Here is a 72089-nt window from a genome sequence, read left to right as displayed (position 1 = left end):
TATGCGAGGAAGAAGGAACCAAAGGCCATGAGCCCGCAGTAACAGTTCCCTCCAAGAGAAAAACAAAATACAATATAGAGCCAAATTCAAGATCCGATCATTTTGAGATGCCTGGACACACTGCGTTTGAAAGGCTGGAGATCATAGGCAGCAGGAAATACAGACAGAGGGAGACAGTTCCAGAGCTGACCTGTTGCATAAATGAAAGACTGGGAGTAACGGTTAACTCTTGCATTAGAGAGTTGGACAGAAAAAGGATGAGAGTTTGCTGCCAGACGGGTGCTTCGCGCCCGTCGTAGAGGTGGAGGAATGCAAGCAGAGAGTTCAGAGCAGCAGTGACCATTAAAGTAGCGATAGAAAAGAGATAAAGATGCAACAGTGCGGCGAAGAGACAGAGGTTGAAGGGAGTCAGTAAGAGGAGGAGAGTTAATGAGACGAAAAGCCTTTGACTCCACCCTATTGAGAAGAGCTGTATGTGGGGAGCCTCCCCACACATGAGAGTTGTACTCCACACAGGGGCGGATAAAACCCCTGTATAGAGTCAACAATTGTGCAGGGGTGAAGAAAGTGCGGAGTCGGCTTAGCACACCCAATCTCTTGGAAGCAGATTTTACAAGAGATGTAATATGATATTTCCAAGATAAGTCCCGAGTAAATGAAACCCCAAGCATGTTCAAGGATGATGCAGGATTAAGCTGAATATTATTAAACATTAGTGGGTATACCTGTGGAAGATTTTGTCGGGTTGATAGGTGTAAGAACTGAGTCTTAGATGCATTAAAGACAACCATATTATTTTTACCCCAGTCAGAGATACGAGCCAAATCAGACATTAGGTGTGCCACAGCCTCATCCCTTGCTTGTTGAAGTAACTGTTGAGATGGGCGTTGCGGGAACCGAATGGAAAGGTGAAGGGTGGAGTCGTCAGCGTATGAGTGGATAGGGTTAGATGTACAGCTTAGAAGATCATTGATGAATAAAAAGGAAGAGAGTTGGTGATAGGACAGAGCCCTGAGGAACACCACTGTTGATAGATCTAGGAGAAGAACGATGGCCGTCTACAACAGCGGCTATAGAACGACCAGAAAGGAAGCTAGCGATGAAGGCACAGATAGAAGGATAGAAACCGTAGGAGGGCAGTTTGGAAATTAAAGATTTATGCCAGACTCGATCGAAAGCCTTTGAGATGTCAAGTGCAATGGCAAAGCTTTCGCCAAAGTCCCGAAAGGAGGATGACCAGGAGTCTGAAAGGTAGGTGAGAAGATCGCCAGTGGAGCGTCCCTGACGGAACCCATACTGACGATCGGAAAGAAGGTTGTGATAGGAAAGATGCCTTAAAATTTTTCTATTAAGAATTGACTCAAAAACTTTTTGAAATACAGGACGTTAAAGCAATTGGACGATAGTTGGAGGGTTGGGGAGTGGTCACCCTTCTTTGGGACTGGCTGAATGAGAGCAAACTTCCAGCAAGAAGGAAAGGTACAAGTTGACAGACCAAGGCGAAAGAGTTTGCCTAGGCAGGGTGTAAGCACAGAAGCACAGTTCTTGAGAACAACAGGAGGGACCCCATCAGGCCCATATGCCTTGTTAGTACTGAGGCCAGTGATGGCAGAAAGTACATCAACTGAAGAAATTTTAATGTCAGCCATGAGGAAGTCAGAGGGGGGAAGTGATGGAGGAACAGCACCGGAATCGTCTAAGGTAGAATTGGAGGAGAAAGTCTGTGCGAAGAGATCTGCTTTATCAGTAGAAGAAATAGCTACAGAACCATCAGAGTAGAAAAGAGGAGGGAAGGATGATGAGGTAAAGTTGTTAGAAAGATTTTTGGCAAGATGCCAGAAGGAGCGGGAAGAATTCGAGCCAGAGAGTTGAGAGCATTTAGTATGGATGAAATTATTTTTAGTAGAGCGAAGAACAGACTTAGCACGATTCCGGGCAGAGACGTAAAGATGGTGTGATTCAGGGGTGGGTTGGCTCCGGTACCTTTTGTAGGCCCTCTCCTTGTTGCGGACAGCATTAGAACAAGCGTGATTAAACCAAGGCTTTCTTGCATTAGTCAAAGGATATGAGAAAGGAATGTATGCTTCCATGCCCGAGAGAATAACCTCCGTAATGCGCAAGGCACACTCAGATGGCTCAAGGCCATGGAAGCAATAATAATTCCAGGGAAAATCAATGAAGTACTGCCTGAGGGCCTCCCAGTCCGCGGCTCCAAAATGCCACAGACGACGTTTCACTGGAGGGTCCACAGGCCGTACCGGAGTGATAGGACAGGTTAAGGTAATAAGGTTGTGATCGGAGGAGCCCAACGGAGAGAAAAGATTAACAGAGTAAGCAGAAGGATTAGTTGTGAGGAAGAGGTCAAGTATGTTGGAGCTCTCTCCAAGGCGGTCAGGGATACGGGTAGGGTGCTGTACAAGCTGCTCTAGGTCATTAAGGATAGAAAAGATGTAGGCTTGTTCACCAGGTGGATCCGTGAAAGGAGAGGAGAGCCAAAGGTGGTGGTGATCATTGAAATCTCCAAGAATGGAGATTTCAGAGAAAGGAGAAATGGATAGAATATGTTCCATCGTAGAAGTAAGATAGTCAAAGAATTTTTGATAGTCAGTAGAATTAGGGGATAAGTAAACAGCACAGATATATTTAGTCAGAGAATGACAGGAAAGCCGAAGCCAGAGTGTGGAGAATTCAGAAGAATCAAGTTCAGGAACACGAGAGCAAGATAAGTCGTTGCGTATATATACACAACAGCCACCTTTGGCTTTGAAATGAGTATAGAGAAAGTAGGAGGATACAGAAAAGGGTTTGCTGTCAGTTGCCTCAGACAGCTGAGTCTCCGTTAGAAAAAGAAGGTGAGGTTTAGAGGAGGAGAGGTGGTGCTCAACAGAGCGAAAGTTAGAGGAAAGGCCGCGAATGTTGCAGGTTTTCACACCACGCCACACTACACCACACCACATAATACCATACCGTACCGTACCGTTCCGTACCGTACCACCACATACCGCAACACTAGCACCACAGTCACCATTCTACACGACACCATTCGACATACGATGACAGAAATTGCCAGACGAAATGTATTAGAAACACGCCTTGCTTCCAACCATTACAGTGCCGACCAAAATGGGAAATGATCGCTCAGAGAATATGCCGACGTTCTTTTGTGAAAGACTGTCGTTCCTTGCACTGTGTTCCCTTCACCCACCACACCCTGGCATCCATTCCCACACACACTCCCACCCCTGTTATTTACAATATACATTCACCCACACCCTAATCGTCCTGACAGCAATCCACATCAACCATTTTCCCATACCTACACACCCCATCTTTTATCATGACGTCCAAACCTTCACTCACAGCAAGTATCTCCCCACACCCACACCTACCTTCCCTCCCACCCACACACAGCGCATCACGTCCAGTGTGTACAAGCATCTTGAAATGAGAAATAAACGATTCCTGATTTTTATATGGTACTTTTACCTTTTTACATTGCTTTGGGAAGGGGGTGTTTTGCAGACTATGGGTCAGTGATTCTCTTCACTTGTCGCTCCACCCTTTCCCCTTCACATTGATACCGTCAACCACACTTACAGCCATCACCCATATCCACAACTACACCTGTCTACTCACACTCTTCTACACTCGCCTGCCCATAACTTCAGTAACCGAACTCACAACCACCTTCACCCATTTTTATCCACACCTGCCTACATGTACCCACAGCCACACCCACATCTACATCTTTATTTACACCCTCATCCACATTTACACCCTTACCCACATTTACACCCTCACCTTCACCTTCACCCACAGCTTCTACTCTCCCACATCGTCACCATGTATGCATACATTAAACAATCCATATAGGGCGGTGAACAAGCTCTGGTACAATAGCAGAAACAATAGTAATGTTGCATTCTGTTAACCTCTTCAGTCCTTTGACGTCTTAAATTCTTACTGTCTCCTGACGAATTTATCCAGTCCAGCCTCTTCAGCCCGAGGATGTCCTTTTGATCATAATTTTGCCATCTCCAGACGATTTTATTCAGCTTAGGATAGACTTTTCTAACTGGAGGGGTTACGTAGCTACTTCCTTAATTAACCTTTTAAAGTCTACGGGGGCTTTCCCTAGCTAAATGAAGTGCTCTAGAGGTAGCAAGAAGGAAATATAAGTTGCGTCATCGCACTGAATGGTTGAACAGTATGGCCTTGAAGTAAAAACTGGATCTTGGAGATAAATCAGATGAAACGGGGCTTGGTGTTAAGATATCAAGTGGTGATGCAACTCCATGACTTCTCTTACATTACCCAATGCTTCTCACGCGGCAAGGGTGTGCAGGGTGAACACAGGGTGAGGGTGAGATGAGGGTGAGGAAGGGATGGTCGGTGAGAGTGGGTGGGTGGAGAAGGTGAAATTTGAGGTAAGGGTGAAGGAGGGATGGTGGGTGACAGTGGTTGGGTAGAGGAGGTGAAGGGTGAGGGAGGGAGAGAGGATAGGGTGGAGCATGGAGGTATAATTCCATGCGGTGGAGGTAAAAAAAAAAAAGATTGTGAAGAATGAGGATTGGTGAGAAAGAAAGGGTAATTTGAGGAAAGGTAGATGAAGTGAGGAAAGATGGGGTAGAGCAGAGGGTAATGGGTGAGGGAAGGAGGGAGGGAAGAATGGGGGAGAGGTTGAAAGGTGAATGATGGATGGCGAGGTAAGGGAAGGAGGAAGGATGAGATGAGAGAGGGAGAGAAGGTGACGTAAGGGAGGAAGGTAAAATGAGGAAAAGTGGGTGAGGTGAGGGAGAGGAGCAAAGAGTGTGGGGAAGGATAGATGGGGTGAGGTGGGGGAGGAAAGGAGAATCTGGGATAGTTGGCAGGAAGGGAACGGAGGTAGCGGTACGGAAGGAAGATAAGGGTGAGGGGGCGGTGAGAAGATGGATGGTGTAATGAGGGAGGTATGGAGAGTATGGTGAGGGAGGGGTGGTATGGAGGATGAGGTGAGGTGGGGATGGAGAGTGGTGTAAGGGAGGGTTGGAGTGTGAGGTAAGGGATGGGTGGGGTTTGATGTAAGGTGTGTTTGTGGATATTTTCATTAACCCAGTGACTGTTGTTGGTGACCAACCCTGCACCACCGACTCACCTCTGCCCTTCTCTTGTCTCTCTACTTGAATTGTAAATATTTAACCCAGCCACCCTGGCTACGTCGTGTTTACTATATTCTTACTAACGCGTCACGGTTTTATTCAGCTTAAGTGAGATGTCGACGGACTGTAGGAATTAGTCTCATGAATACGAGAAACTGAATAAAATCGCTTGAGGGTAGGCAGCATTAAGTAAATTCGTCAGACGGAGGCCAGGAAATAATGGAAATCGTCTGCACACTTGAGTGACAACGTTCAACCCGTGGATACGACACACTGATTGAAACTGGTCTGTGGTAATAAGCATAAATTAGCAAGTCGTCCAGTAATGGTCAGAATGAAATAGAAATCGTCTCCACACAGGGTTTATAAATGTTCAGTCCCATGAATGAGGTTTTATGTGTGTGTGTGTGTGTGTGTGTGTGTGTGTGTGTGTGTGTGTGTGTGTGTGTGTGAGAGAGAGAGAGAGAGAGAGAGAGATTGAAAAATCCAGACTTTCCCCAACCAGAAAAACGTCCTAATAAATATATAACCAGAAGCCAGCCACCATAAAGGAATAATGACCTGACCTTACATGACCTGGAACACCTTACCCTCCACCCCCTCACCCTCTACCCCCTCACCCTCCACCCCCTCACCCTCCATCCCCTCACCCTCGTCTACTCCCCTTAACCCCGTCTTGGCGTCCGTGGCTCCCTGACCTCAGCTCCCTCACCCCATCGAGGTCAGTGTGTATCCCTCCCTGACCCTTGTACCCACCCCATCCTCTCTCTGTTCTCTCTCTCTTCCCTTACCTTTCTTTTCTCCTTATGCCTCGTATCTTCTTTCTCATTGTCCATTCCTTTCCTTTTGTTTGTCACTCTTTCCCTGTCCCATTTACCTCCTCCTCTCTCTCCCAGCTCCACCCTTTTCTTCCTTCTCTCCTTATTCCCCTCTCCCTCTTGTACCCTTTCTTCATTTTCCTTTCCTCCTGCCCTACCCTTTCTCCCCTCCCTCTCTCCCGCCCTCCCCTCTCCATCCTCTCTCCCCTCCCTTGCCTCCCTCCAGAACCCACCCCAATTTTTTTTCCTGACCCTCGACTCATGTTTCTCTCACCATGACTTTCTCCCTCTCTTGTTTTGTCTTTCCCACATATCTTCCGTTCTTTCTTCACTATTGCTATCTTTTTTTTTTTCCCTTTTGCTTCAATCTCTGTTTGTCTACTTTCTTTTGTCTCCATCACTGTCTTACCTCTGCACTCTCCTTTTAATCTCTTCCTCTATCGTTTCATCTCACCTTTACATTTCACTTTCTTATTGTTTCATCATTCTCCGTCATCTATTTTCCCATTTTATTCTTACTTTTCCTTCTCCCTTCAATCCTCTCAACTCGAGGACTAAACTATATATCTTTTACTGCCACTCGAATTAAGTCAGCTAATGAGAGCGTTGTGATAGTGAAGGCAAAATCTAATTATCTAACCCGTATAGTTGGATGAGCCTGTATAAGCTGAATAAAATCGTGTGGAGATGACTAGAATGAAGTAAAATTACCTTCGATGACAGGAATAGTAAATCTCTCCTTTCCACCTGCCTTTCACCTTTGTATCTTCTTATCATCTTTCTCCTCCTTTTCATTTTACGTGTCTTTCCTTTATTTTTTTTCTTCCTCAGCATCCAGCCCCTCTTTCATTTTCTCCCAGCCACATCTCTAATACCTCCATGGCTCTGCTTCCTTCCTTCTCCTTCACATTTTCTCCTTCCCCTGCACAATCACCACCACCATCACCATAACTCTTAATCACATCTCTCCTCTCCTCTCACCACTTTCACTCTCTCCTCCTGTATCATCATCGTCGTCGTCGTCGTCCTCGTCGTCGTGTTCCATTCTTCATATTAATAAGTTTTCTTTTTGTCATCGTCATCCTCCTCCTCCTCCTCCTCCTCATCATCATCATCATCATCATCATCATCATCCTTGTCGTCGTCGTTCCGTTCTTGTCATTTTTTAAAAATAAGATTTACCTTCTTGAAATCGTGATCTCCTCTGAAGTAATCTCGCTTTTCTTGGCCAAATTTCTCTTTCGTCCTGCAGTTTCTTAGCGAATTCCTTAAAAGTTTCTTGAACATTTTGTGTAGTTTTGCCCGATTTCTTCCTTCAAAAATCTCTCTCTCTCTCTCTCCTTAACTAGGATGGTGGGGCGTGGTTGGCTGGCTGACTTCTCGAGACTAGAGAGGAGAGAGAGAGAGAGAGAGAGAGAGAGAGAGAGAGAGAGAGAGAGAGAGAGAGAGAATGTATTATAAGAGCGATGTATCCTGTACTGTATGTTGCAAATAAGGAAATACAGCGAAGCATAGGAAAATCTGGAGAAAATGAGGAAGAAAGAATGGATGTGCAAGGATAGAAATAGGAAAGTGAGTGGGAAGAGGAAGAGTTTGCCAAATAAGAGAGACAGTGAGAGAGGAGGAGAGTATTTCAAAGTGTGAAAGTGAGTAAATATGTGGTAGAGAGTGAAAGGGAGAGGAGGAGGAGGAGGAAGAAATGTGCAAAGTAAGAAGTAGGCAAGAATAGAAGGAAAAGGTGTGCAAAGTAAGAGAAGAGTAAGTGGGAGGATGAAATGTGTTCACATATGGAGGGATAGTGATTGTGGGAGTACGAGAAAGTGTGAGGAGGGTATATGTGATGCAAGAGAGAGAGAGGTGCAAAGTAAAAGGAGAAAGTAGGTGTGAATAAGATGAATATGTGTTCAGTAAAGGCTGGATAGTGAGTATGTGTTTTCCCCCCGTCTACCATGTCGCTTCTATTCACATGTCCTTTCTAATTTTGGCACCTCACCCCACCCCTGCCTGGGTATGGGGGATGATAGAGGTAAGGGAGAGGGGGATGGTTGAGGTGGGAAGGTCGGCAGCATCAGGGTGATGGTCGGGTCCTGGTTGTGTGGTTAATTACTCCATTGTTAAGTTGGGTGGTTTATGGTGGTTCAAACGAATTACTTTTCACCCCGACACCTGAATTAACATATAAATATTACTATTAGCTTCGTTAAGGATGATTTTACGTTTTGTTAGAACTTGGGAGGTGTGGTGATAGGGCGAGTTTTTGTTATTGTTTTTGTTTGTGTGGTAATTGTGTGGATGATCATGGTAGTTTGTTTATTGGTTTGTGCTGCGGTATTATTGCTGTATGCCCCACGCCTCATGCCGGCCTGCTCTGCCCTGCCCTGTCTTGCTAACTCAGCCCAATTCTTCTGTTCCATGCTCTTCCTGGTTTTCCTTCACCTGTCATGCTAAACTTTTTCCTTGCCTCACACTTTCTTACCATACTCTGCTTCACCCAGTCATATATTTCCCTGCCATTCCTTACCCTATCTGGTCTTACCTAACCCTCCCATGTCCTACCCTGCCTTTCCTTGACTTACTCTTCCTTACCTCACTCCTCTGTCTCATTCTGTTCTAAATTTTTCTTTTTAATATACGTCTTCTGCTGTGTCTTAAATTGTATCGGTCTGCCCTGCCTCGCCATGTCCTGCCTCACCATGCCCTGCCTCACCATCTTGCTGTGCTTTACACTGCTGTAGCATATCTTTCTTATTTATATGTGTGTATAACTCTGCCCTCGCTCACCCAGTGCTTCCCTACCCCGCCCTTCCCTGCCTCAGTGTGCCAAACCCTACCACTCCCTGCTCGCTTTGCCTTGCACTACCCGTACGTTGTCTCGCCGTGCCATGCAGTGCCCTGCCCTGGTCTCCTGTAGCTTACCTTACCCCGTTTTGTATAGCTGATTGATACCGTGCCCACTTCACTACCCAGTGTTAACCAGTGCTTCCTCATACTTATCCTACCGTCCACACCTGCTAATTGATTTTACCTTACCCATGTCCAGCTCTGCTTACCTTCCTACCCTGCCCACATGTAGAATACCCTTTCACTTGGTTCGTCTCCACCATACCTTCCTGCCCTACCCAGTTCTGACCTAGGGCTTATCATAATGTTCCTTCGTGTACCCTGCCTTGACTTGCCCTGCCCTACCCTGCCCTGCGTCGCCTTGCCTTCCTGTCCTCGTCATCCCTATCCTTCCTTCCTGTCGTGCCCAGTTTTGCCCTACCCATTTCTGTCCTGTCTAACTTTTGCTTATACCTGTAGTGATCCCCAGTCTACATTGCCCTGCCTTGCTCTGCCCTGCCCTGCCCTGCCCTGCCTTGGCCCTCCTGTTGCCATCTCCACCCACACTCTGCCCTTACTCTAATGCTGTCTTTGTGCCCTCCACCCGAAAACAAACACACACACACACACACACACACACACACACACACACACACACACACACACACACACACACACACACACACACACACACACACACACACACACACACACACACACACACACACACACACACACACACACACACACACACACACACACACACACACACACACACACACACACACACACACACACACACACACACACACACACACACACACACACACACACACACACACACACACACACACACACACACACACACACACACACACACACACACACACACACACACACACACACACACACACACACACACACACACACACACACACAGAGAGAGAGAGAGAGGTCTTCTTTTCACTCCTGTTTTATGGATGCCTAAATCGGACTGGAACTAAATTATACTGTTGACAGTATCATGGCTAATACGTAGATTGTGTCGTAAACAGTGACTGCTGCACCTTGCAGTACTGTTTGGTTTATTCTGTGGAGTCAGGGGACACTAACCTATTTCTCAACCCCAGTTTCCTCCTTTCTCTGGGTTACTTAATACTGCCACCAAGACCTGCCTCACCCCTCTTCCTACCTCCCCCTCCACCTGTCTCGTACCTACCTTTTTTTTTTTTTTTTTTCCCACTACCCCGTCCCTCTCCCTCACGCATTCTTCTCTGTCTCCCTCTCCCTTCCTCACCCATCTCGCACCCTGGTCTCCGCTTCTACACTTTTCTTCTTGATCCCCCTTTTCCCTCCCTTCATCACCCCTATCCTCATCCCTCTTCCACCCTCTCCCCCTCCTTCCCCTCACTATCCCCCTTCCCTCTTTTTGTCACTTCTCTTCCTCCTTCACCCGTTTCTCTCCCCCTCTTCCTCTTCCTTCCCGCCGACACACCTCTCCTTCCGTATTCCCATCCCTCTTTCATTCCTTTTCCTCTCCCTATCCCATCATCAACCCTCTTCCTTCCTGTTACTCCTTACCTCAACCATCTCCCTTTCTCTCCATCTCCCCGTCCGACACTCATCTCCTTTTCATCTTTGTCATTTTTTAACCCTTCTTTACAGTGCCGTCTTTAATTTATCACATTTTGATAGTCTTGCTTGCTCCAGACGATTGTATTCACCTAAGGAGACATTTCTCGAACTGTAGGGGTTAGATGTAGCCTGCATTAACACCGTCACTGTTACAGCCTTTCCTAATCACAACAAAAAGGTATGACAGCAGAGATAATTAAATATATACTGTACTGTAAGACATCATCATTTTAAAGAAGTTAGTCCCTTCATTGCGAAAGGTTACCCCATCGCCGAATTAATCGTTTGGGTGTAGCAAGAACAAAATTCAGAAAACGTCATCGTACTTGAATAGGTAGTTAAGACTTTCAGTATTTACCCTTCAGTACGTGAAGCCTCACAAAAGCTGAATAAATTTGGTTGTGATCAAGAAGAATAAAATAATAACGTCGTCTTACAAGAGTTCACTCTTTCTGGACTTATCGAAATTTTACTGTTCCCTGCCTTAGCCGCACCGTTTTCACCCTGCCTCACCTCACTATAACTCATCCTGCGTTACCCACTCAGCCTCACTTTACCTATACCCCACATCACTCTGCCCAATCCTTCCACACCTCACTATAACACATCCTGCCTCATACGATCTTACCGCACTCAGTCTCACTCTGCCTATACCCTGCCTAACTTTCTTGTCCCTGCCTCAACCCAACCGCGCCTCGCCCCTGACGCCCTCCCCCACTGCGACTGATAGCGGGCGTGACTGAAGGAGGGGAGAAACATTTCTCCTGGTTCCTCCATCACTACTGTTAACAAGAGGTGGGAGGGAAAGGGAGGGAGGGAGAGAAGGAAGGAAGGGAGGTAAGACAGTTAGGGGAGGACGATAAAGGAAGGAGAGAAAGAAAAGGAGAGAGGGAGGAGAGAAGTATAGGAGGGAAGGAGTTAATGAAGTAGAGGGAAGGAAAGAAGAGACAGGCACGGAAGGGGAGAAGAGGGGAGAGGGAGAAAAAATGAGATGGAAGGAGAGGGAGGGAGGTAGAAAGGGGGGGAGGATTGAGAAGAAAAAGAGGAGAGAAGGAAGAGAAGGGAGGAAAAAAAAGGAGTGAGGAGGGAAAGGATTGAGGGAGGGGGTAAAGAGAGGGACGTGAAAGAAGAGATAGGAAGACAGGGAAAGAAAAAGAGGGGAGGAAGGGAAAAAGAAAAGGCAGATATGAAGAGAACAAAAGGGAACTGAGAGAGAGAGAGAGAGAGAGAGAGAGAGAGGGGATGGAAGGTGAAAAGGTCCAGGAAGAAAATGGGGAAAAAATGGAGGAAAAGAATTTGAGGGGAAAATAAGATAGGAAGGAGAAGAGAGACGCAGAGGAAATAGACAGGGGAAGGAGAAAGGCTGGGAGGGAGCGAGGGGAGCATTTTTTTTTTTTTTTTTTTTTTTTTTTTTTTGGTGGTGGGGGGGGGGGGAGGTTGCAAGGTGAAGATGTTTTTGGAATTGAAGTTTATGATGTAATTATGTGCGATGCCGGAGGAAAATATGACCTGATTGCCGACTTACCTGTCTTATTAGCATTTTGGGCAGAGAGAGAGAGAGAGAGAGAGAGAGAGAGATCCATTTCACCCCCTCCGCTGCGATAGATTCTTCCATTACCATCCTCCACATCTTTATTGTCCTTGTAGGAGCGGAGGGGCGGGCTAGGCTGCTTAGACCTAACATTTAAGATGATAGTGACCAGTCGCTATTCCTTGAGTGGCTTTATGTAAGCAATAAATCTCTGCTGCCCCTTGGATGTAAGTCCTTTTATGCCATATCCGATTGGAGCGCCTTAACCCATAGATCACGAGACGCCATTTTGTTAAATGGTTACCAACCAGCGTAGGTTATGGTTTCCTGGTTTACAGAGAACCATCTGGTTTGTCATTCGGTGTAGAGGCTCCAGAAGCAACACTACGTCAAGGGAATGGATGGTCAGCACCTCCACCTTCCACAAGGTCCTTCTCAAGCTAAATCAGATTGCTTCTCTGCAAGAAGAATGGGTAAAAAAGAAATGCAGTAATCATAGGGAAGCGATAACTTTATTGCTTGTTGTCATATTACCACGAGAGGTCTTACATCAGCTGCACACTCTCGCCTGGCGTAGCAAAAATAAATTTAAAAAGGTGTAATCGTAAAGAAGGAGCTGACATATTCTCGATGCTGTTGTTTTTAACTGCAGGCTGAAGGACGCCGTGGTTGGCGTGATGGATGGTAACAAGACAGGATTATCTTCACACAATATTTGTGTGAAGGAGGTAATCGGGAATGGGAGGTGCATCATACTTTAGGTATATTGATATATATGTACAGTATGTGCTGTGAGGTTAGTATACATACATACATACATATGTACGTACATAAATGCATACGTACATTCTTAGATAGATAGATAGATATAGTGATAGGTAGACATAGGTATGCTTTCGTACTGGCTAGTGAGGAAGATAGTGACAGGCACAGTATTCGTTTCACTTCTTGCCTCTCACTGACCATCATCTTTCTTGTCACAACTCCGGAGTCCCGCTACACTTTCTGTTTATGTTGGCGAGACAGGTAACTGGAGCAGCCAAGTGTCGGGTTAGAAATGCAGTGAGAGGGGGGGGTTGGCTGGGTGGCTGATGATCATGGCTGTTGATGATGGTTATGAGATAATTTACAATAATTAAGCAGCAGATATGCCTGGTGGCCTCAGTGTGCGATATTACCCTCTGTGGGATAGGAAACTTTGTCCCACTTTTATCATTTCATTTTCCTGTTTCAGGATTCTTCTCACCCCATTTGTACAGTGGGATGATGTGGTGGTGGTGGTGTGGTGGCCTTGATGATGATGATGTTCATGATGATAGGTTTGTAATGATGATGATTGTGGTACTAATGCCAAAGATTATATTCCTAATAACATCAGTAACAGAGAGAGGAAAATTATCATCATCATCATCATCATCGTCGTCGTCGTCGTCGTCGTCGTCGTCGTCGTTGTAGATGCATATGTGTCTAGGAATTTATAAGGTCAAAGCCCATCTCCTTATCACCTTCGCCCCAGAGGTGGTCGGAGGGGAGAGGTTCTCACACACACACACACACACACACACACACACACACACACACACACACACACACACACACACACACACACACACACACACACACACACACACACACACACACACACACACACACACACACACACACACACACACACACACACACACACACACACACACACACACACACACACACACACACACACACACACACACACACACACACACACACACACACACACACACACACACACACACACACACACACACACACACACACACACACACACACACACACACACACACAGAGAGAGAGAGCAGTTGTTGGGCAAGTTATACGTTAGTAGGAGTACACCACCCATGTCTGCTGAGCCTCGGGTAATACAGAGGATGTGTTCGTATCTGATTACATGGCTCTCTACCACAGAACTGTACCTTGTTGTTTGTCAGTTTATTTCCCCAGTATGCTAAACAGACTACAGTACTTGAAGAAAAGGAATCGGCAACCCTTCAAAGCTCTCTAGATTAACGTGCAAGAATTTAAGACAGCGTGATATCCTAAATATATCGGTGAAGAAGTGAAGCCTGCCAAGCCTATGAGAATAGTGTTTGACCCTCCATACTGACACGTCCACACTCCTGCGGTTATTGTTAGGCTGACCACTCGTAGGCTGTACGTGTGTGTGTGTGTGTGTGTGTGTGTGTGTGTGTGTGTGTGTGTGTGTGTGCAGGTCAGCAGTGTGTGTTACAGTATTCTTATATTGCGCTGCCACACAACAATTGTAAACGTAACCCAGCTAGATTAGATAGAAATTTCGCGATTGGCACGTTGTTTATACTTTGCCACCTTTGCCCTGTCACTGCTCTATTCCCCCCCCCTCTCTCTCTCTCTCTCTCTCTCTCTCTCTCCATATATAATAATCTTTTAACGCCACCATCATACCATATCTTAGTATTAATTAACCTTTCTTGTCTTTCCAGGTAAGTGTGGGTTACTGAATCGCCTTATAAGATGAAAGTGGAATACGTAGAGAACCAGGTAAAGTAAAATTTTAGTGTCTGTATATACCTTTGTCATTGGGTTGGTACGAGAAAATTTTCTGTGCTTCTTTACCACTGATGTAACACCCACGCAGCATGTAACAGAGGAAACTTGTTAATAGGAAAGTTATGAATAACATGAACGTCAGTAAAAAGAGAGGTTTATTGAGTAGGAGGAAAGGCAGTAACAGGGAAATCAGTAACTGTGGAAAACGTGAGTAAGCAAACTCAGTAAGAGAGGAAAGTCAGTGAGGAAGCAGAGTCAGTATTATGAAAGTCAATGAGTGAGTAAAGCTAGTGAATAAAAGAAAGTCAATGAGTAAAGAGAGCTTGTGAGTAACAGAAGAAAATAAGATATGGCAAACTTGTGGAGGATAGTTGGAAATAGAGATGGATGTGAGATAATGATGCTGTCATTTTGTTATGTGGTAGTGTCATTGCGGTGTATTGTTGAAGGATATTGTAGGCAAATATAAGAGCAGTACTGGATCCCAAGCTGAATAACACCTTTGTGCAGTGTGAGTGACTAACGAGGATTACAATGACTTCTGAACCTTTATATGGACACCTGTGTGGCCACTTGTACCTGTTGTGGAGATCAAAGCGACTTAATATCCTGTTCAAGGACTGAGGATATTTGAACACCTATACCAACAAAAACACTCACAGAGCGCATACCTTTGTCAAGGCAGCACCTCCCCATTTTCATTTCCAAGTTATTTCATGACTTTGATCCTGGTCTGACCATTTTCGACCAAGATTTAATAATGTTCCTCAGATGGTTCTCAGTCATTATTCCATACTATGTTAAATTCCATCAGCCATTCCATAATGTGACTGACAGACAGACAAATTGTCCTAGCCAAAAACATAGCCTCCTTGACAGGTGAAAATTGGGATGGTGTTTCTCACGGCGGCATCATTGCTCTTTACTACTGTTGCAGGGTGGCGGACGATTTTATCAGAATTAAGAAGGTACGTCTGCAGTTGAGGAAGGTTGAAACAGTTTTTATCAACCCTTTTAATGATGATTTTCTGTTTTAGCCACTGATACTTTTGTCATATGTTTTGTGCACTTCAGTACGATAACGACTTTTTGTATTTTATTTTTGCTGCCTTCAAACGATTTTATTTAACTTGGAAAATGCCTGGTGCAGAGTTGCAAGAAAATTGAGATGTTAGGTTATTGACTACTTATTAAAACTAAATTGTTAGTGTATTATCGGGAGGTAATTCACTCTCCAGGAGGTCTGTGATCCATTGATCGAGTCAGCCAAGTAAATGCATCTTTGAAGACAAGGATAGATAAATGAGAAAGATAATTAAAATTACATGCATATGCATTTGGCTTTCCTGTTCCACGCCTCTGTTGCCTCTTGTCTGAGCCTTTCATCGTCTGCTGAATATATTAAGCTGATCCTGCACCACCACCACCACCGTCGCCGCCGCCACCATTAAAATTTCCTACAACCATCAACACCTCACAGCTACACACCTCGAATCCGAGCTGGTTGGAGGTTTTTCTGCTGTGTGCAATGCTGTCTTAAATGATCAGGACTACGGTAGTCAACAAGCCTTGGACCGTCTGAATCCTCTAAGGGCTAATAAGAGATTGACTTTTATTGTTTTTAAAAGATATCTTACTTTCAGACTTGCTCTCATACTAATATTTGCTCTCACTCTTCCCCCCCCAAAAAAAAAAATATCTGTCTATCTGTCTATTGCCAGACGCTTTAATTCCGTAATGGGTGACCATAAATAAAACTCCTCCATGTCGCCCTGCCCTTCTCCATTTCACTACCCTCCCCCCAGCTCACACACCCCTCTCTGATATACCTTTCCACTCTATCCCTCCATCTCATCGTCGGCCTACCCCTCCCTCTCCCCCCCTCCACCTCACTCACATACACTCTCCTCATCAATCAGTCACTCTCCATCCTCTCCACATGGCTAGACCTCCTCAATGTATATATATAAAAATAATGTTTCACGTAAATATTTTATACACGTTCACACTTGTGCATCATAAATTTTCTCGCTTTCAAAATTTTGCTTCCAGTCACGATGTTTTCCGTCATAAATTTCGCCTCCGCTGGTAATATTTTCCTTCATGTTTTTTCCCCTGACGTAAAACATTCACCACAAAAATTTAGTCATCTGAGAACTCACTCACCTGCGGATTTTAGCTGACTTTCACAGTTTTATTTAACAAAGGTGGAGACAGTGAGAGTATATATTCTAATTGTAGATAGATAGATAAACAGGTAGATAAGGATAGATAGATAAATTGATTGATTTATTTTGACAGTGAGAGTATATATTCTAATTGGAGATAGATAAACAGGTAGATAAGGATAGATAGATAAATTGATTGATTTATTTTGAGAGAGAGAGAGAGAGAGAGAGAGAGAGAGAGAGAGAGAGAGAGATGTATTTGATATGAAAACAAAGAAAAGGTTGGCTTAAGAAAGAGCACAAGAAATGTGGTAAAAATAAAAGTGTTGAAAGGAAACTGTGGAAGTGAAAGACAGGAGGGTTGAATAAAAAAATGCAGATTAATATAAAGACAGAATATAATGTGTAAAGAAAATATAAAACAAACATTGCAGGGAAGATATTTTTTTGTTTTGGCAAAGATTTAATTAGAATTGCAGCATGAAAACAGATTGAAAGTTGCAGGAATGTGATGAGAGTATGGTCATGTATCTGGTAGAGTGTGGTAGTGATGACGTGATGCAGTGTGGTGGTTACGTGGTATGGTGTGGTGATATTGCGTGGCAGGGTGTGGTGGTGACGACGTGGTAGTGAGTGGTGGTGATGGGCAGAATGTGGTGGTGACGACATTGTAGTGTGTGGTGGGTGATTGGCAGGGTGTGGTGGTGACGACGTGGTAGAGTGTGGTGGTTACTTGGTATGGTGTGATGTTGGTGACTGGCAGGGTGTGGTGGTGACTAGCAGGGTTTAGTGGTGGTTAGAAGAGTATGGTGGTGGTTGGTAGGGTGTGGTTGTGGATGGAAGGGTGTGTTGAGAATTGTGATGTTTGGTAGAGTGTGTTGATGATGTAATGAAGGTTTAGTGGTGATTGGGAAGGTTTGGTGCTTACGTAGTAGGGTTCGATGGTGGTTGCAAGGGTGAAGAGATGATTGTTAAAGTGTGGAGGTTGGCAGGGTGTGATGAGGACTGTGATGATCCATAGAATGAGGTTGCAGTGGCTGGGAGGGTGTGGCGGTGACTGGGAGAATGTGGTGATGATTGGCAGGTAATGATGGGTATTTGGGGATGGTGAAAACTGTGGTGATTGGCAGGATGGGCTGGTGATTTATGCCATGATATGGTGATGGTGACAGTGAGAGTGTAGTAGCAATAAAGTGATGACAGAAGGATTTGGTGATGATCTGGTGGAGACAGTGGTAGACGTGGTGTGGTGAAATATAATTACAGAATACGAAGAGTCATAAAAAATACCTAGGAAGTGAAAGTGGAGATAATATGATGTTGGAGAGTGGTATGAATTATATTAGTACAGTGAAATCTGGCAGGAAAAGTGAAACTCTTGGACGAAGAAGACAACTGGAGATGGGGACGATAAGCAATTTCAGACTCCAGCCACCACGTAGAGAGAGAGAGAGAGAGAGAAATCGACTAATCGAAACAGGTGAATAGAAGAGTAATAAAATCACGAACACATCAGAGATAATTACAAACAGCATCAGTAATGAGAGAGAGAGAGCGAACGGGTGCAATAAATGTGTAAGAGAAAACAGACAAAATAAACACTGATAATAAAAGTGATATATAGAGCGATAGAGAAAAGAGAACCAGTTGAATAATCCGGCAGTTACGGTGAAATGTGGTTGATGGGGGTGAGGGGATGGGGGTGGGAGGAGGAAAGCAGTGGAATAGGGGAGGGAAGAGGAGGTGATGGAAGAGATGGGGGTGAAGGAGACGAAGAGAGAGCAAAGGGAGGGAGAAAGAGGGGGAGAGGGAATCTGAGGGAGAAGGGAGGGTGAAGAGGGGAATATGAGGGTGGTGTAGGAAGGACGACATTTGAGTGGGGATAAGGGAGAGGAATAGGGAGGGGGGAGGGGGAGGAAGGAAAATGGAGAGGAAGAGAAAAGGGAGAGAGAGAGAGAGAGAGAGATGGGGGGGATAGGAGGGGGGAGGGGGATTAGAAAGTGTGATATGACTGATCTTGCTGTAGGCTGATGTGGAGGGTATGGTGGTGAGTGACAGGGTGTAGTGGTTGACAGTGTCTCAGGGATGGTGTGGTGGTGTTAGGGTGTATGAGAAAGGTTGTGGTGGGTGGGAGGGTGTGGTGGTGAGTGACAGGGTGTGGTGGTTGGCAGTCTTAGTCTTTTAGAGAGGATGTGGTGGTGATGGGGTGTAGTAGAAAGGTTGTGGTGGGTATCAGGGTGTGGTGGTAAGGTGTGGTGAGTGGCAGGGTATGGTGGGTGGCAGGGTATGATCGTAAAGGTGTGGTAATGGTAGCCAAAGTGCCCTTTTTTGATAGTATGTTAATGAAGCAAGGTGTGGCTGTTAGTGTGTGATAATGTAACGTGTTTGGATTTAATAATGCGTTTTTATGTCAAAGGTTATCTTCATAGCGCATTTGTGTGGTGATAGCTTAATGTTGTGGTTTGATTAGTGGGGATGGTGAACGATTGAGAGTGTGATGATTGTTTAATACATAGTTATAATGGTGAATTGTGTTGGTGTAGTGACGGCTAAATGTTGAGTGTGATGATGATGATGATGAACGGATGAAAGTATGTTGATAGCTTAGTTGTGATCGTATTGTGACGATGACTATGGTAGTAATGAAGACAGAGTAATGAAGTTGGAAAGAGAGAGAGAGAGAATAATGATGGTGGCAACGATGAATAAACGGAGGGTGTGGTGTTTGTGGTGGTGTCAGTGTTGACTGAGGAAGGTGGAGTTGGGAGATATTGATAATGACGAGGTGGTAAGGATGGGCTGGGGTTAATTTTGGTTGTATCTGTTTCGTCTAGAGTGGAGTTTGGTAGAGCTGGGTGGGGTGGATAGAGTAAGGCTGAGTATAAGTGAGGCAAGATGCGGCTGAAGTGGAATAAGGTAGGTAAGAGTAGGTTTGGGTAGGGTAGTGAGGTGTGGTGTGGTGGGACAAGGGGAGGGATGGTTGGGACTGACGTAGGGTATGGTAGAGCCAGGGTAGGGAGCATAAAGAAGGTTTGAGTCGGCTGGTGTAATAGAGTTGTCAGGTATAAGTATGGGAGTCAGGGGAGGGTAGGTAGGGTTGGTATGTGTGATGAGGTGAGGCAGGGAGTAGTGGGTAGGGTGGGGCAGTAAGCTGAGGTTGGGTAGGGTGTGGTAATAAGGTCCGGGATCCTACGCTTCTCATGGGGCAACGTAGGATTGGATGATGGATGGATGGATGGGACATAGAGTAGGCTGGTAAGTAGGATAGGATGGATTGGGTAGGGATAGGCAAAATGGGGGAGCTAAGATGGAAAGGAATGTAACTGGGCCAGATAAGGAGGATTAGCAATTATTAGACTTGAGATTTGCAATAAATTTAGGAAGAGGTTGAGGGGACTGAATTAGCTTGGAGGAAATAAACGAGAATATCTTAGAACTGACGTTGTGTTTGGTGACAGTGGGTGGGGTCAGACTGGGTGGATAGGATTTAGCCTGGAGGGAAAAGGATAGCTCCAGGTTAGGCAAGGAAGGGTGGGGAGGAGGTGGGTGGAGTGTGGCGTGGTGGGATAGGCTAGGTCTGTACTCCAGGATAGGTGGACTGGGAAACGTGAGGGAGAATGTGAGTGAGGTAAAGCTGGATGAGTTAGTGGATGCGAGAGAAGACTGGGTGAAAATTACGGTATAATAAGGTTAGGTGGGTAGAGTGGGTTAGAAGAAGAGTTTGAGGTGTGGTGGGGTTAAGTAGGTTGATACAGTCGGGTGGAGAGTGGGTGGGGTGAGGCTGGGTGGAATAAGTAAAGTTAACCAAATGTAAATGTAGAAGATATGAGCAGGATGAAGCAAAGTGAACTGGAAAAAATAGGAGAGATGACTATGGTAGATTAAGAGGATGTGGTTGAAATAAGGAAAGACAGGTAGGTTAAACTAGGGAACGTTTCTGGGTAAGGAGAATTAAACAGGGTGAGGCCAACTAGGTAAATAATGCAGCAAAGGAGTTGTAAAGGGTAAAGCTAGAAGGAAGAAGGCTAGGAGAGGGTACAACTGAAGTAAATCGTGAGGGCTAGAACAGAGATAATATGAATAGGGTGAGGATAATGAAGTGTTTCGGCAAGGAGAACGGATAGAGGGGAGGGATGAGGGATAGGACTGGAAAGCTGAAATATTAATAACACTGAGAGCTGTAGGTATTATGAGGGAAGGATTAGGGATAGGGGTGGAAGGAGAACAGTTTGAGTATGAGGAGGACAGAATGAGTAGGGTGAGGCTAGGGCAAGGAGATAGGGAGAATGAGGGATAGGGCGGGGTATGAGGCGCCAAACTATCACTGTCAGGTTACAGTGGGAGGGACTTTCTCTCCTGAACGAAAATATTACACCCCTTCACCTGACACATATTCCCTCTTCTCATTCTCTCGCACGGGGGCAGGAAGGTAGGGTGGGTAGGAGTAATGTGGGTATGTTGTTGGTTTGTGGCGGTCTGTTTGAGAGAGAGAGAGAGAGAAATGGGGGATGTTGGGTGTGGGAGTGGCTATATTGTGTGAAGTTAGGCATAGGTATGTAGATGGACAAGATAAATGAGGTTACCATGATAAATATGGCTCGTTTAGTCTGGGTGTTTGATAAACAATGTTTTTTAGTAATAACATGTTCTTCCGGGTACCATACGACTTCCTAGTTTCCTTTGTGCCATTTTCTACCTCCTAATTAATCCTTCACTATGATGACGTGTATTTAATTTTACTCAGGCTCCCACCAGACGATTTTACTTAAGATTGAAAGAAGTCCGTGAAGGGATCCGTGAAGACTGTTTCTAAACCCTTCCTCTAGAAAAGTGCCGTTACACCTGTATTAAATCGTCTGAAGCAGGTAATCCTGTTGAAGGGATTAACGCTGCTGCCACTACTATCAACGAATATGTTGTTTTACTCAGGCATAGACGATTTTGTACAAGTGAATCATATCGTATCATGATGAACCTTTAGTGCTACGGACGTCACTTTGCAGTTTTAGTAAGGATCACAAGTTTTTTTTTTTTTTCTCAAGTATCGTCGGTAAATGCTGATAAATAACGTGTGCTTGAATACCTGGCCAGAGCACAGCACCATAGATCAACGTGAATAAGCGTCTAGGTGGGTGGTGGTGGTGGCGGTGGTGGTTGTGGATGTAGCTGTGGCCTAGGCACTGTGTGGTCACGGGTTCGATTCTGGCTGTTGCAGGAAACATTATGTGGATCTGAATTCGTTATTCACCGATTCACAGCTCTTCCATTTGCTTCACCGACGCGTCATAAAATGACTCCAGCTAATGCTGTAGCACCGTATGCTGCACATACCCCAAGTGTATCACAACAAAGATGGCGGGTATTAATGCACAAATGCCAGGTGACGTGGGAGGGCTGTAGGGGATCATCCCTTTGTTGGTGTGTTGTAGGTTCACTAAATCGGGAATGGACGCCCCTAGCACATGCGTGGAGGTGAGTGCATGAAAAAATAATAATAATAATAGTAATAGAAAGGGGTTGACAAGCTCTGAAAGTACTGGGTAGAGTTAATTAGCACACCTAGAGACAGGGGGAGGGACGACTAAGACTTTTGATTGTAAACTAAAGAGGATGAAACTATATAGGTAAATTATTGACTGTGTGAGTGATGAGGTGGGTCGCTGGTGGTACATACTGAGGAAAAAAAAAAGGTAACGGATTCTAGACGTGAGTAAACAAAGGTAGATGAATCTAGGGCAAAGTAGGGAAGATTAGGATATAAGTGGGTGGACTAGAGTAAAGGAGGGTAGACCAAGACAGAGAAGACTACGAACACGAAATAATAGGGTGGAGGAGGATCGGGAAGGGTAGAGTCGGGGTCTTGGGCAGACTAGGGTCGGGTTCTTTTTCATCTGACGGAACTGTGCCACTCCCACAACTTGATCAGTTCGTGGTTGCATGACATTCAGTGAAACATAGATATTAGGTATGAATGATTCTCCTTGGTTACTAGTGAAATCGACCCCACATCATAACTACATTTGACCATCAACTTAGCTGAAAGACGTGAGGAAGTTTTATGAGGTAACAGGAAACGCACAGTAGGGTATGTTTAGGGCAGACCAACTCACTAAAGACAAGTAAAATCATTTGGAGGTAGCTCGAAAGAAAAAAAAGTCGCCGTAGTGAAGGGGTTAAGGGTGTGTTCGTGTTGTCTTTGATGTTCTGCTGCGCCAAACCAGTTGGAAATCCGAGCTGGCATGGTGGCGGAAGTTGAAATTGGAGGTGGTGTTGGCAGGGTTGCGGCGGTGTGTTGGCAAATGGAAGGCGGTTGTAAAGATAACAGGGCCAATGGTGGGGTTGATGGCCGGGGTGTTGGTGATGAGCTTTATAGTGAGATGCCAACAGGTAATGGAGAAAACATGATTATACCCCATTCACTACATTGGAAAACCTTAAACTGTTGTATTTGAGTTGCAGTTCAACGCCTGCAGTATGATGACGCCAAGTATTGTATTCTTGATGCATCCTGTCGAGTGTATTCAACTTAAGAGGGGCAAAGCAAGGCTGAGAGGTTAGATATCGCCTTTATTAACTCTTTCAGTACTTTAGATCTTTTCCAAGTTGAATAAATCGTCTGGTAACGGCAAGACAAATGTGACGTCCTGGGGCTGAAGGGGTTAATGGAAACTCCGGTGTTGCCTGGATTAAAAACCACTCACAGTATTGGTAAAAGCTTAAACTGTTTCTTCTGAGGTGGAGATTAAAAAAAAAATTTTGTCCTCATGTTGAATGAACCGGAGAATAGCAGTGTAGATATGATAGTGCCTGAGAGAATGTTGCTTAATTTCGAAACCAGAACGATTTATTTTTTCTCCCTCTCTCTTTCCAAGAAGAGGGGAAGGGGGCTTACCTGTCACAGACAAGATCGAAAGCGTAATTACATGCCACCAGGAACTTTCTTCATGTTAGGAGAGATTTCGAAGTGGAGGTGTTAGATGAAACTCTAAGCAGTCCATCACTACTAGAGATCCTGAGTTGAATGAAACTTACAGACGATTGTTTGGAATGAAAAAGACGTCCTCGTATGGAAGGATTTGAATAAATGCTGATTGTACTGAAGAAACTGAAAATATGGCAATTAAATAACCTGTACCCCTAAATGCAACAATACCTAAGGGCTGGGAAGCATTTACTGTATAATTGGATCAGCGACAGTAAAAAATCAGTCCACCTAACCCATTTTGTATAACACACATAAACAACCGTGAAACAGATGCTTCTATATGTATATGCGAGACATCTTTTACGTATCCTGGTGGATACTGGACGGTCCTGGGGGGGGGAGTTGGATGTGAGAATGAGAGAGAGAGAGAGAGACGGGGGGGGGGGGAGAAGAAAAGCTAAGACGTGGGGCGGAAGGAAGAAGAGGGAATAGGGAATGACTGATAGAGGGATGAGATTAGATGGACGGGCTGGAGGAAGGAGAAAAGTGACGTGTCGAGAAGAGAGGATAAGAAGAGGTTGGTGAAGGAATGGCGTAGGATGGAAGAATAATGGAACGAAGGATGAGCACTGGGAGCAGGGATAGAATGGAGAAGATTGACGGAGATATGAGATTGAATGTAATTAGTGGAGGAAGAGGAGGAGAGAGAGGCAGAGATGTAACGGATGGAATTGAAGGAGAGAGAGGGACGAATGTAGGGAGGAAGAGGATATAGGAGAGGCAAGGGCGGCATGGGATGGAAGGGGCGAGCAAGAGGATAGAGAGGTGGGAGAGACACTGGGTGGCAGGTAGATGGAACGGTATAGGCTTATAGGTAGGTACGGTGGTAGATAAATAGCTAGGCAGGTAGAGATGGGCTGGTAAAGATGTAAGGTAGTGACAAAAAGGCTAAAAAGTATATAAAGATAGGCAAATAGACGGATAGGTGTGTAGATAGGCTCGTAAAAAGTTTAAAAGGTAGATAAAAAAATAGGTAAGATAAAATTGGTGAGTAGGTGATGTTAGTGAGGTGATTAGATATTATAAAAAAAAAAGTCAGGTAGATGGTGAGTACAAATACTGGCAGGTATATGAGGAGATTGCTAAGTAGAAAGACTGATAGATAATTAGATAGATAAATGGTTGGTGATGAGGTGAGGTGAGTAGCGAGAAAGTAGACAGACAGACTGGTAGGTAGATAAGAAGGTAAGTACTTCGACAGGTATATCGGCTGGTAAGTAGACAGACAGGTATGATAGGTAAATAGATGGTTAGTAGATAAGATGCAGTGATGGATAAACTGGTAAATAAGTAAGTGCGTATGGTGGTAGATAGATAAGAGGATGAACGGGTAGATAGATAGGTAAGTAGATAGTCTTGTAGATAGATAAGAAGGTAGACAGTGGTGTGAGGCGAGTGATGCCTGGGGTGCCTCGTGTGATGACCCCCACCCCACCCCTTACACCCCAACACCCCCCCCCCACACACACACCAACCGAGACCCGTATTAAAAACAGTTAAGATAAATCCACTCGTACGACTTATTTATTTATTTATTTATTTATTTTTATTGGGAAGGACAAGGAAAGGAGAGAGCAGAATATTCCTATGCCTCTTGTTCTTCCTGCGAAAAATAAATATGAGGGAGAACTGATTTAAGATTATTTGTGAATTCAGAACCTATTTGTTATTCAGGACAGGGTGTTCTCGTCGGGATTGGTGATGGGGGTCTAGGGTTTGTGTGTGTGTGTGTGTGTGTGTGTGTGTGTGTGTGTGTGTGTGTGTGTGTGTGTGTGTGTGTAATTCACCGGGTTGGTCAGGATCACTTGATGGTCGTGATCGTCACCTTTTACCCTCCCAGAAAGGAGCTGAGAGCTCAAATAGTCCTTTCTAAGGGCAAGGCTGTGACCTTCACACACACACACACACACACACACACACACACACACACACACATCTCCTTGCTCAAGGGGGACAGTAACCACCCACTTCGTCAGTGAAACTTTTCGCAACCTGAGCGAGGCGCGACCTTCCGTCTACCACATGGCAAGCGAGAACATTACCACTGAGCCAGCGAGCGATGTGTGTGTGTGTGTGTGTGTGTGTGTGTGTGTGTGTGTGTGTGTGTGTGTGTGACAGAGAGAGAGAGAGGGGTATGGTAAACAGGTCAGTAGGGGTATGGTAAACAGGTCAGTAGGTGGGGGGGGGATGAGTGTATTTGTGTGGAGTGGGGGTATGTGGATGTGGGTGGGATGGTGGGGCGGGAAGGTTGATAGGCAGGTAGTGGGGTAGTAAGTGACTGGGCTGTTAGATGGGTGGATAGCTGAGTAGGTGGAGGCAGTGGGCTGGTGGGTGGATTGTTGACTAGGTGACCGAGTAGGTGAGGAGTGGGTAGGTGAGACTGGGTAGATATGTGGATGAATAGGTAGGTGAGGCTGTGGGTAGAGGTGGATGGATAGGTAGGTGGTTGGATAGGGAGTGGAGGAGTCGGTAGTTGGATAAATGGTTAGGTGGTGGATGAGTAAGTCGGTGGAGTGACATGTACAGTATTGTGTGGCCACAGAATCCCATAACACCCTGGGTGAATTATTTTGCCACGGGAATGAAGGAACACATAGTACTCATCCTTTGAACGATGGAGAATTTTGTTGTTTTGTTGGCGTGCTCTTATGTGCATCTCATCATATTAACTCTTCAAACCGATGACGTGTGTTGTCTATTCATTGTGTCTTCAAACAATTTATTTTTAGCATAAAATAGACTCTTCGAGCCGAGAGTTTAGATATAGCCATTTTTAACTATACTACAAGGTGCCTTTCATGAACTTATTAAAAATCATCTGGTAGCAGCAAGAGTAATATAAAAACAACGACGTCTGGGTGAAGAATTTTAAAACTTCATTGTATTTTTTCATGCGAATAATTTCCATGGGAGTTGATGGACACGTGGCCACCCTGTAGTTCAGTAGGTGGATGAGGATGTGTATATGTGGATAGAGTATGGGTGGATGAATCGGTAGAAATGTGGATAGATGCCTGAAGTAGGGGCGTGTGTGGATGTAATAGTGAATAAATGTGTGGAGAGAGTATGGATGGATGATTCAGTAGAAATGTGGATAGGAAGATAAACAGAAGAATCACTGGGTGGGAATGTGGAGTAACCCCTTCATTACGAGAACGTATATTAAATTTCATTCTTTACCCAGACGATTTTATTTAGTTTAGGGAAGACTCTTGCACTGGAGGGGTTAAATGTAGCTTTAATTTACCCTTTAACTACCAGGGATCCTTCCTAAGTAAAAAAATCGTCCTGTAACAGCCGGATTAAAATGGACGTGTTTTCTGTCTGAAGGAGTTGAGGAGTGAATTAGCTGGATTGTGTGTGGATAATGAGATGGATAGCAGAAGATGGATGGATAGATGACTTATAGATTGGCAGAGGTGAGAACAAGAGCACTGACGATGAAGGTGGTAGTTTGGAGTGGCAGGTTGTACACATTATGTTTTAACAACTGGATCACTGAGTCGACGAATACATAAATAAATGGCTGAGTGAATGAGTAGATAGGTGACTGACTCACCTGGATGGCTGGATGATCACTTAGTGGTTACGTGACAAGGACTGATATTGACGAGAGAAGACAAAGCATACAATTATAGAACAGTTAGTGCAGTGACTGGCGGTGAGAGAGAGAGAGAGAGAATGAAGGTATACGAGTGTGATCGGTAGTGACTGTGGATGGATATGACTGAGGATGTGGTGAGGGTGATGAAGGGGGTGGGGGGTGAGAGTGATGATTAGCTGGTTGGGGAATGGAGGTAGTGATGGTGGGGATAGGATCTTGAGAGGTGGGGTGAAGTAAGGGAGAGAAATTGGCGGGTGAGGGTGGGTGGATGGATGGAGAGGCGTGATATTTGAAAGAGAGTGTTGAGCAGTGGTAAAGGTGTATTTTTTTTTTTTTTCCTTGGAGGGAACAATTTGCGGGCTTCTAGTCTTTGGTTCCTTCTTCCTTGCTTAAAAAAAGTAGGTGTGAGAGGTAGGTGAGGGTGAAGTAAGGTGGAGTGAGGATGGAGAGGCTCAGGATGGGGGGCAAGGGGGCAGAAACCACAGCTTCGTCATCCTGTACTTGTGTTTTTGTGGCCCAGTCGAGTGGCCGCTCCGTAATGTTAACACACAAAAAATATGAACGTGTTGGGTTTTGTGTGTGCGTAAGAACACGGGGAGAGAAACACGCTGGCTGGACGGAAAGTGAGCCGGATTTATATCTGTTTGTTCTAATACCAGACTTGTTTTACACTGTGCCAAATTTGTTTACTTTACTACGGTAACCTCTGAGTTTACCTGGCACTTATGTTTGGTAGATATGCTGTGGTATTTCGGGCATTCTTGCTATATTATACAAAAAATAAATATATTAAGAGGGGGGGGGGAGGCTGAACAGGTTTTAAGGAAGCGCGGAGTCAGTTCAACACGCCTGACCTCTGCAAGGTTTATTTTGCAAGAGAAACAATGTGATCCTTCTTAGATAGATCAAGAGAAATGGTGAAGACTATTGAATAATCATCATATTGTAAGTCAGCAGCCGTTCTTTGAAAACTTAACATTTATATTTACTGTGTTTAGAGCAGAGTGGTGACTGTTTAGCCCATGGTGTACGTTTGTTAGCTTATCATATCTGTCATGTTGAGCAGTTTTACTATTATAGCCTGTTTATTGCGTCTGGAGGAGACTTGACATTTGTTTTGCTTGTTAGCTGTGTAGGAGATAAGGTTTATAATATTTACTGTGTGTAGAGGAGAATTGTGACTATATTCTATATGTTAGTGTGCCATCTCTTTGTATTACGTTGGGTATTTTTAATGACAGTTACATTTTCTGTGTTTGGAAGTGAATAGTGGTTGTGTTCTGAGTGTTACTTTACCGTCTCTCATATAGCACTTTGAGCAGCATTGCTAACAGTTTTAATAATGTTGTGTTTAGAGTGTACTGTTTGTGTCTGGTAGGTGTTTTGTATATCATGTGTTGATATCAGGTGCAGCAACTTTACTATCCTCCTCGGCATGGTAGTCAGGTCGTAAAGGAGCCTTTGATGACGCCTTCATGTGCTCTTGGGAGGCCAGCCTAATTATATTTAACTCCTTCAGTACCAGAGGTACCCCTTAACCCCTTCACTACCAGAGGTACCCCTTAACCCCCTCACTACCGGAGGTACCCCTTAACCCCTTCACTACCAGAGGCACCCCTTAACCCCTTCACTACCACAGGTACCCCTTAACCCCTTCACTACCAGAGGTACCCCTTAACCCCTTCGCTACCAGAGATATCCCTTAACCCCTTCACCACCACAGGTACCCCTTAACCCCTTGAAGTCTCAATTTTTTTTTTTCTTTTTCCACTGCGAAATCATTCTACCCAGGTTAAGAGGGCAAAATATTGGGAGGGTCATTGCATGTTTTATTTAGCTTCTTCAGTTTGTAGTCTCTCAGGTAAAAAAAAAAAAAAAGATGATCAGAAGGTAGCATTAAAAAAACAGTGTCGTCCAGGGGCCGTTGGAATCACTGCCAGAAATCTCCATTATGCTGAATACAATAATCAGTGAATAATATCAGTTACTGTAAGAGATAAAGGAGGTTGTTTCCAGTTACTTCAGTCCTAGAGGTCTTTTCTAAGCAGAATAAAATAGTGTTATGGTAGCATGAATAATAATAATACTGGAGGAGGTAAGAGAGACGCAAGGAAAGGAAAGAAAATATAAGGCTGTAAGAAAAGTAGGATAATGATTTTTGAAGAAAGTCGATTGTCTTCTCGAGTACAACGACGTCCATTATTTTGCTGTTGCAACTCCTAGACGATTTTTTTCGGCCTAAGGCAAAAGTCTTGTAGTGAAGGAAAAAGGAAGGAATATTTTGTGAAGAGTAAGTGCGGGATGTTGGTTGAATATCAAGGGCAAAGGTTACGGTGAAGAAAGTTTTGCTACTGAATCTCCACTCCCCTTCTTCATTCTTCGCCCCTTCCTCTTTTCCATACTCCTCCTTCCCTTGCCCATTCCCTCTCCCTCCTTCTCTCCTCTCCCTCTCACTCCCTTTCCCTTGTGCCTACTCATCACCCTTGTTTCTCGCGGATAGGTGAGGTGGAGGGAAACGGAGTTGCAAGAGGGAGGGTGGGTGAGATGAAGAGAGGTTAAATGGAGGAGCTTGCAGAGTAACACTGATTAAGTTGCCACCTTTGGTCTTGGTGTCATCACCTCACCTGGCAAGGTTAATAGTTTCACTTGTGAGAGAGAGAGAGAGAGAGAGAGAGAGAGAGAGAGAGAGAGAGAGAGAGAGAGAGAGAATGTGTAAGCATGAAGTGGATTTGTGTATATCACTATCCCTGTCAAATGCAGATACATCTTTATTTACATAATCATCTGCATGTAGACAGTATTAACACCTGTATGTCAGAGCTCACCTTTTCACAATTCCATTCACTCAGAACACGTCATTTATATTCTTCCTGGTGTCTGACGATTTTATTCAGCTTAGGAGAGCACCCTAATATTGAAGGGGCTGATGAAGTCTATGTATAAAATCCCGCCAGTCCGAACTTTTTCAGTGGCTAAATAAAATCGTTTAGAAATGGCTGGAATAAGTTGACTAAGACGTCATGGTACTGATGGGGTTAATGTGGCCGTAGCTTTATCTGTAAGCTGGTCCTTCTGCATAATTATCGTTTTAGCTTTTATCTGTACATTTATCTAAGTAACACTGGACATTAGTCAACGTGTGTGTGTGTGTGTGTGTGTGTGTGTGTGTGTGTGTGTGTGTGTGTGTGTGTGTGTGTGTGTGTGTGTGTTGAACAGCTGTAATATATGCAGACCGTGACTTTTAAATCATTTCATATTATTGTGGCCATTGAATTATCTCTACTCCGATCTTACAAACATTTCTCGAGGAGTGGCATTTGTGTATAAGTGCATCTGTAAAATATGTTGACTCCTATACTTATACATGTAAGCTAACCTTACCAGTATCTTTGTGGTCACACCTTTATCTACACTGGTCTGGTAAATATATGAACGGCACTCGAACCTGTTTGTATTAAGCTCACACCTAACAAAACATGAATACTCTCACATAGAAATACTGTGTGTAAAGCAGGCTCAACTATTTCACATATGTTAATCACACTTGCATAATGATACTGAAAGTGGGCTATATCATGGTCATAATTTGGTTACTCTGATGTACCGATATGTACGTCAGACTCATCAGTATCACATGGCATATTCTGACCTCACTTGTACCGATTTAAAGCAGGTTCGACCGTACCGTACCACATAATATATTTGTCTGTTGCAGGGACCCTCAAACCATTCTCATATGCCTTTATGTACGGCAGGCTGTCCCATATTACTTAACATGTACTAACTGCTCGTATATACTGGAGTGTAAAGAAGGTTCAACCGTATCACATAACATATTCTGACCACCCAACTGTATATATCGATAGGTAAAACAGGGTCACCCACATCAAATATCATACCTGAATCAGATGTTGGCACACCTGCCCCTTTCAAGTGGCCACAGCTGTATATATAAACTGGTGGGACATGTTGACTTCCTGTAGGTATACATGAGTGGTAATAGAGGTACAGTGTAATATACTACAGCCTCACGTGTGGTAATGGCGGTACACATGGGTGGTGCTGGCGGTACAGTGTAATATACCACAGCCTCATGTGTGGTAATGGCGGTACACATGTGGGTGTTGCTGGTGGTACAGTGTAATACATCACAGCCTCATGTGTGGTAATGGCTGTACACATGGGTGGTGCTGGCGGTACAGTGTAATATACCACAGCCTCACGTGTGGTAATGGTGGTACACATGGGTGCTAATGGCGGTACAGTGTAATATACCACAACCTCACTTGTCTGGTGTTGTAGCCACGCACGTCTTGTATTTTGGACATTTTAGGCACAGCTGTTGACTCACTGGTGTTTTTTGCAGCAGGAGTTGTGGGTTGCGTGCTGGTCCATCTTTTTTGTGGCGTCTTCATTTACAGTCGTACTGAGAATTGCGTTAATTGAACGCCAGAGCAGGTTTGGTGGGGCGCACCAGCTGTACTTTGATGCACTACATTTACCAGTGGCAGTAAATAGTCAAGAGCGATTATGTGTACTTATTAGTGGGCTACAGTAAAAGATAGTCACATCAATGTCTGTAGTTTATTGTAGGAAATTAACGTTTCTCGAGAATTTAATGATATTGTATGAGAATATGGCGTGAGTACTGTTGCAGGATGGATATAATTATCAGTCTTGGATTAATATTCGGTCAGCTATATATGTGTGTATGTATAGCTGTCTATCTTTATCTTTCCGTCTATATACACTGTTAGATGTAATATGTTTAGCCAGCGTAAATATTGTGTAATAAAAGAATTATTTATTTCTGTCTTAAATTAGTGTAATGAAATATACATTGACAGTTATCAGTAGTGTAAAATGAAGGTGTTGCAGTAGAGGATGAGTGAGTGAAGTGAGTTGCATGAGGCAGGCAGGCAGGATGGATCATATGACATAAGAGGGCGCCACCTTCAGTGTCACAAGGAGGTCTCGATCCTGCCCTCACCCTTACATGTTGCCAGGCTGGATGATGTGGTGGTGGTAGAGGTGTGCTCATATATCTGTGGGTTATTTATGTTGGTGGTAGAGGTGTGCCTATGTATTTGTGAGTTATTTATGTTGTTCTGTGTTGTGATTTGAGATTTATCAATAACCGTCTGCTTCAGTTTCAGTATAATCCACTTCATGGGTTGATTTATTTTGTACTGTAAATAGATCATTAGTGTCTTGAGGTGATCTGTTTTGTAATGCAAGTAAGACATCCATGTAGTACGCACTTTTGTGTTGTGCATAAGACATCCATCTGTTACGTTGTTATATTTCTCGCTGTGTAGAAGACATCCACGTATTACACTGTTGTATTTCTGTTGTTGTAAGACTTCCACATCTGATTCGCCTTTGTGACGTGAATGAGAACATTCACTTCATACGCTGTGTTTTTTAATGTAAATATGTCGTCCACATCTTACTGATTTGTTTTGTTTCGTAGCTTAGAACTTGCACACCTTACACCGGTATATTTGTTGCAGGTTGTGTTGGTAATCAAAGCACAACACCTGTACATCACCTGGGTCTGATTACACCGGCTCTGTGATTTACCGTATTGCCGGCACAGCATCCTTCATTGCGCAAACAGATAAGGTAAGGTCATAAACTCTCTCTCTCTCTCTCTCTCTCTCTGTATATATATTTGTCTGTATCCGTGTCATAGGTCACGCTTCCAGTCTAGTGCGCCCCGCCCTGTGACTAGGTCAGTAAGGTCAGCACAGTGAGTGGCATCAGGTGTCATGTTACCCACTCACCATTACCACATGACCGATTACCACCACGGGCGTTTGTTGTAGGATCATCCCTTCCATCTTGGAGGATATTAGTATCATGTGTCAAGTCGTATATTGTTAGGCAAAACAATAGTCCTTGATGGCGCGGAGCGTGGAAAGGGGTTAAGGGTATGCTGGGTATCTTCTGTTTCCCGAGATGCAGTATTTCACCCACAACACAGCCACAGAGTCTTGGTCCTGTGCAGTTCTCACAAGTCTCCCTAGCAATGAGGTATTAATTCCCACCATCTCAATAGTCTTATTCGAAGGTTATCATCTTTGGATTTAGTGTTCATGGTATTACATGGAGTGTTGGTCGTGACGTGTTGGTGGTGCCATATGGAAGAGCATTGACGATGGCGATACTAAATTCAGATCCATATACTCATCGCTGCACCACATAGTTACCGGGACAACACTAACCACCTCATTATACAAGTGAAGTAATTAACCTGTGCAGGTGTGTGGGTCACGAGTGGTGTCAGAGGGACCTACTAAATCCTTCCTTAAGATGTGTTGGTGTAGAGCCCTATCTCCTAGCGTGGTACAGTGACCTTTCTTGACCTCAGTGCCTAGGTAACAGCTGACCCTGTGTGCCGTGCAGCTGGACAACACACGTACGCCTGGCTTACCTCATGAACACCTGCCTTTTCCTATATACACTTGGGCATTTGTGCACGTCTAAGTCAGTGTAGGTGGGTATTTGTACCTGATGTACGTGTCAGTATTGTTATTGGGTGTGGCTCTTGCTGTTTTATTTGTTGGGGATAGAAATTTTGCCCTTATGTTAGTGCGTTTGTTTTGTGCGTCACTAGCATACTGGTTCATGACGCAAGAAAGTGTATGTGTGTGTGTGTGTGTGTGTGTGTGTGTGTGTGTGTGTGTGTGTGTGTGTGTGTGTGTGTGTGTGTGTGTGTGTGTTGAGGCGTGTAGCATAACAGCATGTGTGTGTATGTGTATATGCGTATAGTGGATGAAACACACACACACACACACACACACACACACACACACACACACACACACACACACACACACACACACACACACACACACACACACACACACACACACACACACACACACACACACACACACACACACACACACACACACACACACACACACACACACACACACACCAGCTGTCAGGTCCTGTTATGGGAGTGACTCTTATTAACCCCATAATTGCCATCATTTTTTGTTGTAGTAATTTGTCTACCACCAAAGCAGACGAGAAAGAATTAGTGGTTGGGAGCCTGTGAAGCATGTTCCTTCTGCAGACAAAGTTAATATGGAATAAACATAGATAGCCAAGAAAAGTGTTTAATATCCTGTTTTCTCGTGTGTGTGTGCGTGTGTGTGTGTGTGTGTACAAGGGAAGGGTCATGTGTGCAGGACACACAGCGTTCAGCAGGGCATCCGACTAAGTACCCCCGCTGCTGCTAATCACTGGCCAGGCCGGATTTACCACACACGAACTGGATAATTTGGAGGAAATGAGAGGCAGGAAGACTGGACGGCAGCCTGGCTTGATCTGAGACAGATGCAGGAAGACTGGACGGCAGCCTGGCTTGATCTTAGACTTTTTGTAGAGGCAGGAAGACTGGACGGCAGCCTGGCTTGATCTGAGACTCCTTTGTAGAGGCAGGAAGACTGGACGGCAGCCTGGCTTGATCTTTGGTTCCTCTACGGTGGGTTGGTTGGTGAGTTGAGAGCTTGTGGTAGGAGTGACCAACGTTTTGAGATGGGATCAGACATGCAAAATGGTTGGGATGGTGGTGTAACGGTATATGATTGTTTTGCTTACAATGTTATCTGTGTCAGTGTTGTTTCAGAACGTTCTGTGCATCTGTTGATCTTAAGTAGGGTTGTTGGTAAGTTGGTCATAGATGGGTTTTTGGTTGACAAGGTTTTGAAATAGAGATGGCGTGATGGCAAAGGTAGTCTTATAAGGTGTCTGGCTTCAGAACGGTCTGCATATCTGTTGATCTTGACCCATTCAATCAGATGTCGTCTTTATTTTATATTACTACTATCTTCAGACTGTTACTATTTTATTTAAGCTAGAATAGACTTTCCGAGCTGGAGGGGTTAGATTCAACATAGCTTTCAGTTGTCCCTTCACTCATAGATGGCCTCTCTAAGTTTTGATGTGGAGGTGGCGTGATGACAAAGGTAGTTTTATATCGTGTCTGGCTTCAGAACTAGATGGGTTAGATTTAATGTAGCCTTCAGTAGCCCCTTCACTACAAGATGGCCTCCCTAAGTTGAGTAAAATTGACTGGTACCAACGAGATGGCAGGGGTAGTCGTATAATGATTTATGGTGTTACAGCGATCAGTTGGTATGTTCAGCATAAAATGGGCATTTGTTTACATGGTTTTAGATGGGTCTTTGGTTAATTGTTAAGTGTAGAGTTGGGCTGACGATATTGTGATGCAGGGTTGGGCTGATACAGAATGACTCAGGTGACATGGTTGGCTTTGGAAGGACTTGGTTGATGTAAGGTTGATGTTAGCTCCTGCTCCAAAGATCACATTTATCTGAGCTGAATTCCCCCTTCTTACTGGGTATATTGGTAGCTAAAAAAAAGTGTGTGTGTGTGTGTGTGTGTGTGTGTGTGTGTGTGTGTGTGTGTGTGTGTGTGTGTGTGTGTCTGTGTGTGTGTGTGATATTTGAGGAGAATAACATTGGAGTTCATATTGGCCTTATTATTAGATAGTGTTGAATCACAGACACCTTTCCTCCACCCTTTAGTGAGGTTCCAAAGTCGAACATGACCGGTTTAGGGAAAGGCGAAGTTGTTGTGTGGTGAGGTGACGAGGTGGTGAGATATTGTTAAAGTGATGCAAGAAGACAGGTGGTTGTAGACGAATGCCACACTGGGCTGGGCTGAGGCAGATATAGGTGGTGTGGCGGGGGTGTGGGAACAGGACACTTGTGCTGGCCACGGGTAGGTAGTGAGAGATTATCAGAGAGGACAAAATTAGTCACAGGTGAATATCTTCCTGCCACCACACGATTTATTCAACTTAATGGGAACGTTGTGGACTCTAGGCATTACAAACTACAATGAAGGCATTTTCTTTCTTGCCCTCACGATAACGGACAGAGAGAGGGGAGTTGTGGTAGTCTTTGCCACATGCTTTGCCAGGCCTCTGCAAGGAAGAAAAACTCTGCCTTTCGATAGAGGAGACATCCACCACGTAACTTATAATAACTGTTAAGAATTATTGACAGTAATACACAGCGTTCGTTTGTCACAACCTTATATGACTATTTTTGATAAACACGAGTAGTTTATGGTTGTAATCGAAAACTGTGCTAAAGTTACTTGCTTACTACACTTTTATGCCAAACTGTTGAGACAAAGGACCTTGCCGACTAATGGGGATGTATGAATGGATTACTATGCCAAGTATAATATACAGTATAATTATCTTGTTTTGACGTGCGTGAAGCGAACAGAGAAAGGAGAGTGATAGGTATGGAAAAGGGATGAGGGAGAAACTGGAGGGAAAAGGAGCGAGTGACTAGATAGAAACTGGAGAGAAGGGAGAGACTGGAGGGAATGGAAGGGAAAGGCTGTGTGGAAAGTATTGTGTATCATCATCATTTCCATTGATCAACATCGCCGTGGTGGCTGGAGATGGGTAAAAGAAGTTGCCAGGCTAAGTAACCTTTGCCTAATGTGGTACTGGAATGTGCCTGGCGTGATCCCAGAGTGAATGTCGACAACAGTACCTGTAGAGTCTTCACAGTGCCACTCACACCATCTGCACCATCATCATTAGTATTATCGTGTCTTGATGTCACAGTAGACGTGCATGACTCAAAGGGAAAAATTATACACACGTGGAAAACTTGTTTATTAAGAAGATTCCTCATATGGAAAAGTTATTAAGACGACGTTGACTCTCTTTGGGTATAGTATAATCTTTGGTGGACATTGTTAATCTGTAGTTATACCTGTGTATGGAAAAGTTGTTCATTAAGAAGATACAATAATTTCGGCCTCACCTGGACCCTCCTTCGGCATATGGTGGACATTGTGAGAGTGTCCGTGTGCCCACCAAGTTTATTACAAACATTGTGCATCAACCCCACCCAGGCTGATTTGTTTATTATATCTGCAGACGACAGACGATTTTATTCAGTTGAGGATAGACCCTCTTGGAGTGAAGGAGTTACCCCCTCAGTGTTATGACGTCATATATACACATACTCTTGCTACCTCCACATAATTTAGTCACCTTTGTAAACACCCCACATACAGAAGGTATACAGTAGAACCCCAGTTGTTGCAAGAGTCACCCCTAAACTGGATAAATTCGCTTGACTGTGTTAAGAACAAAGTAAGAATAACGCCATCGGAAGGAAAGGGTTTAGTTGAGGATTTGTTCGTAAATGGAATGTGTTAAAACCTTCATCTTAAAATCTTAATGACCCTTTTGAGCATATTAAGTAAACTGAAAAGTCATTAATGATGAGATGGAAGAGAGGGTACTGCAGATTAGAAGGGTTTAGAACACTATTGGGGGTAATTAGTAACTTAAATAAAATTAAGAAATACTAACAAGAACACTAAATAAAAAAAATTGGGAACTCATATGGTGATAGTAGTTTTCGTGATACCGTACGAGTTATAACAAAGTTCGATCGATTCAAATTGTGTGTGTGTGTGTGTGTGTGTGTGTGTGTGTGTGTGTGTGTGTGTGTGTGTGTGTGTGTGTGTGAGTGAGAGAGAGAACATGCTTCTTGAGGTTGACCTTGAGTGAAGTGCTGGTGTGTTGCTGGGCCAAGGCAGAGTGGGTCACCCCTGATGGTCGTTCACTATACCCCGTTACACACAAGAGATATCAAGACACAGCAGGTGAACGAGAGGCTGGGTATTTATTGTACATATTTCACATTTTTTTGTATTGAGAATTAATACCCAGTGATCCGAGTTGTAATAAAATTAGAAGACCCGTTCAGCATAAAAGTGTACTAAATACTACTTTTACCATTGTACAGTTGAGTGTAGTATTCTCCTGTAACCTTCCTTATAACTTTCCGTTGATATCATGGAGTCGTATTCTCCATGGCATTGCAGATCGTGGCAGTTCGTTCTTAATGACTTCTGAGCATTCACTTGTATGGTGGCTGTGTCTTTTTAGTGTCCACATAGATTGCATCAGTAGCACTGTAAAGGATGTTAGGGTATGATATGCCAAGTAAATTCCTGAGGAAAAGATGTTACGAATTATCCAGAGCCAACAAAAATACGGGCCCTGGTGTTTGCATAGTGCTTGGAAGTCCCTGTGATACGGTTCATGACCCGTGGGAACGCATCCTGTATAGAGTCATGGGTTGAGATGGATAAAGCAACTTACGATGGTTTTACTCTCGTAACTTAAGCTTTGCTCCATGTGGGGTACAAGAAGATCCTGCACCCTCCTTTTCTTGTCTTCCCCTTAAAAACTGATATTAGTTGTGATAGTGAACGGATTTTAAGTGTGTTTGTAAGTCAACGTCTTGCATACCCTTGACCAGAGTAACAGAGAAGGCGGATGGCAGCCTCACATCTCGGGGCGCCAGAGGAGTTAGGCAATGTACAGTTATTGATTCTGGTGATGCGGACTGGGCGTTACTGACTTACATATTCTCTCCCTATCAGACACAGTCCTCCACATCCTAGTCCTGCCCCCATGATCCACATCTCGGTGACGTTACACCTATTGTTGTCAGGTTGAGAAGGCTTGGTAGAGATTCGTGTGTGTGTGTGTGTGTGTGTGTGTGTGTGTGTGTGTGTGTGTGTGTGTGTGTGTGTGTGTGCGCATCTTTCTATTCTCTCAGTATCACTATCTCATCATCTCTCCCAGCGGCAACAAGAGTGCGGTTGTAGGGTGCGTGTGACTGTGTGTGGTGGTGGAGTGCGGTTGTAGGGTGCGTGTGACTGTGTGTGGTGGTGGCGGTTCATTATGCTTATCAAGGTTCATTGCACCGCGTCACCCCCACACACAGGGTCTTGGGTCACCGTATGTACCATCACCACTTTCACTTCCATTGATTAATTAGTACTGAATCGTAGTTATCGTTTCTCCACCTCCAATTATCTATTTCTCTCTCTTTCTCTCTCTCTCAGTAGACATACTATTTATATCACGTGAATGTCATGTGCTCTTAAACGTTGTGAAATTATTGTCTTGTATACGGCTTGGAGGTACTGTAGGCCATCGCAGGACCCATATACATCGTGGATGTCAACGAGGAGAACAAATAACGTTGTATTGGACAGCGTTAGTAGAGGCAGGTAATGGGGAACAGCCTGTATGTAAGAGGTCTTCGGTAATGTATTATTGGTAACCCCTGGGGATATTAGTCAGCTTAGGAGATACTGATAACACTGTAGGGGTTAGGTACAGCCTTCATCAGCCTTTCACTACTGGTACTGAAGGGGTTTATATCTTACCGGCCATTATCATAACATCGATCAGTATCTGCTCAGTCATTCATTCCTGTGATTAATTTGTTCTTAACCCTTTCATTACGATGACACGTTGCTCTGATATATTCTTGCTACCGCCACACCGTTTCATTTCATCTATGGGAGTAAGTCTCGAAGCGAAGGGTTTCAAAGTTTCCATTAAGCTCTTCCAGTATGAAAGTTCTCCACAAAGCAAAGTTTAATCGTTAGTTGGTGGCATGAATAAAACGCATGAGACGCCCTCGTGTTGAAGTGGTATCTGCTGAGTCATTCATTCTTCTGATTGCTGTGTACCGTACACTGTGCAAAAACAGTTAATTTCGTATTCCCAGCTGGTTGTGCAGCAAAGATTATTGATATGTTCTTAATCACTTGTTTCTTTGATTGCTTTGTGCTCTAGAATGTGAAATGAACAAAAAGTCATATGTCCATCTGGATTTCCAAGTGACATCATTTAATATATTGTTAATTCCATCCCTCCGAGACGAGGGTTTCATTTGTTAATCCTTTATTTTTGAGGACGTCTTTTATATGCTGTCTCTACATGTTTTTATTCAGCTTAAGAGAGCGCATTAGTAGTGAAGGGATTATGAAGACTATATCTAAACCCTCCAGTTTGAAAACTCTTGTGTAAGCTGAGTAAAATCGTCTGGTGGCAGCAATAATGAACCACAATACGACGTTACCGCACTGAAGTAGTTATTGCCGTCTGGAATTTGACCCTCTTATCTGTTGTATATCACAGTGATGATGATGATGGCGGAGACGCAAGACTATACCAACGCTGAGGACCTGCATGCCAGTAGGGTGAAATGGTTTTGCAGAGAGAGAGAGAGAGAGAGAGAGAGAGAGAGAGAGAAACCCGATACCGCTTTTAATACCTTAACGTGAGATATGTAAAGTAATATATATGATAAACACTGTGTGTTCGAATATCACATTACCCGTTACCTCAGCCGTACTTGCTTTCACCCCTTCACTACCACGATATTTATTCTACTTTATTCTTACTACTTTCACACGATCATTTCAGTGTATTGTGAAGGCCTTCTCTTACTGAACGGTTTAATGAAGGCTGCACTTAACCCCTGTAATTCGAAACTCTATCCTAACTAAAACTGCTGTTTAGAGACAGCAAGAATAAAATGTCAAATTCGTCCATGGGCTGAAGGAGTTAATTCTGTCATTTCTGTGTCGTCTTTCGTACGGTATTTTAATCTTCGCGTCTTCAGACGATTTTCAGCTCAGGAGCAGGTGTTCGATATTGATGGATTATTTATAGCATTTACTATCCGCATCATTACTAGGACGGTCTTCTAAGCTGAATAGAAGTGACTGATTGTTAGCAAGAATAATCCAAGAAAAACATATTGAAGAGGGTATGTCCTTCACTTTATTTCATGTCAGTTTCACTTTTACTATTACCAGACGATTTCATTCAGCTTAATACAGACCTCCACCCGTAGTTGTTAGTTATATTCTTTATGCCCATTCACTACAAGAGGCCCTTTTTCTGATGGGTGGTTGCCTGATTGAAATTAACAAGCATAGGAATTATGCAGCCTCACACCACAGCAGGATTCCCTTTGATGCCTAGAGACTCACAAAACGGAGATCTAATATTTATTACCCCTTAAGCCTTTTACTGTAACATTCTTCGTTGTTAGGCAACGCTTTTAATTAGAACCACATGACCGGGGTTGGACAACAACAGTCACAACATTTTCGGTTATGACAGCCTCCATCTTCTCTTCTGCTTGGAATACTGGCATGCCTTCCCATCTCTGTGGAGTAGTAGTAGTAATAGATCAGTCCCGGTTTGTCTGTTCGAGCAGAGCCATCAACTGCAGGCAAACAGTCGTCCCGTGCAGTGAACCATGTTCTCTTGCATCAGACAGCACCTTGCCACCACGAAGCGCGGGAAAGAGTATGAAGGCTTGCATTCTGGAGGGATGCCACATTTGCATTTCTCCACCCAGTTAACAGGGGCTCCACGGTAGGCTCCACATCACCGCGTCATTTGGTTATGTGGTTCTCACCCAGCGTTGTAAATGGTTTGCTGGAATACAGGAGACCATTAGGCTTATCACTTAGTATAGTCACTACATTCACCACTATGTTTGTGGAGTATGAAAAAAGATGAGCTGAGGGCTTAAGCATACGACCGTGATATATCGGCTGTATGAGCGAAAGTTGTGTGAGATAAGGTGGAAGGATGATTGTCGTGAGGTGGAGGCAAGGCCGAGAGGAGGTGTTCATGTCACGATCATCCCGGATACAGGTCAGGATAAGGCGCCAGGCAATAGACAGAGAGGGAGAGAGAGATGTACAGACTTATAATGAAGAGACAAACACAGTATATATGCATGGTTACACAAATATTTGAAGGCAGATGATAGATCAACAAATTTGCATATGTTCAGAATTACAAATACATAGAGTAGAATAGGACGATTAGCAGTAGCAGCCACGGGCATAACGTGTCCGTGTTGCGACTAGCATGTACCCAGCTTCTTGATTCTGAAACCCAAACCTAGGCAGACATATAAACATATGCTGGCTTATGTTTGCACCATGTCTGCTCTATCGAGAACATACAAACTCTGACACACACAAACATGGCTATTACAGGTACATCATTTCAACTTTCACACACTCACACTACAGTACCTTTTTCCAGTCACACTTGGCCGGCATAGAAAAAGGTTAATTCTGCCAGCCGCTTTATCTCCGAAGAGACGGTCCGGTCCTGCAGTGCACATCATATGGACTGTGGCAGATACGAAATTTTTTAAGTTGTGTCTAAATATGTTATCCAAAAAACAGGTAACAGATTATGCCGTCGTATTCGCAGGCCCTGATTCTTCCCGCCATAAATGTGCAAGGTATTAAGATGTGTAAGTAACGGCTGAATGTCAGGTAATAACTGGATTGTGTCATGGCAGTGTCAAACAGCAGTCGTTCCCAGGCCAGATGTGCCAACCAACAAGCCCGTCAGCTGAGTGGCGGTGTTGAAAAACTTCATTATTCAATCGAGTAAAATGATGCGTCATGGCGAGGGAAAGGAGAAGAGTGGAAGGGAGGGGAATGGAGTAGAGAGAAAAAGCAGTGAATCTGATATGGAGTTGAGGGAATGGGAGACAAGACAAGACGAGACGAGGAGGGGAGGGGAGGCGTGACGAGACAAGAGGTGAGGAGAGGAGAAGTGGAATGGTAAAGAGAAGCGGAGAGGTGACAAAAAGAGATGACAGTAAATGAAATTAAAGGAAACGAGGGAAGAGGAACGAGAGGAGAAGCGAAGAGAAGAAAGAAGGGAAGAGGGGAGGAAACGAGAGAACTTGTTTTCCTCTTGCGTTTTCTTTTATGTTCCACTCCTTTCCGTTTCTTTTCGTGTGTGTGTGTGTGTGTGTGTGTGTGTGTGTGTGTGTGTGTGTGAGAGAGAGAGAGAGAGAGAGAGAAATCGACTCTGGGCTACTCCATGTCTTAGTGGGAAAGAGGGTTAGGGACAGAGAGAGAGAGAAAGCAAACCGCTGGAGGAAATACCCACTATTATATAAATGTTAATTATAGAGAAGATACAACAATTTCGACCCGACTGTTGTGTGGGTGTTATTCTTCCCTTTGAACAATTCCCGGCACTGTGGAAGCAAGACACGCCGCTGTTCTTGTTGCAATGCATGGGAAGGAACAGGAGTTTTGCAGCGTCATGCAATTGCAGACGTACAGCAGTGAGTCGCATCCCCCATTGTGGTCTGGTATGAAAATTTGTGGGATATGCTTTCCGACAGACACTCTCTCTCTCTCTCTCTCTCTCTCTCTCTCTCTCTCTCTCTCTCTCTCTCTCTCTCTCTCTCTCTCTCTGTCGTGTCATTACTTTTGTGCCATTTTTCTAGCTGTCATATATACCGCTGGGTAGGGTGATGATGGCACCAGGGGATCTGTGAAATGGGTTAGGCTGCCAGGGGGTGTAAGAGAGGGAGGACGATGTGTCGCTGAAAGAGGATTCGTTATTAAGCAAAAGTAGAAACGTTGGAAAGTTATTTTTAGTGAGGGCGCCGCTGACAGGAGGCGGCGTTTGTCAGTAGGTAGATATAACACTGATAGAGGGATAACTAGATTTAGATTAGGTTCGGGTTGTGCACGTGCTGTTTTTGACCTGCTTCTTGAACACTCCAGAATATACTTGTCTGTTTTATTCACGCCACCGCCAGACTTTTTTTTTTTTTTTTTTTTTTTTTTTTTTTTTTTTATACCTAAGAGCGATATTGCATGGTGAGAGTTCGAAAGGCTGTCCATTATCCCAGCTGTGCAATAACCTTTTTCCATGATACCGCCACACGATATGATTCAGCATAGGAGAGAGGCGTTGATTTTTGGCACTCTCTCTCAACCCATATTTTATGATGACGTGTTCTCTTATTTTTGCTACTTCCAGACGATTTTATTTAGCGAAGGGGTTATAAATTATCCCCATTAACTTCTCCAGAAACACGGTGTCTATTTGTTTAGCATTCTTACACCCAGACGATTTATACATCTCAGTGAAAAAAATATTGAATGGCAAATGGGGTGATGCATAACTATTTTTGCAAGTACCGGACGATTTTCGCCATCTTAGGAAAAAAATCGTATTGAACTGTTTGATTGTGTTCCCTTACCGGTGCCAATTTTGTTCGTGGAAAGTAAACTGGGGCTCAGTACGATGACGTTTTATTTCTTTCTCACGCCATACAACTATATTCACATTGGGAAACGCCTCGTATGGAAAGGATTGGTAATTTTCCTTTACAAATATACAACAAGTGTTTGTGGAGACTATATTGCTGAGAAGTACAGTGACGTCTTTCTACGTGCATCTGTCAGACGACTTTATTATCTGTTAAATGGATCAGTACGCACACAGTTGGCCATTTTCCGAGGTAGTTTTGCTTCGGTTTACGTTTACGTTTAGGGACCATTGACCGTGCTGGCATGGGTAGGTCTTTACACTTGGTGGCAGCTGTCCTTGTGTAGCGATCTTCAGCCATGTCCCTGTTCAGTACTCTGCCCTGGAGTTGTCCACGCAGGACCTCACACAAAGTTTACCTTGGTCTGCCTGTGGGCGTTCTTCCCTCCACATTCACGCCTATGACTTTCCTCAGCCAGTCTTCCTCCCCCGTCCATTCAATATGTTCATACCTTCTCAAACTACTGTTGGTATCTCTTCCGATATCTCTAATGCAAACATCTTTCTAGGACATTACTGGCCTCATTTGCGTCACTCAGTGAGGCCTCGCACATCCATTTCAACGTTCTCGCACATCCGTTTCAACGTTCTAAAACATGTGCGTGCCAGTTTGCACAGACATACAGCATAACACTTTCCACACATGTTTTGTGGAGAGTAGGCTCGTTGCGAAAGGAGAACGCTTCTTGGTCAGAAGCAGCAGCAGTTCCCCAAACTTCTTCCATCCAGTTGTCATTTTAGCAATGGAACTACATTCTGTTCCTCCTCCCGCACTAATTATGTCTACCAGGTAACAAATTCCTCCACGCATTCCAGGTAGCTGTCTCCCCAGTCGACATTTTCCATTATATTGTCCACGGCCTGAATGCCCGTTCATGACGCTCACTCAAAGTCTCTCACGTGGTACTGTAAAACCTATAAATTAGTGCTTTTTTTTTTTTCTTCTTCTTACCGCAAGTTTGTACACAGGATAGAATTCCTCCCAACTCATTTTTTACCTACACTGTAGGGGCACATATCTTGGTCCACGACATTACCTCCCTCACTACTGTTGATCATGACTTGTGTTTTACTAGTATTAACTTTCAGTTCCTTTTCCACCATCCCACCTTTCGGACTTCTCGTTGGCTTCCTTCATGCTTTCAGCAGTCAGAACTATAACAGCTCCTGAGGTGGCGCACATCTAATACGAGATATACTGGCATGGCTGTGTTAACTTTACCCACAGCGTTAACCTTGTCGTATTCTTGGTTGGGTAAAGGATCTTAAGCCATTCAGTGGCCTAATCGCTAGGGCTGCCTGTTCGTGCTGGCCAGAGAAGGACTTTCTCCAACAGGCATCCGTTGTCTTTCTCCTTTATCTCTTACCTCCCTCTCCTTATCGGGTTTTCCCATCTCTCTCTCTCTCTCTCTCTCTCTCTCTCTCTCAGTTGTCCTTTCTTTACTCTCCCGAGCCGCTCCTCCGTTCGATTCACATTCCTTCTCGTCACCCTATCTTCCTTGCACTTGTCTACTCCTGTTTCCGTCTTCCTACAGGTAGTGTAATGATTTCACTGTAATATTAACAAGTGATTGGGTTACATGCCTGTTTGTGGAAACCTGAGGTCGGTAAGAAGTCAAATCCCTAAGTTTTTAACATTATTGAATCTATCTATCTATCTATAGCCCGACGCCCTAATCCCGCAAAGGGTGGCCGCAGACAAAACGCCTCCAAGTCACTCTGTCACCCACCATTTGACTCCCCTCCCCCCAACTCACCCCCCCCTCCCTCATATACCTCTCAGCTCCATCCCTCCACCTCATCCTCGGTCTACCCCTCCCTCTCCCTCCCTCCACCTCACCTACATACACCCTCTTAGTCAGTCTTTCATTCTCCATCCTCTCCACATGTCCAAACCACCTCAGTGTATTTCTCCTAATCTTTTCAACCACATCCACATCTACCCCACAACGTTCCTTCACTTCTTCATTCGTCAACCTGTCCCTCCATGTCACTCCACATGCTCCTCTCAAGTAACTCATTTCCACTGCTCTCACTCTTGACTTGTTCCCCTCTTGCAAGGTCCACGCCTCGCTTCCATACGTCAGGGTAGGGATCACAATACCATCATGCAGTGACTTCTTAACTTCCATACTCACCTCCCTATTTCTCATCACTGCTTTCAGTGTGCCAACAACCTTCCTTCCCTGCTGTACCCTTTCACGTACTTCATCCCCCAAAGTTCCATCCTTACTCATCACACTACCCAAGTACTTGAATGCACTCACATTCTCCATATCCTTACCATCCAACCTCACTGCACACTCTGTGAAACATGTGGAAAATAAGACATAAATGTGACCTTTCCGCTTCTTTGCTCTTTGCATTATTTGCATTGGAAATCAGCTGATGAATTTCCTTTTCTCACAGTTGTTTGAAAATAGAGCGTCATAAGTAAGGGCTTCCTTACACCTCTGTGTAGTTGCTCTAAGATTGTGATGCTGTGGTGGGGGTGGGGGTGGAGTAATTATCGTGGCAGCACGTGTGGCCGCGGTTCTATTAATCACTCACCACCTTCTTCTGTGGTGGTGGTGTTCGTGGTGGAGGCAGTGGTGGTGGAATCATTATCCAGGCTGCACGTGTGGCCTCGGTTCTATTGATCATTCACCACCTTCTTCTCTACTCAAGGGTAACTCCATCACTCTCAAAACTTATCCCTCAGTTGATAATGACGCTTGCCCTTCTACGATTATACTTATACGTAATAGAATGAGTGTAAAGCAGAGTTCGAGGGTGAATGTAAAAAAAAAAAAGAAAAGGTAATGAGGTTGAGGCATATTGATCGACTTAGTTCCAGCGTAGAGTGGGGGTGGAGGGGGTAGGACTGGACGCATGACCACCACCACCACCACCATCACGCGTCAGTCCCTTCCATGAGCCCCTCGCTGCCACAGTGCCCGTCGCCCTGGGGTGTGGTCTGCCCTCGTGCTCGTAGTGCTGACCCCATGTGACCTTGTGGGACCTTACCCCAGTACATGACCACCGGCACCATCAACAACAAAAACAACACCAATGCACAACTACCAACAGCAACACCACCACCAATACTAACAACAAAAACAACACACTAATATACCAACACCAGTGCCAACAATAACAGCAGATTATTATAGTTCTTTTGCCTTAATCTGGCCCAGATTTTCGTGGTTCTGCAGCTTACTACAGGCAGTTAGGTGGCAGAGAAAGACCATACTACAACTCTGCATCCTTTACATAGTACGTTTGCGTGGTGCCTAATTGTTAATCTATTAAAATTTAGCGTTCAACATAGAGAGGTGGCAATTGTAGGCCAGGTTAACGTGAAAAGAGTATAGTACCAGTAACAACACACCAGTACCAGGAATTCCAGCTGCAACACAATAGTACTAACAGTAACACGGTAGTACAGACCAACAATAACACAGGGACACTATCAGGCACAGGACCCTCGAGGGCCTGATGACTTGGTTCAGCAGTGAAGAGGTGGTGTGCGATGTTTGAGTTGAACCAGCCACCTGGGATCACATTTATTTTCACCAGTTTCCTGGAAAATCATGTAGCCATAGCAGATTACTACTATTTGAATAGTTTTGTGTTGCGTACCGTAGTCTTTCAGTAGAATATTCACTCTACATTGATTGTGAAGTGTATGGCAAATATATGAATGAAGATAAAGAAGAGAAGGAAATAAACAAGGAATCTTATAAACACACACAGCCCAATAAAGTCAGTAAATACGGCCCCAGGCTAAATAAAGCCATGTACTTTGCACATCCACGCAACTCAGGACTGTGTGTGTGTGATCCGACCCTGGCTTTATCATCTGCAGTGCTGTGCGCTTACCACCGTCTTGTACAACACTGGTGACGATTGTGTGTGTGATCCGACACTGGCTTGATTAGCTACGGTACTGAGCACCTCACTACCGTCTTGTACAACGCTGGTGATGACTGTGTGTGTGATCCGACCATGCTTTTATCATCTGCGGTACTGTGCACTTCACCATCGTCTTGTACAACGCTGGTGATGTGCTGTGGTGAAGTAGCTGTCTCGGTTATATTAATGCATCCATATGTTCAACGTGCCGCTTCTCACAACTTCTGTGGTGAAGTAGCTGTCTCGGTTATATTAATGCATCCATATGGTCAACGTGCCGCTTCTCACAACTTCTGTGGTGAAGTAGCTGTCTCGGTTATATTAATGCATCCATATGTTCAACGTGCCGCTTCTCACAACTTCACAAAGACCATGGATATCTGACCAAGTTTCATTCACATTTATATCAGGTAAGGATACTAAAGTTTATCCTTTTCTGTGACAGTCTCAGATTCTGTAGTTGTAATCGCTAGAGTCATGTGACGTATTTTTTCTGTATTCTTGCTACTTCCATACGGTTATATTCAGCTTTGGAAGGATTTTTTGAGCTGAAGTGGTTTGAAGTGGTTAGATGAAGCCTAGATTAACTCCTCTGAAGGTAGCAAGAACAAGCTCAAGAATTCGTCACAGGATTGAAGGGGTGAAAGTTGGCTCACTACTGATCAGCATCATGTAATTAGGGATGACAAATATCACAGCACAATCATTTCCCGTTGATCTGAATCTTTTTACTGCACACCTGACTGATAGCTGACAAAGACTTCTTTTTCAGTGACATCAGACAATCAGAAGTTAATGTTACTTAGGCAGGATGTCTTATAGTGAAGTAGGTAATGAAGGCTGTATTTAATCCATCCAACTTGAAATGCGTATCCAAGTAGAATATTGTTGTCTGTAAACAGCAATGATAAAAGTGAAAAACGCATCATCCAGCTGAAAGATATGAAAGCTAATGAGAAAGAGGACCTTGCAGCAAGCACATCCGGTAATTATGTTTACACACACACACACACACACACACACACACACACACACACACACACACACACACACACACACACACACACACACACACACACACACACACACACACACACACACACACACACTGATCCATAATCTCGCTCTCATGGGAGGCTTCCTAAGGAAACACTTCAACTTCAGCTGTTTATTTTGCATTTTGCACCTTGATATTGGCCAGTATGTTGTTTAGAGCTTTTTAATATTTCGATGTGATCCACTAATGACACTCCGGAGAAGGGAGGGGGTCTGTTTGGAGTTTGGAGTATTTTACTTTCATATAGTAAGGAGTACCTTGTCAGAATCGTTTGTGTGTTAGAAAGGTTATAGGTTTTGGTGTCTGATATTTAAACAAATCCACTTGCCAGTGGTGCATTTGATGCATCATTTTAACCAATTCAGTGCTCGAGTTTTTTCCAGCTTATTCTTGCTATCCCAAGACGACTTTTTTCAGCTTAGTAGAGACTTTTCTGATCGAAGGGTTAAATACAGCTTCATTAACCCTCTCATTACCAGGAGATCAGTTAGGTTCAGTCAGTTATATTCAGGTCATTTAGATAAAGTTAGGCCCTTCCCGTCCATCCAGGGGGAGTGATGACAATTCAGGTCTGTTCAGTCCAGTCAAGTCCAATTAGGTTAGTTTAGGTCCAATATATTTAGGTTAATTTAGGTCCCTCCAGGTTCCTCACATCCATTCAGGCTCATTCAGGCCAGTTCAGAGTCTTGTGGGGTTACTCAGGTCTAGTTAGGTTCTTTTACGGCCTCTACGTCCAGTTGAACCAAGTCAGATTGCGTCTGGTCCAGTCACATCCATTCTGGTTCGCTTAGGTCCATTTTAGTCTTTCTTGGTAATTTCAGAGTCAGAACCAAGTAAAATTATTGGAGGTCATTCCAGCTTACTTTATGTTCATCAAATACACTTTGGACAATGAAGATCGATTTATATCATGTGTGTAATCGTATTTGCCAAAAAAAAAAAAAAAAAAAAACGCTTAATGTAGTGATTTATGAGATACGATATTTCAGGTTGGGTGGTGGAGAGGAGTGGGCGGGATGGGCTGGCGTCATGGTGGGTGGTTGGGCATGCTGGGCAAGTATATGTTGTGGAGATGGATGTTGTAGGTAGGCCGGTAAGGTGTAAGTAAAAAACGAGGGAGGAAAACATTGAGTTGGGTAGGAAGAAAGGAACGGGTGGGGTGGGTGGGGATGGTGATGGGTGCGGGATAGGGCAATAGTAAAGCCCCCTAGGTTAGCCGGTTTAAATGTGGTGATGGTTTGTTTCAGAATCTACTTAAGAAAAAAATAGAAATAAAACGAAAAAAGAAAAACATGGAATAAGCACGCGGCGCAGTCACAGTTCTGCCGCTTTGTGATGCAGTAAGGAACGTAAAGAAAAAAAATCGTGCTGAAAGAACTGAGGTGATCCAATACGGTGCACCTGCTGACCTGCACATGAAGCACAGGAAGGGAGAGCCTCATGTAGAGCCAGGCAACGACGCTCATGTAAATCTCAACATCGACTGGCCGAAAGAGACAGAAATTATCTATAGCCCATGAAATTATTATATTGTCCTCAAATTCCTTAGTCGTTCGCCCTCCATCCATTTACTTTTCCGTTAGTCAAGGTATGGTACTGTGTGTAAATATCCGTTTTCTCCACAACAGCTTCAGAAAACGTAACGGGAGGGAACGGTAGATCACGAGCCCGGCGGTGTGTAATTATTTCCCCCACGGGAGACAATACACAGGACACAGGTGTGCCGGCTGTGTGTGCCGTGTTTCCTGAACCTTATACACCCCCTTCATCCCCAATTACCCCTTCTCCCCTGTCCCATCCCTCCTCCCATTTCCTCCCCAGCCCCCTTCCCTCACCAGACACTGTGGATCCCGCTTGTCTTTCCGGAACAAATCAAAGGCACCCGTACTCACTTTTTTTTTTTTTTTTTCAAGCAGGAAGGACACAGCATGGTGATTTCATGCGCGATGCTCAACGGATTTCGCAGACACTGCGCATATTCAACCCTCCATCCCAAGGACGTACTTTGTATAGCACAGAGCTTAAGACCAGACGATTTTTTTTTTTTTTTTTTGTTATGGTTAAAGTTGAGAAACTATTCGGGGTGAATGCATTACAAACTGATTGTTATTATTATTGCATATTATATTTACTTTTCCCCTCTGTTAAGAAATCCTATACATACGTCACTGCCCTCCCTCATAGACTTCACCGTTGTTGATATTGAAATCTTTTTGCAGTCACCCCTTTAGCACACACCATTCAATGCAGCCAACCTCCCACTCTGCATTTGGTCCACAAGGCCACACCACCTCAAATTATTCACTTTCTTTCCCACCACGCTTCCATACTATATTATTAAACAAGGCATGTACTGACTTGGAGAATGTGTGAGAGTAAGGTGGTTGGGAAGAGGAGGAGGAGACCGAGAACGAGATGGAGGAATAAGTTGCTAAAGCGTGTGTTGGGGGATGAACTGGCTAGGAGTGTGTATGAAAGTGAAGTGGTTGAGGGGAGGAGGAGAGGGCAACAGAGGAAGAGGTGGAGAGAAACGTTGCAAGAGTACTTAAGAGAGGGCGGCGGTGTGTCGTGTGAAGAGAGAATTACTGAGTCAGAGCAGAAACACCTGGAGGACCTTTAATTAGGCCACCCCCTCACGGGATGCGGCGTAAGGCAGGAGATAAATAAATGGACACAGGTATAAGAGAATAAGTAATGACAGCAGTTGGGCACATTTGGTAAAGGTTATTTGCTATGCCGGGTGAATGCAGGTGTGTCAGGCGACGAAACTGTACCTCATGGTGTGGTTCCCAGAAGAGTAAATACATAAACTGGTCGATGTATTGGCGATGGAAGTGGTTATGGCAGAGAGAGAGAGAGAGAGAAATGCTATTGATCAATAATGCCATTGAATTAGCGATAAGCAACTGTCAAATCACTGCCTCTCCCTGCCAGAACTGCGTCTTTTAGCTGTTATTTCCAGGGGCATAAGAAAACTTCCTACCCTCATTTTCTGTGCATATTTATCTGTTTTTCATTTATCTACTTTGTTTGTTCCTTGCATATTGTACCATAATAACTTCTTACTTGTTACTGATACAGCCCTGCGTGAAAATATGAAATAAGCGTACGGCCAGGTGACTTGTTTTTTCTGGTAATGCCACCACTAAACAGTTTCTGTTTTACTTGAGAAAGACTTATAGTAATGAAGAAATTAATGAAGGTAATATTCAACCCCCCCTCCCACACAGACGGATCTATCACTTTCTTCCTACTAAATCATCTCCCCCACGCTCTCCTTTCTTCTTTCCCTTTCCCTTCTCACCCCTCCCTCGCCCCCTCCAATTTTCAGTCCATCTATCCCCACTCCCCTGTTTCTCTTCCATTCTCCTTTCTCTTTCCACCTCTTTCCTATCCTCCTCTACCCTCCTTCCTCATCATTCCTCTCCTCTCCTCCATCCCTGCTCCCACCCCCTCCAGTACTTCTTTATTCCATCCCATCCCCTCGTCCTTATCCATCTCCAACATCTCTTGCTCACACGCCCTCCCCCTCGCCCCGTCTCCACGCGTCCTTTCCCATTCTTTTCCCCTTCCGCACCGCAACACACCTTTTGATTATTTTTTAGTCCCCTTCTTCTAATAGATAGCTTTTTAAATTTATTGTTGCTTCCACCAGACGATTTTTATTCATCTTAAGAGAGATTTTTTGGATGTTTGAGTTACTATAATGTTACTTGACCCCTTCAGTATGAGGACTCTCTCAAGTTGAGGAAAACTCCCTGGAGATAGCAAGAATAAGGTGAACTAAACACGTCACCGTTGTGAAGGGGTTATCATTGCTTCAGTAGGAAGGGAAGGAGTTAGGGGAACGGTATAGGTGGGTTATAAGGAGGGTAGTGACAGTACTGGTCCTTCCTCTTTCTCTTCATCCTCTAGTCTTCTTTCCCCTCACACACCCCTTCCCCCTCAGCACGCACTGGACGTCACGCAATCTGTAGGCATTAGGGTAGGAGGGGGGGGAGGCGGGTGCCATAGGGCATGTACAAGCAGCAACCTTCCCCCTCACCCCACCCGCACCCCACCCTCACCCCACCTCACCGCACGTTTTTGGACCCAGACAGACCAAGCCTTGACCACAGACTGGCCCGCTTGTTGGATCATCTCATACATAACTTCCCCCCTGTCTCTCTCTCTGGATGTTCTGTATCTTGTATTTTGTACCCCATGCTGGCAAGGTACGAATAGGGACAGGGTCTTTGTAGTGAGTAATGAATAAAATAAAATGGATGTGGTGCAATGGCTGAGTCTGTGTGACAATGTATATGTTATCGATAAGAACACGGCGTGCACATAAACAAACCTGTGCTGCAATATACTACCAGTACTCACTGTAAAAATCCGCCACGGCTTGTGTTTCAATCCCTAGACTTGGGGCGCACGTAGATCTTGAGTCTGACTCTCTGCCACCCACCCACTGTGGCGTCTATATGGGGGCAGTAGGAATTAAGGGGAAAGAAAAGTTAGCGCACTAGCAGAATGTTTAAAAAGTCAGCATTTTTCAGTACATGATACCGTTCCCAAGCCGAACACAATCGTCTGGAGACAGCACGAATAGACTTTACCCCTTAGGCCGCTTATTGCCCACTTAGCACATTATATCAGCAACGTGAGACGAAGTTTCATATTCAAAGAAAAACCCAAGTCACCAAAAATGTTAAAAACCATCTTTTTTCTTCTGGCCTACGACTGACGACCATATTCAGTTCATGTAAATTCACCGCAGCCAAAAGGTGAAAGGCGCGCCATCGAAGTGAAAGGGTGAAGAAAAGTGTGTGTATTATTTATGAGGGAGTGTTTTTGACCTGAGCGGGGATGGAGAGTCAGTGTAGGAGAGTCGGGTTTGTGTGAGGGACATTGAGAAGGTCACATGGTTTGCGCTCTCTCTCTCTCTCTCTCTCGTACGTTACTTTTACATCTCCCTTTGTCTCGTATCCCTTTCTCCTTTCCCCGCCATCCACATTCCTTCTTTCTCTCATTCCCCCTTCCCCCACCTCTCCCATACCCTGTCTACCCATATTCCCTCCCCCATCCCCAAGGCTGTCCATATCCCCGCCACCATCCCCCAGACTGCCCATACCCCCTTCAACCCCAGTTACCTACCCATACCCCCTCCAACCCCAGTTACCTACCCATACCCCCTCCAACCCCAGTTACCTACCCATACCCCCTCCAACCCCAGTTACCTACCCATACCCCCTTCAACCCCAGTTACCTACCCATACCCCCTTCAACCCCAGTTACCTACCCATACCCCCTTCAACCCCAGTTACCTACCCATACCCCCTTCAACCCCAGTTACCTACCCATACCCCCTCCAACCCCAGTTACCTACCCGTACCCCCTCCAACCCAGGTTACCTACCCGTACCCCCTCCAACCCCGGTTACCTACCCGTACCCCCTCCAACCCCGGTTACCTACCCGTACCCCCTCCAACCCCGGTTACCTACCCATACCCCCTCCAAGCCCGGTTACCTACCCATACCCCCTCCAAGCCCGGTTACCTACCCATACCCCCTCCAAGCCCGGTTACCTACCCATACCCGCTCCAACCCCAGTTACCTACCCATACCCCCTCCAACCCCAGTTACCTACCCGTACCCCCTCCAACCCCAGTTACCTACCCGTACCCCCTCCAACCCCAGTTACCTACCCATACCCCCTCCAACCCCAGTTACCTACCCATACCCCCTCCAACCCCAGTTACCTACCCATACCCCCTCCAACCCCAGTTACCTACCCATACCCCCTCCAACCCCAGTTACCCACCCATACCCCCTCCAACCCCAGTTACCCACCCATACCCGGTCCAACCCCAGTTACCTACCCATACCCCTCCAACCCCAGTTACCTACCTATACCAGCTCCAACCCCAGTTACCTACCCATACCAGCTCCAACCCCAGTTACCTACCCATACCCCCTTCAACCCCAGTTACCTACCCATACCCCCTTCAACCCCAGTTACCTACCCATACCCCCTCCAACCCCAGTTACCTGCCCGTACCCCCTCCAACCCCAGTTACCTACCCATACCCCCGCCTCATAAAGCAAACGCCGTGTTCTCGCCCAGACCTGCCTGGTGTTTAGCGCTTCCAAGAACACATCAGGCGCCCAATGACCTTGCCATGCCCCGCCGCACATGCCCCGCCCTCACACTCCCCCTTCCCCCTTGAGCCTGAGTTGTGTATACGATTGCTTTTTTTATTGTTTATCCTTCACTATCACTGCCGCCAAACACTTCGAAAGCAAACTAAAATGTGTAACAACGTGAATAAGACGACTAGCCTAAGTAAAACGATTTCTGATGATAATGGACTGCTGAAGAATTAATTACGTAGACAGTCCTGCCTCAGCTGTCACCACACTGGCTGAGGTACCCACACCTCTGCCTTCAGACCAACAGCCGTCCATCATCAACTGCACCCTCAAGTGTGATTATGTTCACACCCATGCCACTCCCTGACATGGTCCACACCCATGCAACTCCCTGACACGGTCCACACCCATGCCACTCCCTGACATGGTCCACACCCATGCCACTCCCTGACATGGTCCACACCCATGCCACTCCCTGACATGGTCCACACCCATGCCACTCCCTGGCATGGTCCACACCCATGCCACTCCCTGGCATGGTCCACACCCATGCCACTCCCTGACATGGTCCTCACCCATGCCACTCCCTGACATGGTCCTCACCCATGCCACTCCCTGACATGGTCCACACCCATGCCACTCCCTGACATGGTCCACACCCATGCCGCTCCCTGACATGGTCCACACCCATGCCGCTCCCTGACATGGTCCACACCCATGCCGCTCCCTGACATGGTCCACACCCATGCCGCTCCCTGACATGGTCCACACCCATGCCGCTCCCTGACATGGTCCACACCCATGCCGCTCCCTGACATGGTCCGCACCCATGCCGCTCCCTGATATGGTCCGCACCCATGCCGCTCTCTGACATGGTCCGCACCCATGCCGCTCTCTGACATGGTCCACACCCATGCCACTTCCTGACATGGTCCACACCCATGCCACTTCCTGACATGGTCCACACCCATGCCACACGCTGACATGGTCCACTTAATTTTATGCCTTTTAATTCCACCATTCCATTGTGTGGGCCAACGCCCATCACTCTTCTGCTGTAGAGATCCTTTAATCCTTTACGGTGCAGCGTCCCATTTAGTTATATTGTTCTGCATACCGACGGACGATTATATGTAAGTGAAGGGTTAGACTACAGGAGTTGCTAACCTGTGATACATGTACAGTACCACTAGTGATGCAGTTGGGTTGTACCAGTGGTACACAATGAATTGAATCCATTTCTCATTGAAAGGAGTGAAAATTAGAAATCAGGATGTCCGAGTATTAATTTTATTCAAGCTTCCGACGAACGATTTTGTTGATCTCGTAGAAACTCAGCACAGTCATGGGGTAATTATACATATACCTGCCTCAGTATTCCATATGATATTGTTCAGCTGGAAGAAGCAGCACAATCGTGTGGTAATTATACATATTCATGCCTCAGTATTCCATATGGTATTGTTCAACTGGTACAAACTCAGCACAGTCATGCCTCAGTATTCCATATGATATTGTTCAACTGGTAGAAGCAGCACAATCGTGGGGTAATTATACATATACCTGCCTCAGTATTCCATATGATATTGTTCAACTGGTAGAAACAGCACAATCGTGGGGTACTTATACTGTACATATTCATGCCTCAGTATTCCATATGATATTGTTCAACTGGTAGAAGCAGCACAGTCGTGGGGTAATTATACATATTCATGTCTCAGTATACCATATGATATTGTTCAACTGGTACAAACTCAACACAGTCATGGGGTAATTATATCGGGTACGTATACGTGCTTTAGTTTTCAATTCTAACCCTTCATGCCTTACGGATCCCTTTGCCTGTGACAGACAAACATTGGAACTTATTCCCGCCCACGTCAGGGGTTTTTCTTGAACTGACAAAAAACATAGCCGTCCGGGAAGGTTTAAAACTGTGCCGATTAACGTGTTGGCAGAGTCGATTTCTTTGTAATTTATTCCTGGTGACGCCAGACTATTTTATTCACTTCACAGAAGCCCATCGCGGCTAAAGGGTTCAACTCAGAGGACCCTTTTATTGAACATGATAATGCAGTTTGTCTATATCTGACCTCACTGGTGTTTTGAAATTGTCTGTTTCAAATAATGGCTTGACGACACCTTTCCTTACTCTGATTTAAAATGCCTGTCTGTCCCGCGCATTCTATTCTCTCGTCACTTCCATTTAGTTTGTATAATATGTATTGCCTCTAGTGACTCATTTTTTCCGATTTATTTTATACTCTCTCTCTCTCTCTCTCTCTCTCTCTCTCTCTCTCTCTCTCCACACACACACACACACACACACACACACACACACACACACACACACACACACACACACACACACACACACACACACAATCTTTGGCACTCATCTTCTGAATCTTGAGTCTTGCTCTTCTGTCGCCTCTCTCTCCTCAAGGTTTTCCCTCCCTCCCTCTCTCTCTCTCTCTCTCTCTCTCTCTCTCTCTCTCTCTCTCTCACACACACACACACACACACACACACACACACACACACACACACACACACACACACACACACACACACACACACACACACACACAATCTTTGGCACTCATCTTCTCAATCTTGAGTCTTGCTCTTCTGTCACCTCTCTCTCCTCAAGGTTTTCCCTCCCTCTCTCCCCATCCAATTCCCTCCCCCTCCAGTACATTTACATTAACAATTAAACTTATGTTTGAAATATTCAGTGTGTTGTTACTTGGTAATCACATTTTGGGGTCTAATCTCTGGACCTGGTATGTGCCTCAGTCTGTGGTAATCTTCCGTCCACAGGATGGGTGACAGACTTTTATGTAAGAAATCTGTGAAATCAAGCAAAACCTCTCATCCCCTCCCATTCCCTCGCCTCTATTCTATCTGTTTCCCCCCTCCCTCCGTCCTTCTCACACCCATCTCTCGTTCTCCTGGCAGCTTGATCCCTTCGCTCTCTCCTTCCTTGCTATTCCCTTCCTGACTTCCCCGCTTCTCTCTCCTCCCCTCATTATCGTCCCTTAGCAACTCCCAAGCACCCCTTTACTCTCACGTTTCTGTTCATCCTCTCCCAGTCTGTATTCCCTCCCTCCCCTCTCCTCCCCTCCCCTCTCCTCCCCTCTCCTCCCATCCCCTCTCCTCTGGCTAGCACTCCTCCCATCCCCTCTCCTCTGGCTAGCACTCCTCCCCGTCTCCATTCTCCCCGTCTCCATTCTCCCCTCCCTCCACTATCATACCGTAGTAGGTCCTCAGTACCGCCACTCCACTCATTCTTCCACCCCTCCGCCCCCTTCTCTTATCTGTAAGATCTATTCTTTCCCCTCCTTCCTACCCTTCCCCTCGCCCTGCCTCTCATCTCCCTCCACTTTTGTACCTTAGCAACTCAGCACCACCTCCACTCAATCTTCACTTGAATTTTAAAAACAGGTGGTTAGTAGGAAAGAACAGGTTTGGTCAGGATCTTACAGTAGATGAAACAAAATTATGGTTAAGTAATGGTGCAAAGTGTAAGTTGCCTGTTGTTGTTGTTGATATTAGTTCTTTGTTGCCTTGTTTTTATACCCCTGCTTATTAGGGGTGTGTGGGTATTCTCTTGTGTGTTTAGGAAAAAATATCTGAGTTGCGCTAATGACTTCAACCCAAAGTTAAGTGATATGGTGTTGTGGTTTGTAGAATTTTTAAACTTTGGGGAGCCTCGGGTGCACCATATTTGTAGCTGTGTGTAGTTATTTGATGTGTCGGAAGTTAACGTCATCACTGGTCTCACGTTTCTCCCATAACTTGACAGCAGCCTTTCTCAGCCGAATATTTATAGGTTTAACAAAGAGGCGGCAGTGTTAATCCTTTGTATTTTCGTTGTAGGAGAGTGTTTCCTGGGCAACAAAACGATGGGCTTATTTTGCACCTGCTGTAGTTTGACCCTTCAAGTTTTGGAGACCATGCCGGTGGGGATTGGCGAATAATCTAGTATTGGTAGTATCGTCGTTTGACTAAGTGGAGTTTAGTTTTATCAGTAAAATTCCGAAATCTGTATAGGCATCTCATAGCTAATTTTCCATGAGATATTCGAGTGTTAATATTATTAGTGATAATGACACGGATCGTTAGTATGTGGCCTAAAATTCAACGGCAGTGTTTTTATAAATCTGTGGTTGTGTTTAGCATTGAGTTTAATCATGCCTTGTAGTATGAGTGAGCGGTGTCAGTGGTTGTCTTCATTTTCTAGTCTTTTTCGTAATTGTTAAGTCTTCCACCCACTCTCTCCCCTCCTTAGTTATTCCCTCCCCTCCCCTTCCCGTCCTCCTCCCGTAGCTGTTGTCTCCCCCCTCTCTACTCCTCCACTCCCCTCCCCCGGCTGTTTCCTCCCTCCACTCACGCCTCTCTGTCCTATTTGCTTCCCCCCATACCCTTCCCCTCTCTTCTCCAGCTCTTCCCTTCCTCCCTTCCCCCTCCGTTGTCGCTCCCTCCACAATCGTACTTCTGACTCTTCCACTTCAAAAAGGTCTGCTAAACAATAAAATCATCTGGAGGTAGCAAGAATAAATTAGACCACCGGATTCAACTGTATAAGATCCGTTATGAATCCACGTCGTAAATTCTTTCTTGAACAGAATAAATCTTGTGGAAGGAGCAAGAATAAGATAAAAAAATAACAAATACTTCATCGAATTAAATTTGTTGAGATTCAGTATAAAGCACTTCCTGGTGTTCAACATAATGTATTTTGGTGGAGCAGAATAAAATCGCCACAAAGTGTTAAGAATGAGCTAAAAGAAATATATAACTGTATTGAAGAAGCTGTGCTCCTTGATAACTAGTGCTTGGTGGTGCAGGTAATGTATTTTTGGTGCAGGGTTCAGTCCCGCCTCATGCATAACAAGTACAGGTTTTCTCTTGGGTTCGTTCCGCCCAGCCTCGGGACTCTTACTTATTTACTGACTCCCATCCCTCTGCTGACCACTGCATGATGTCTTAACCCCTCTACTATTGTATTTTATATTTTATTCCTGTTACTGCCAGACGATCGTATTCTGTATAAAGGAGATTTTTCAAACATTAGGGGTTTAGTATTATCTCAGCACCAACTCTTTCATAACTGAAGGCATTTTCCTCTGAAACAGTGTATGATGGCCCAGTGGGTGATATTGGGTGATATTTTGAAGTTCCATCACAATGGAATGTGGTAAATAAAATGTTCAGGACTTATATGTTACCTCCCAGTCGTCTGTATGGGTAGTGGATTTTTCTTTCTTTTTAATGATTTTGGTGAAATTTTAAGCATGTAGAAATGGGGACAGTTCCTCCCCCTCTCCCCTCGGTGATACATGTTCCATGTTAAATGCACAGGACATATATATTAACCTTTCTCGCATCCGTAGAGTGAGCAGTGGATGGTGATGGTGAATGATGTATTGATGTGTTTAACTCTGCTGAAATAAAGGACGATGGGTGTCCTAATGGCTTTGACATCTTCCCGTGAAATGTGTTACATGTTCGACTTAGGGATTTATTTCGTACCTCTCCAGCGAACAGTGGGTGGTGGATAATTTATGTTTTTATTCTTTGTCTTATGAATAATGAGTGGACTAATGGGTGATATTTTCCGTCTTTCTTCTTCCTGTTATATTATTCTTGCTGTTAATTCTTTGTTTTCGAGTCTTAACTAATGTTCTTTGTTTATGCTCTTTATATTTGATGTATAGTATAATAACTTGTTGCTTTTCCCGAATATCTGCGTCCAACTTACAAAACACCGAATATGTGTGTGTTTCCGGCAGTCACCGTTGTATTGCTAGGAAAGTCTTTCGTCAGTGTGCTTGAGCCTTGAATCCCGGAGTGGAGTGCGGGCCTGTAGATTATGACTGTCATTTACGGAACGGCCGTTGTTATTAGGGATGGTCAGTCTGTTTCCCACATTACGGAGTGCAGTCAACGTTCCATGTTCATTGCGTGCTCAAAAAATCATCGCTCAGTATTAAGAGCTTGCATTGTCTTGGTGATCTGGGGTGTGTGCATGTGACCCTTAATCTGCCTTTGGGATGGCTTCACATTGGCTTGGAAGATATCGTACCATCTCCTCTCCAAAAATTATTGTTTGTTACACATAACATTAACTTGTGTTACTGAAAGACTGTTGATATCAAGAATGTATGCATGACACAGAAGAGAATATTAAGATGTAATATTATGGTGTCAAGTGGGAGAAAGGTTTGGATGATGATGATGATGATGAACTAAATTATATTGTTTTGGCATCAAGAACAAACCTTTACGCAGATAACACCAGCCAGTTGCTTCTTACTGTCAGTTATACCTTCTTTACCTTCCATCTTTTACCATTTCTTCTGTGGGGTCGTTTTCTTTGACTAATCTTTTCCGTACAGCTCTGTCCCCATCGCCCCTTCTCTCTCAAATCTTCGTTCACGCATTCCGTCCACCTCCTCTTCGGTCTTCCTCTCCCCCTCCTTTCATGTACAGTTAAATGTACCATCTCTGATTAATTACACAAGTTATAACTATTTATAATGACCATAATGATGACAACGGCGACGATGATGATAATGATGGTGAAACAGCACGAAACAAAGTGATCTCGTGCTGGCATCATGGACAAGCCCTCACACAGGCTCAGACGCAGACACCGCCAGATGCTTCTCACTGTTGTTTAGACTCCTTAATTAATACACAAGCTCTAACTATCTAAAATACACCCAACTATCAATTACATCATGTATAGTCAGTAATATCAGCACACACAGGCTAATGGTACCTACAGAACCCTTAGTTATGCATTGATTTTGTACCACGAATATTACAAGCTGTCAACCATGGGTTTGCCGGGACTCTCACGACTGCGCAGTAGGGAACAGCCGGCAGTTTATGTAGTGCTGTCTGGGTGGTTGGTGTGTGACCGTGTTTTCGATGCTTTTGTCCTGTGATTATTACTGCGGTTACTTATTTTATACTTAATTACTGAATTGACTTACTGTACTTTTTTGCTTAGTGACTTACTACTGTAATTTCTTTATTATATTACTTTATTGCGTTCACTTTGTGCGTGCGCATTGTTGACGTGAAGTGGTGGACATGAGGAAGCTGGGACACTTGTTATCTGGAGTGAGGTAAGGATGAGTTAATGTGTTCGCACGTGTTATTGTCCTCACAACATGAAGGCTTTAGTATTGCGTAGCGTTGTTATATAGCAGTTGACTTATAACTCTTATTTTTAACAGGAAGGACACGAGACGTGGGGAGTTTCCGTACCATCATTTATTATCTTACTACTAAAAAAAAAAATCCTCTTAACTTAGACATGTTTTTGCAGGAAGGACTAGAAATTGGAAGTTTCTGCACCATCCTTTCTTTGTATTTCCTGAAGAAATCGCAGTTATTTGTAAAAGGGCAAGAGACAATTTTCTACCTTCTCCCTTCCTGGTTCGTCTTTTTAAAAAAGTTCATTATAATTTTCCTCCCGTAACAAAGATGTATTATTGGAAGAGTAACAAGAGACAAGGGAAGATTCTACATTTTTGGTGGTCAGGCAGAACCCCATTACTCCAGTGACTTAATTTTCATTTTCTTGCTGTGACCAGACGATTTTATTCAACACTGGAGAGAGGTTTCTAACTGCAGAAGGTGGTCGCAGCCTTCATTATCCCTTCAGTACGAGACCTTTCCAAAGCTGAATAAAGTCGTCTGGAAGCGGCAACGTAAACCTAAAGAATTAAGAGGAGGCTTCAGGGGGTTAAATGGAATCAACTTTATGTAGTTACCCTGACGCGGTTCATCTACTCTACTTAACACCCCAACACCTGGCATTACTGTATAGGCAGACAGACAGACAACGAGACAAAGACAAACAGAGGAGACTGTCATTCATTGGTTGTACCTCTTTTAAACCATGCGACAAGAACTTATAAAAGTTCTACACTGTCCTTGCCATAAACACAACTTAGTTACGACTGGGAATTGACCGTAAGTTAATTTGTGAATCCCGCCGTGTACCCCCACCTACACTCTTATAATCACAAAATATTCCACCAGAGAAAATACTGGTAAAATATTCCAAGGGTGAAAATACTTCTGGTGGTGATCAACAGCCGCATGAGAGGCTGCATGTCGGACTGTTGGCTGAACAAATATCTCGCCTTTTGGATGCATATTTGATTGCATTAGAGCACCAGGGAAAAATGGACCTGGGAGAGTGAGAGTGTGGTGATGAACAAAGGCAGTGGAGTCTCTCTCTCTCTCTCTCTCTCTCTCTCACACACACACACACACACACACACACACACACACACACACACACACACACACACACACACACACACTGTTCAGTGGAAATTCATGCAAGTAAAATAATCGCCTCTAACAACACCTGTAGTGTTTTTCTCCGTAATGAAAAGCGGGAAAGGTAATAATACCGATATCATTAGAATAACTATTTGCTTAATCCTCACTTAACCTCTTTCGAGCGGGCTGCTGCTGCTGCTGCTCAGTTAAAATCACTCAGCAGTAACCATAATAAAATTCTGAGTCGTTGCAGCCGTCATTCTTGCTAATATGGTGTGATTATTGGAATTAATTTTTGCAAAGGCGTCACTTCAGATTTTGGTTGTTGGAGGGGATAATTTCTGGATGTAAATGTGGTACAAACAATTGGCAAAAGTGTTCCCTGAGGCACACCACCACACAGCGGCACAGCCTACACCACCACCACACCAGCCTGCATGCACCATAACAACACACACGACCAACTTGGAGATCGATATTCGTAGTTTATACCCAGAGTCGCTGGTGTATACTGTACTGTAGGCAACATATACTGGTATTTGTATGTGCTGTATTACCAGCATGACCAAGACGGCACCTGAAAAACAGCACAACCAGTGTAGAGCAATTTCCTTTATTCTCGTGTACGTCGTATACATAGTAGCGATAAAAACAAACTTATATTTCCACAATTAACCGCCGTAGATTGCTCACTGGTTTTCTCCTATGCCCTCCCTTCTAACACTCCATTCTTCCTGCCCCAACCTCCTTAAAGCCCTTAATTTCCTCAGACCCCTTCTCTACCCCCTTAAACCCCCGTCCTTCTCCTAAACCTACTTCCCCACCCTTCCCCTACCGCAATGTTTGCTCCTGTCTACCTCATGTGTTGACTTAGGAGGATTTGGAACACATCTCCCTCGGCGATGTATTTTGCCATGTTGTACCTTGACAGCCTCCTGTGTCATTCATGCAGCCTGTGTCCATATTCAATAAAAATATTAATAATACACTGTGAAAGTATTAAGGTGGAATATAAAATAAATCGCAAAGGAAGACGAGCTACGAAATCTCCCATGCCAGCGAGAGTATAGTCGTTTTACCCTCTCATGTCGTCCCCTACCCCGTTTGTGGATTCTCTTGTTTTCAGTCCGTCACTTTGGTGGTTTTTCCTCTGTTTTCCCTGTGGCATCTGAAAACAAAGCCTTACCATTAAACAGTTTAAGGAAAGATAATACACACACACACACACACACACACACACACACACGGGACAGTACGAGCTTGACTTATTCCTGTAAAGATACAATTAGGTAAGTACACACACTCACACACATAGGTATAGATAGATAGATAGATAGACAGATAGATAGATATAGATATTAATTATATTTACATGCCATTACGTTTGTACTTCAAACATTCATGTAATACACAGTTTCTTATAATGCTGTTTCTGTTGTTCTAGGTACGGCTGTTAGTTGTGCAGTGCCTGTGTGGTCTACGTACGGTATGTAAGTACTCGATTTATCCAGTCAATAGTTTGTCTGTTTATTTTTATTATTCTCATTCAAACGTTACTTGGTTATTTGTCTTGGGTTTTCACGAACAGTACTTTCTAATGACTGAAATTTTTGCTCCACTTATTTATAAATAAGGATGATACTCTCAGTAATTTATGTATGATAGTCATTCGTAATTTCCTCCTCATGGTTATTTAACACGTGTCGAAGGACAACTGGCACTTGGCTGAGCAGAGTTGCTGGGAGCTTACGCATGTTAATCATTGCCATTATTTATTTCATTATTGTGTGTGTGTGTGTGTGTGTGTGTGTGTGTGTGTGTGTGTGTGTGTGTGTGTGTGTGTGTATCCTTTCTACCCAGTGAAACATAAGGTTAGCCACACCATGACACTTAAGTGGTTCATTACGATGAGTTCATCCTGCCACCACCTCTCCATAATATCTTTACCGTCTAGCCTATATCCTGCCGTCCTACTTGACAGTAGTCTTGAGTTTCTTTTTACATATTTGTTTATTCCACGTCTATTATCCTCTCCTTCCTTTCCATTCCTTCCTTTCTGCTGGTTAATATATCAAGCGTCTATTGTTTTTATTTCATTTTTTTTTTTACCCAGTCGTTTGTTCCATATTATCCACTTCTACTTAACGATGTGAAATTTTATCGACTTTTGTTCACAAATCTTATTTCCATTCTTCGATATTTTTCCTTTTCACGTGACAGACTAAATTTCCTTCTACGTTTTTTATTTCCCACCTCTGATTATCCTCTCCCGTTTTCCTTGTCTTCCCATCCTACTTGACACTAAAACTGAACATTTTACATGCCATTTTTTTTTTCTTTTCACATTTCCTATTATCATAATATTATCCTGTCTTCCTTCTTCCAGTATAATTGTCATATATGTCTTTCCTTTCTCCTTTTACAAATATACTAAAGTGCTTTCTCACATCTTCTCTGCCTTTCTTTCCCCTGCCACTAACATGTTTATCCTCCTGGCTGTTAGTTTGTGTTCAGTGTTGTGACAGCTGTTGACTGGGGAGAACTGGGGGTGACGGGAGGGGATGGGGTAAGGGAAGGAGAGGAAAAGAGGCAGGGAAGGAAGGAAGAGTACAGAGGGAGGGGTTGGGAGAGGGAGCAGGGATGTGGAAAACAAGAAGTCAGGAGGCTTTGGGTTAGAAAAGGGGAGGAGAGATAGGCATGCAGAAAGGTAGAGAAATAGAATCGGGTGCGACAGAGGAAGGGGAGAGGGGGAAGAGGGAAGAGAAGGTGAGGGAGAGCTGAATGCCACAGGGAAGAGGTAGGGCGAGATTACAGGGAGAGGAAATTGAACGAGTAGGGGAGAGAGGAGAGAAAATAGCGAGGACAAAATACCACACGAATGGGGAAGCAGTTAGGAAGGAAAATGAAACAATTGGAGCAGATTGCGATGGGAGTATATGAAGCGAAGCGTACAGAGAGAAGATTGAGAGAGAAAGAATGAGAGCCCTGAAGGTACAGAGAGAGGAGGCAGGTGGGAGAGACAAGGCAATGAAGAAGAAAGGGAGGGTTTAGAGAGAGGGAGAAGGTGAGGGAAAGCCAAAGCAATAACAGGAGGAAGCAGATTTGAAAGAGCCAGAGCAATAGACATTAAATGGAGGCATAATAATAGTTTAGAAGGTAGGAAGGAACTCAATAGGATACAGGTTTGAAGAGGACGAAAGCAGTTGGTAATAAAAGTAGACTGTGAGGAAAGGGCATAGATAAGAGAGAAGTTAGGCAGTAGAGAATAAAGGAAGAATAATGGAAGCTATGAAAGTAGGAGGATAGGGAGAAAGGGAGCAGGTTGGATGGTGGCAGTGTTATGTACTGTAAAGGGCGGCTGAGAGGAAAGGGAGCAGATGAGAGATAAATAAGGCTGTGGAGAAAGAAGGGAGTAAAAGTTCAAAGACAGGGAGGAAAGGAGGGAAGGAACGAGTGAGAGAGAGACATGGCTGTAAAGAATAACGATAGACTGTGAATAATGGCAGTTGTTGGAAGAGAGGCATTGCCATTTATTATAAAGAGGGCATTTGATGAGCTGATGGTAAAGAGCAAATGAGAAAGGATGTGTGAGAGAGGCAGTGTTGTGTAATATAAATGGAGGAAAGGAAGCAGGTTAAAGAGAGGCAGGTTGTGTACTATACTGTAAAGGGAGGTAAGGGAGCAGGTTGAAGAGATGCAGTGTTGTGTACTATAAAAGGGGGAAAGGGAGCAAGTTAAAGAGATGCAGTAAAATAAAAGGAAGATGACAGATCAGAAGACAAGGGCGAAACCAGAGGAAACAGGTGGGGTAGACACAAGGCTATAGGGCATAAAGGGAGGCTGTGAGTCATATGGCAGGAAGGGAAGCTGTATCGAAGCAGCCAGATGTTACTGTGTGTTGGGTGGAGGGGGGGGGAGGGTAGTGGATTCATCTCCAATTTGTTCCAAGAAATGTCATACAAACCCTCCAGCCATCCACACAGCCAGCCTCCCTTACCCCCACCCTGTCGCACACTCCCCACACCGTTCACTTATATCTTGATAGCCACATTCTCCACGTTCTCAGACATACAATAAACTCATATTCTCATATGAACACACACGCATACATTAACAATCACCCCCCCCCCCCCCGCCACACACACACACACACACAGCCACCCAACCCCACATTTAAGGGCGCGACCACACGTGTACTCGAACATGTGTTGCCAACACAGCTGGCAGCATGTTTGGATACATGTACGCAACAGTCTTTGGACAGATGTATCCAAACATGTTTCAGTGCAGCTTCGAACACGGGCAGCAGAGGCGATGGGATAAGTGTGTCCATACCAGGCAGCTGAGACTTCATCATGATGTTGCCAACATGATCTGGACGCTGCTGTTCCCAACATGTTTGCAGCGTGTTCGTTACTGTGTTGCTGACATGTTGCCAGCACTTGTTCGAGCACACGTGTGGATGCGACCTAACGACCACATACTTAAACAACCACACACTTAGAGAACTGCACACATAAACAACCAGCCAACCCTGGACAGCCACCCAGCCACACAGACAGCCACCCAGCCCAGCCACACACTTAACTTTGTAATTACCTCATGACGGCCGCATCCCAGCCATTCAGTGTTGCAGAAATCGTACGTGCCTAATGTCACCAACATCCCGGCCAGACATTACGTGTGGGCGGGTCGGGGCGGTGAAGGGGTGAGAGGAAAGGAGGGGGGGGGTGAGAGGGAAGGAGGGGTTGTGAGGGGCAAGGAGGGGGGGTTAGGTGGAAGGTTGGGGGGGGTGAGGTGGGTCCTTGACTGCGGAAGCTTGTATGTGGTAGGCGACGTGCACGGCGCCGTGGCACGTACAGAGGTGTGGACGCACTTGGCCACAACAGGGGTCACGCACGCCCTACCTTCACAATTCATATCCTGTTTACAAACAAGCCACGGACTGGTATGTGAGAGGGAAAAGTTTGTGAGGTGAAATACGTGAGAGAGAGAGAGAGAGAGAGAGAGAGAGAGAGAGAATGGAGGGGGAGATGAGAGGAGGATAAGGAGAGACGTTAGGAATGAGACAAAGGAGAGAGAGAGATGAGAGTGTATTATACTTCATGAAGGAATAATTAGATGAACATGGCACCCGGTACATAACACGGCACTGTCTACCCCTTCACCACAATGACGTCTTCATTTTATTCTAGCCTTCCTAAGAATTTTATTAAACTTAGGAGACGCGCCCTTTGGTTTATGAAGACAATATCGAAACCATTTATATAGCAAGAGTTTCTCCAGAGATTGATATATTGGAGATGTCAAGAATAAGATAAGGAATACGTCAACGTACTGAAGAAGATAAATATGAGCAATGTAAGGCGTGTGGGAATATGGAAATAGTCATATCAGTGCAGCCTCAGTCACCGACGTGTGAGTTAATTACATCTTGTTTTTGGCAGTTAAATGGTTGATATCATTAGGCAGAAATTAAGTCCTTTGCGGTCAGGAACACACTGAGCATTTTATTTTTTATTCTTTTTATGCGAGGAAGAAGGAACCAAAGGATGATAATTTCCAGCATTCGAGCTCCAACTGTCAGAAATTACATAAGAAAATATACGCCGTCTTGCGCTGCCTTAAGTAAAGTACCTTAATGCGTTCATATAAGGAATGAGATTTTAAGACAACCGCACTGCCAGAGGGTCAACCCGAGGCTGTGCTGGCCAGGGTCTGGTCAGAGGCCAGGCTTTCCCACGGTACCATTTGTTCTGTGGGATTTGATGTGTGTACACACACACACACACACACACACACACACACACACACACACACACACACACACACACACACACACACACACACACACACACACACACACACACACACACACACACACACACACACACACACACACACACACACACACACACACACACACACACACACACACACACACACACACACACACACACACACACACACACACACACACACACACACACACACACACACACACACACACCATGAAACAAAACAACGCGATCATTATGAATAAAAGTGACAAAGGCGAATTGAAGAGAAAAGGATTTTTTTTTTTTTTTTTTTTTTTTTTTTTTTTTGACACGGTGAAAGTAACATGACGCTGAATTATTAAGGGAACAACTAAATCAAGCTTCTCAGGCTCCTATGACTCACTTTCGGTTGAATATAATCATCTGGAGTCAGCTGGAATACAGTACAAGAAAATTAATGTCCAGACAATAAGAACGCTGAAAGTACTAGACGCTGTTTACCTAAAGTTGACCCGGATCCCTTTGAAGGTTAAGTTCAGTGGCAGAAAGAGACAGTGCTACGGCCCCTCATCCTTTCCATCCATATTTACCAAATAGCTCCTCCACTTCCCTCTTACATTCTGCCCCAACCACCCCTTGGATATAAACCTACACAGGCTCAATCCAATTGGAGCACCTTAATTACCCCCTAAACCACCAGGTGCCATAATTTGGTGACTAGCATCGTGTTATAGTGTTAATTACTTGCCATATCTAAGAATTATATCGTCTGCCATTAACTGAAATAAAATACATGAGCTTTCCCGACCATGAGAGGGTTAAGGGAGGAGTTGTGTATTTTGGAAGAAAGGGAGAGTGGAGGAAGATTATGTTCCAGGGAGAAGAGGTGAGGATCACATGAGGAACAGAGGAAGGAGTAAACATGTGGTTGAGGGAGAGGGCACGGTAGAGAGACGGAGGATACATGCTAATGAAAAAGAGAGAGAGAGAGAGAGAGAGAGAGAGAGAGAGAGAGAGAGAATCTTTAGGTTAGTTAAGCACCGCAGTTTATCATCAGTTTTTATACGTAGATTCTTAAACAGTTAATACCGTACCTTTAGCACTAAAACATGCTGGGGAAATGTAATTCAGGATTAGTGTGGTGATATCAGTTGTCAATGTATGTGTGTGTGTGTGTGTGTGTGTGTGTGTGTGTGTGTGTGTGTGTGTGTGTGTGTGTGTGTGTGTGTGTTTCCCGAAGTTTAATGTCAGCGTTTGTAGCGAAATTCAGATCCACCAATCATTCTCTGTCCTGGGTGGGAGTCGATCTTGAGCCCAGTGTTCTAAGTGACATGGCAGGCTTGGCAACACAGCTTCATTACCGATAGATTTTGCAGATTACACGTTAGCATTCTCTTGTGTGTTATTTATATCGAGTTACCAGTGACGTACTGTATAATTCTTTCTTGTAACAAACGGTAATATTCATGTTCAGAAGGCTGTGCAGTAAACAAGAGGGTTATGGGGAATGTTTCTAACTAGTCCAGCTCAAAAAGTCTCGAAAATTCAATAAAAATCGTCTGGAAGCTGCAAAAACAAACAAACTACGTCACGGGACTGAAGGGGTTAAATAGGTAGCCGCCACAAAACGTGATGGCGCCGAGGGTTGTAAGGTTTGTTGATGAGGCGGAGTGAGGGAGGGATGAGGCAGCAGCAACATGCATGAAAGAAGATGAGCACAGAGTGACCCCTGTGTACACACTCACCCACACGCTAGCACTGCTGCTTTCATTCTCTCACGACCTCTGTCAGCTTAGTTTTTATTTATTTATTTATTTATTTTTTTTTGGGGGGGCAGCTGCTTTAGGGCTTGATTATCAGTCTGTATATAAATTACGTGTGATTGTCTTCCCGCTTATGGTCACTCGCCATCTTGCTTTTCTCGTAACTCCTGTATCTCATTATCTTTTTTTACCTTGCCACCTCCTTTCCCTTGTCCCTTCGAGTTGCCCCTCCAAATCTCACTTCATGATGCATCTGTTGGCCTGTCCTCACTGGTTCTTCTATTGCCATCTTAAAAACTCGTCCCCCCCCCCCTCCTCTCTCTCTTCCTCTCTCTCTGCATATGCATATATATATATATATATATATATATAATATCCTCACTGGTTCTTCTATTCCCATCTTAAAACCTCTTCTCCCCCTCCTCTCTGTCTGCAAATATATATATATATATATATATATATGTTCTGTTTATTTATATTTAGGTATATTAATATGTGGGATGGTAATGCGTGACCACAAACTTTACAATTAACCAGCATGCACTAATCGGTAATGATGGTAAATTATACTCAATAATGGCTTTTATACCCTCGTGCAAGTACAGAGTTTATCAGGTGAGGTGGCCAGTGTGTAGAGCCCCCCCTGCCCCACACACTCCTGTTATGTATATACCTGCACAATACGGGCAGCTGCAGTGCATTGGTTGGCACATCATACTGGCAACGGCAAGAACCATAGTGTGATTCATGGGTCGGTCAGATTGAAGTCCATTTGTGTTTTTGCACCTTGTCCTCTTTCAGCTAACAGTATAAATAGGGACCTCCATATAACATTGACGGTTGCGTCTCGTATTTTAGGAGTCAGTAAAGACTGATTAGTT

This window comes from Coenobita brevimanus, chromosome 106, assembly GCF_032717465.1.
Source record: "Coenobita brevimanus isolate Jiangsu-jjx chromosome 106, ASM3271746v2, whole genome shotgun sequence".
Lineage (NCBI taxonomy): Eukaryota > Metazoa > Arthropoda > Malacostraca > Decapoda > Coenobitidae > Coenobita > Coenobita brevimanus.
This window is presented reverse-complemented; position numbering follows the sequence as displayed.